Genomic DNA, 70,848 nt, shown 5'->3' on the forward strand with positions numbered 1-70,848 from the left:
TACTGTTGCTGATGCTTATAACGAAAAACAAAGTGCTAATGCTCCCAGAAAGAAAATTGGGCAAGAGTAGCCACAAGACTCAGCAGTGTTGAGTTCCAGTCCATTCATCGCAATCAGAAAACTACAGGGAATCATCTGCAAATTCAGAGAACACTGTTGCCTTTGCAACTGACAATTCAAAAGCTGTACCTGGTTGAAATGATCCAGCTAATCCTAACCAAAACACTGCTGTTTAAAATAATCAATTCCATTTATAAAGCAGCTTCTTCCCTCTGGTCCTGCAGGACAATCTCAAAAGGGGAAAACTGCAATCTAAGAGGCAGCTGTGAGATCCAATGTGTGGCCCCTGATGACACCAGGAGAGGGCAGCAAGCCTCGCACGTGTCAACCTGACCAGTTTTCTCCATCGAAAACATCTCCACTTACCAGGAAAAAGGATGACGATGAAAAAAAGTACTATTCTGCCTTTCTAAACAGTGCCTTTTCATTCACTGGGACAGGATAATCAGACTACCATATCTGAGAACAAAATACCTTTCTTATAATTGTCCCCGGAGAAGAATGAGGGACAGGGATTTTGACAGAGTAACTTGATGCTATAGCACAGGAGGGCAATGTGGAAAACCACAGTATCTGCTGGAGGATCCAATACCAGTAGTGGGCAACTGTGGAGTGTGCAAAGAGGAAAAGGAGGCAAGAGGAACTGCAGTTGTCATTTAAAAAAAAAAAAAGGTTCAAAATAGAAGCTGAAAAAGAATACTGCTCTTCTAAGAGATTATTTGAAAGTAAAGACTATAAGGTTGACACCTTCTAGCAAGGAAGGGAAGGTAGCATTTCTCTCAACTGTCAGTTGACAAGCTAAACTGCATACTATCTGAATCCTTTAAAAATTATATATTGTTGAAATGCCAGAGGAGTTATTTTAAGCTAATCTAACCAGAACTGCTTCCAGTGTGGCTGCTACATTTTCCAGAATGCATTTTTTGAAGATGTTATTTACTTAATGAATAGCTAAGTAGTGAATTAAAATTGTTTACAAGACTGATACTATTTGCATTGTAATTTCCTCTCCCTCCTATGATTTAAGTACAGTCTCAATAGCCAGCTTAGATTCATTTTTTCCTTGCAAAAATGCAGGATGTAATTACTAACAGCTGATGAATTAAGAGAAATACAATTAAATCTGTACAATAGGTCTCCCTCAGGAGGTAATCCCAAGCTATTAATAGATGTAATTTTCCACTCTCGTAACAGAAGATCCATCATTACACGGTAACCATTTTTTGTTGATCCTTAGGGTGGTAACGTAAGCTATATTAAACCATTTATGGACTAAAAACCAGAATCATGCCCAGACTAGAACACTAAATTTTTGACCTGACTTTCTGCATGTATCTACTGCTGCCCTTCTGGCAATGAGGGACATTAATTGTTGGGGTCTGCCAAATGCCCCAGTCCTACTCTTCACATAACATGTCCTGTATTAATATTTTGACAAGAACTGTAACGAGCAGTTGGAAGCAAAGATGCCAATGACATCAGCTAAAAGGTCAAGTAGCAAAGCAAGGACAACTGACCACATGATGCAAAGTTCTTTTTTGCTTTGTTGTTGATTCAAATCCATGCCAGGCAGGAGCAAGCAAAGCACAGAATCTAAGGGATACTTGGATATCTAAGGGACAGATACTAGTATCTATCTATCTATCTACTAGTATCTATACTAGATACTTAGTATCTAAGGGATACTTAGATATTGGGGGTGGGACTAGATGATCTCCAGAGGACCCTTCCAACCCTGACCATTCTGTGATTCTTAGGCACTCGATTTCTGCAGAAGGTAGAGAGAATTAAGATACTTAACATGTTTCATGTTAAGTGTCTTAATATAGCCATGTTTAACATGGCTATAATGGATCAGAGGAGAGATGGCTTCACCTAGAAGCCAAGCAAGAGAAGTGCAGGACCCCTACCTGCATTCTGTGCTCATTTAATGGATCCCACTTTCCAGCGAGTTAGTTATCTGCTGTTTGGTAGTGAAGAAAGCTCACAGATGTCACTCCATCTTTAGCATGGTACAGCTGTCTTGCCAATGAAAGCTTTTGCAGAAATCATCCCTAAGGCATAGCAGAGTCTCCACAAGCAGCCAGGGAGCCTGAACAGAGTGCTTATTTGCATAGGTTTTTCCATGTAAGAAGAGACATTTGTGCCTCCTTAGCAGAGGAGGTGGGGCTGGGTTTCTCATTATCCCTGTCTTCTGCACCATCCTGAAACTTGCCTGACATAGGTGTGTTAAAAACAGGCTGCAGGTTTAGTGGCAGCAGAGCCAGCATTTTGAGAAGGCGTGGGAGCATTGCCAAGAAGTCTAAAACAAGAAAACTTTTCCAGCGAGGACTTGGCATTAGCAATGTCATAGGTACCTAAACCTCCCACGTCTATCCCTGCCTCTTCTCCAGTTCAGCAGCTGAGCCTGTGGGAGAGGAGTCAGGGTGTCTCTTCAGTATCACTAATAAATGAGTCATGTTACCCTGATCCTTCACTGATTACACTGTATACTTTTAAGTCACTAGGACAATGACTTACAGTAAGTGAACGTTACAGTAAATTTCCTGTGTATCATTTATTACTATATGTTAATAAGCATATATACAAGTATATGAGGCTGAGATGAAGGAGTTACTTTTTTTTTTTTCCTGCTAAGCTGATCCAGGACTACTAAAATTGACTTCTTTTAGAGCAGAATCAGAGCACTTCACATCTTAACGTGTTCCCTAAAACACCATTGAGAAGTAAGTTCACTCAACTGAGAAATGCCAGAGAAAGCCTAAAGTTTCTACACCGAAAGCCAAATCTGCATCACTCTACTGCTGATTGACACCTTCCCCTGCTACTCCTTGGGGACTATTTGTGTGGGAAGATGCAATGCAGTGAGATAACAGCTATCAGAAGATAACTATGTCATTGCAGGTAGCTAGCAAAGACCTGTCCTGAGAAATTTGTGTTTCTCATCTTACTGATGTAGTTACCAGCCTGGAGGGAGTTATAGAAACCTCCAGGGCTGAGCACTATAGGATGCGAATTAGCCATGCTGTGGGAAAACAACAAACTCGGTAAAAGACCTAACCTAGTGTTCAGCTTTATTCTCCCAGCCTGTGCAGAATTTGCAAGGGAGGAGGGTTTTAAAAGGGGGAGAAATATTGTTCCTACAAGAATAAACAAAAAGACAGCAATCTTTGCGTTACTGGCTGAAACTAACATAAAAAGTGCATTGCAGAGCCTGAGCAGTGCTCTCTTCCCCCATCACCAGGAAGGAAACACAGATCCTTTCTATCTACCTTGTTTGCTTTAATCCAGCCTTATCCTCCACACGATTCAATCCTCTCTTACCTTTTGTGGCTCACTGTTGTTACACCAGTCCACCAGTATTTTAGATCAGGGCTTGAAGTCATAGCTCTGTCCACCTGTGGGTGGCAAAAGTACACATCAGACAACAGCACAAGGACAGTTTTTTACCATGAAATTAGCTGAACCAACAGCTAATTTCCTTTTTCTTACAGCTGTTCCTACTAGGACAAGCTCCTGAGGTTTGGATAGAGGAGCTGAGACTGCCTTATAATGGATTTTCCTGCCACTCCTCTGAAAGTGGGGTTGGAGTTACCCAAAGCAAATAAAACCTACTTCCTATTTGGCAAATCTTGCCTTTGTTTCTGAGCAAATTCTTAGAGCAAACTTTGTAATCGAGTCCTGCAGCCTGAGAAAGATATTTCCCATACCGTGTTCCAGTGAGGACAGCACAGATTGCCGGAGGACTTGTGCCTGGTGGGTATGGTGTAAGCGCAGTCTCCCACATCTTACAGTCAGATTGCTCCTACTGACAGACCTGCTTATTCACGACTTCTGGAACAGGACCAAAGACCCTGGGCACGGTGAAATTGGGAGGTTCAGGAACCCTGGACTGACAGCAACTAAATCTGCCCTCTAGAGTGTGCCTCTTCCCCTGTGACTGCATTGGATGTCGCCGTTTCCCAGTCTTTGCAGCTGTGAGGAAGGGGCGGGAGGTGGGGGGGGAAGGTATTTCAAACCAGTGCCAACTTACTGGTCTCCTCAGTCTATTCATTCAAAACCCGGGGCTTGGGCAGGACAGATGGAGTCTTCCTCTCACATAACCTGTCCTAGCGCAGTCCCAGGTAAACACCAACTGAAACCAACAGTCTTAGGAGGCTGTCTAGAGTCAATGGGAAAGGAATGAGGAGGGTCTCGGCCAAATACCTACACTACACCCAGACATTCTCTATGATTCTCTATGATGTCTCTCTATGATGTGCAGGGGTTTTGAGATCTGAATTAACTTGGCCTTAGCAATTGTGCTTTTAGATTACAGAAGAGATACTAGTGATGAGAGAGTAAATTTACGATAGAGGACTTTGCCTCTCCAGTCCTACTGGTCTGGCCATTTTCATCACTGATAGATACTGTGAAAATATCTTTCAGATGCCAGATTCCTCCTGGCTGTCGCTTTCTTTCTGTGGGGACAGGAAATTCTCGTACACAGGCTGTTACACAGCTTCGATTTGTTCGGTTGGAGCCTTAAAAACGAAGTGGATGATGCATTTGGAGTAACATCACAAAGGAGTCCATTAATCCTTTTCCTCCTCTTGTATTGGTTCTGTGAACTTTTCTAACCCCAGGGGTCCCCAGCAGGGGCTGCACAGCTGAACGGTCTGTCACCTATGCACCCGAATCCCAACAGATACAGGAAACCTTGCAGGGGACACAGATGGACAATAAGAAATTCATACCCACTCACCCTGACAGGACAATTAGGCAAGCAAATAACAATTACTAAGGCTAAAAATAAGGAGGGGAGGAGAGGAAAAATCATTTTGTGTTAGAGTGCCTCACGATATAGAGCTGTGACTTTTACACACTACAGGAGAGCAGTTTTGAGTAAATGACCTAAGTGCTGCTTGCCCTTGCCGAGACCCAGACAACATATGCAGCTTCAGCATACACAAATCAGAAATGGTGCCTTTTTGCTAATAAAAAAGGAGTTCTGGGACATTTTTCTATTTCTTTATCAGAAGACTCTTGTAAAGACGAGAAACGTATAGGAATATTTAGACACATGCTGCATCCAGATTTCCAGTGGGGTCCCACATCTTCACACTGGCAAGGGCCAAGGAGCAGAAAATCCAACTGGACTCTGTAATTCTAAAGACTGAATATCTGCCACAAGTCAATCTGTGCCCCAGAGTTCCCAGTCTGACACAGACTGCTGCTGGTGGGAGAGCGGCAGTGCTTGGCTCCTCACTCAAGCAGGTGGCATAGGACAAAAATCAGATTATGACCCTCCCCTATTTAGCACTTGGCATGGCAGAATTTAATTGGGTTTCACAATCGGCTCCTGTGTCTGTGCACAGAATTGACCATGGCTGCAGCAAGGCTCCTTGTCTCTCTGTGCACCTACGACTACTACAATAAAGAAGCTGTGCCTTGCAGGTAAGGAAAGCTGATGGATCCTCGAGAAATTGAGGCTATTGCACAAGTGGGATTAAAGCTGCCTTCTCTCTAGGATGAGTCTCTTTGTTGCTTGGGGAAAACAGCAAATACTTTTTGATGCATTTTCACAGCTTAGCATGAAGGGAATAATAACCTCCATTTCTTGAGTTACACACCGCCAAATGGGTTGAAGACAATTCTAAAGCTCTGCCAGATTTATGGTGATTGGCCCTTTCAGTCAGAGGGACATTTAGAGCTGTGAAGAGCTGATCAAAGAGGAAAGCTTGTTTTAAAGGGGCTGATGAAACATGGAGCTCGTGGCTCATGAAAACCACCCTAAAAATCCATGAAATAAGTTTTAGTGATGCCCTGCATAACAGAAGATAAATCAGATGTCTTGCAAAGCAAGTGAGTACGTTTCTCCTACAGAAACTTGCAGTTGCAGCAAGTGGTTTCTGCTCAGGTGGTGATAAAAGAGAGGGACTTACAACACTGTATCCAGCAGCAAAACAGTTGATCTGGGGTAATATCTTCTACAAAAGACCACAGAATGCCAGCCACCTTTCTGGTGCTTTCCCTGAGCTCCGTCTGCGATTCACACTGGCAGTTCCCATGGCGAGCAACATTTGGGAGCAGCAAGCAAGGCAGAAAGGGCGGTTCAGAAAGGGCTGGGCTGAACCACTCCTCTCACCGGCACCCTCCAGAGACCAGAGGCCAGTAACACTACAGGGCCTTTCCCTCTCCAGCTTGTGCTATTACACTTAACCCTCTGCTGAAGTAGTATACTAAATACTCTTAAGCTGTTACCAAACCCACAATACCACTACTTCGCAGTTAGACAAACAAGACAGTGCTTGCATGTAGCATTTAGCAGATGAATCATCTCAACCAGTTTATAGGGAAGGAGGTATAGCTACCCATAATGGACAAAGAAGGCCACGCCCTCCTTTTATGGCACATACTATTGGGATGCAGAAGAACTGGAGTCAGCAGCCGTTGCCCTACTGGTTGCTGCAGGAACACCGCTGCTTGGTGTATCGGGGAAGGGAGCAGAAGTCCCTTTTAACAGCCTTTTACCCACCTTCCCCATGCAGATATGGTGCAAAAGAAGCATGTGTTAGTCACAGGCTAAAGCACAGGGAATAAATAGCCTACGAGTTCACCTCATCCTCCCTGCCAAGAGACACAGCAGTTCAAGGAGGTAAAGAAGCACTACAGAGCAATTAAATCAAATGAACGTTTAGGTTCTTTCTAAACAGAAGTATGCAGTTCAGCTCAATGGGGCACAGACAGCTGAGCATCTAAGCATTTGCTCAGCAAGCCTTCACGTCCAGGAAGTCAGATTCAAGACCCATCCTTGTACACACTATTACAAGCCACCGCCTCTGCTCCCGCACTTGGAACACTCTCCACCTATATTTGGTTCTCTTCACATTATCTTAAAAACACTTCTCCCATCTATGAAGCTACGATAAATTGCATGCTGTCCTCTGTACTGCAAATAACTGCTGTACAAACAACCCCAGCAGAAACACCATATTTGTATACAGTGGTACTGAACTTGCTCTTTTCTCTCCAGGCAGCAAAACAGTGTCTGGCTCTGGGAGCAAGGTCTGCCAGGCATGTTGTAGTAAACACGAGCAGTCTAACCACAGTCCACAGAGTCACTGAAAATGTCAGAGACGAGCTGGGTAAAGTTTTTGTCTTCCAGTCCTCAATAAACAGCCTCTCAAAATTACCATGAAGTAATTGTATAAAATGAAGTATTGAGACTTGTTCAGATCTCCATACTGTCTGTCTTTCCAAGGACCGCTCTCCACAATAAAATAGGGTAAGAGAGGGTGACCTAAAGAGACATGTATGGGTCCCCATTACTATACCAACAGCAAGAACCTTAGCATCCCACCAGTAGGCCCAGCCACGCAGACCCAATGCACAGCAGAGTCTGTGCAGCACTCTCTTCAATAGCTGGTTATTTCAGCTGATGCCAGCAGAGCAGAGTGACTGGCTTTGCAGGATTTCTGCATATCACAGACTTCCTCATGTCTAGCAGGCTTGGCTATTCCCAAACTACAGCTTCGTGGGCTACTGGAGATTTTTGGTGTTGTGCACACAGTGTAAGTAGTGCGGTTCCTCACATCGGGGCACACAGATGGTGTCCAAGGAGCTGCAGGCCAAGAACGCACACCACAGGAGCTGGGCCAGCCAAGGGAGTGGGGAAGGACGTTCAACAGTCTGCAGAGAGGGGAGAGAAGCAGGGAAAAGCAGATCTGCAACAGCCAGCATATGAACCACACAGGATCTATTTACTGCTCCGTAAAGGCCTGGCCCCCAGTGACACCAGACTGCAGGAACAGCCAGTGGTGAATCGGAATAATTGCCTAACTTCTGTGCAGGTCTATATATACCCACTATATGGCTGGGAAACAAAAAAATCAGGCATTCAGCTTGGAGCCAGAGCAGCAAATATCAAATAGGGACCTCAGATCCTCTGCTAATCTAAGGGGGTTTCAATACTGACTTCGACAGCAGTAAGTTCTCACTCTGAAAAGAAAGTCAAAGTAATGTTTTTGATTAAATGGGACAGGTTTACAATACCCTTTGCTGGATGTGTTGTTTTCGTTGTTTTCTGTATCTTGTTTGTGAAACACTCTGGAAGTAGAAGGTGCTTTCAAAATGCTGGATATTAATTACTCAGAAATGTTCCCCCGTCTATTCTAACAGACACTTCTGCTCCAAAAGATGCATATTCTATATGTCTATTATTTTCTGGGGCAGCCAGCCCCAGAGGCAACAGGATAGCCAACGGGCACACGGTGGATTCAAAGCAAAGAGGAAAACTTCGGTAGTGTTGCCCAGGAGACTGGGCACTAGGCTTGGAAGGATGAGACCAGAGTGAATTCTCAGTCCTTTGATCAATCCAGAAGTGACACTGTGACGTTCACAAAGTCACTTTGCCTCTCTGCATCTGTTTTCCATAATGTAATAGACATAATACTGTGGCCCAGGCCTTTTTGTAAGGTACTCTGAGGCCTACTGAGAAAAAGCATGAAAGAGATGGTAGATAAACAGTATCACTATTCTTCCAGAGATCTTTGCTGAATGATCAGGAACAAAACCACTTTAGGAAGGTAAAAAGCAGAGCCAAGCCAGCTGGGGCTTAAAACCACTGTTCCAGATACAGATATCTGCAATTCTGTGTGCAGGTCCCTGTCCTCTCCCTTTCCACTAAGGAAAGATTTACCATATTCTGCATCTTTTCTCTTCTGCATCACTAACTAGAGAGTGGCAGAAAAGAAGAAAAGCTGAGCCTGAGATGAAGAGCAACAGTACAAGCGTCTAGTATTGGTTTCCAGGCCCAAATGGAAACTGAAACACGGTCATTACCATGAGCATAGTTGTTTGCTCTCTGCATGCCTTGTCTCAGCTGGAGTACTTTCTCTTTCATCTCTGCAGTGCCCATATAGTTAGAGTAATTCAGCTCCCCCTGCAGACCCTGAAAAATCTTGGCCTCAACAATAGAGAAAAGGAAGATAAGACGCTGATACTTCACTTCTGCAACATAAGACCACAAAGCCACTATCCCTCCAGCATCTCACATGCCCACTGCAATGGCTGCAGAGTTGTGCAGGACTTCAGAGCTCCCATGCTCGTTGAGCACAGGGATTCCTTGTGTTTCAGGTACTCTGTTTTTGGCCTTGGAACAGAAATACAGACCAACATGGCAGAAGATCTTCACATACTCTTTGTAGTCCTCATAAGCTCGCAGTAAGTCAGTTCAAGAAATCACTGGCCTGCTCTTAGACTCTTCCCACAACGTTCCTCAAAGCCTTGAAGAGCAGCTTTGCAACAGCACAACCCCTTCAACTCCCCCCTGCCGCTGCCATTGCCTAGGGCCTGCCACTGTACGTTGTGTGGGAACATTCCCCACGTATGGGCTGGCTCAGGGGGCTGATTAAATTTACTGTTAGGTCTTTCACACCACCAAAGCAGTATTTAAGTGAGAGGCATGATCAAGGGACCAAACATAAGTGCAGGTTTGTAAAAATCTGTGTGGAGTAAGACCGATATAGAACAAATTGGTGCCTTCATCTATCCATTGAGTTTATCTAGGGAATGCTAGCATGCCCCAAATGCTGGATGCCAGGAGCAGATATACTACTCTCCTCAAATCTAGAGAGTTCCTACTACAGGGAAAATTTACACCAACAGTTTCTGAAATACTTCCAGCTGCACCCCAGCTCTCTTCCCTGCTAGTGATGATACAGCTCAAACCTACAGTGTTTTTTCTAGATAGTGATGGTATTTTACTTTTTCTCTACAGTGGGATTTATCATTTACCACTACAAAGGGATTTCAGTAACGTTTTCATTTACTTAGGACCTTTACTGCTCTACAAACAATAATTTCAGAATCAAAGCTAGTGTGTGAAGACAGGAGACCTCATTTTGCACTTCCAGCCCTAGGAATGATTCATCTTAGCCATATGACGGGTGCACATCCAGCATCCTCAGGATTTCTGCAGAGGACCCCAAGAGCTCAATGTTTCCAGAAAATTCAGGTACACAAACACCCGAGGAAAAATAAGCAACGAACATTGGTACAAAACTACAACTCAATCTGCCTTAAGATGGAGCATTCAGCTGAGAGACACACACACACTCTAATGCACCATCCTATTTCATCATCATCCTAATACCCTCAAAGATCGATCCAGTGACACTCACTAGGAAGGCACTGCAAATACCTTCAAATAAGATATCAAGCCAACTTCTTCCTTCTCCATCTATGTCTGCCTTCTCAGAGCCTTCTCACAGATTCTTGGGTTCTGCTCCATGTTTGAGTACAGTTCCTGCAGGCATTGCTGAGTGTAGGACAAAGACTGCTCCTCAAAGCCCACTTAGGAAATCAGCTTGCAAAATGATATACTGAGGGGGTACTCATTGTCAAACTCATCCAAGATCTCCATTCTGTACCTGATGCAAGAGAGCTATAGCCTGGTGATGAACCAGGGCCTTCCTCCTGCCCTGTCAGCAAACATGAGCAACCCCCCTGCCACAGGACCTCACCAACACCCTCCTGAGAGCCTCTGCCAGTAAAACTGCCTCTGTACTGTGATAGCACCAAGTCTGGGTGGAAGCTTTGGCGCAGGACCTTGTCAGGACAGGAAAACTGGGGCAAATACTGTCCCTCAGAGGGGCTCCCTGCCCTCCCCAACTTCCAGGCCAACATTACCTCTTCCCCTACTGCTCCGGACCAGGAACAGCACTAGGCAGGAGAAGCACATAGGGTAAGCGCATTCGGCGCAGTGAACAGCCAGACAAATGGCTCAAGCCCCTCACGCAGCCGCACCCCAAGGGATACGCACCCACAAGGAGGGGCAGCTACGCCGTCGCCAACGCGTGGGCAGCCCGAGGAGCAATGCCTCCCCTCCAGGCTCACCGGGAGGGCGGCCCTGAGGAGACCCAGGAGGGCGCGCGCGGCCCGCGGCCCACAGCTCCCTCAGGCCGCGGCTCCCTGAGGGGAGAGGGCGGGGTCGCGCCCGCAGGCAGGGAGGAGCGAGACTGCCTCGCGAGGGGCACCTGCCCGCGGCCTCGCGCCCGCGCCGTCCGCGCGGCCCCTGCCGGCCCCGCCCCCGCCGCTGCCCAGGGCCAATCAAAGGACGCGGGGGCGCCGCACGCGCAGCAGTGGACCGTTGGTGGAGGGGGCGGGGCCTCCACTCAGTGCCCGCCCGCCATTTCTCTCAGCGTGGCGTAAGGAGGAGACGGTGGGTTATTGCGAGCCGTTTATTAGTGATGGGCTGCCGCGGGACTGTTGCCGCCGTGAGGGGCAGGAGGAGGAGGAGGAGGATGATTAGTTGCAGTATTTCTTGGTGTCCAGTTTGACGTACTCGGGGTTGTAGGGTGCCTTGGCGAAGCACATGGCAGCAGTGCGGTCGCAGTTGCAGATGAACATCTCGCACTCGTTGTTCTTGCCTGGAGGAGAGAGCAGCAGCGGTCAGAGCCCGCAGCTCCTTCACCCGGCACAGCAGTGACTCAGGCAGGCTTTTCTGCTGCCAGGGCACTGCCGTTTCACTTGGTGCTGTCATTTTGGGGGTGTATGTGCTTCTCCCTACTAACCCTCTGGCCCTAAAGCTGTGTGGTCTGGCCTAGCAATCTCCTTCCTTCCCTGCAGTTCTGTTTGCCAGCCTGTCTGCTATTTATCTCAGTCCGAGAGCCCTATAAAAGCTCCACCATTACATTGGAGTTGCCTGACAGAAGCTGTGCCAACACTTCCCAGTTAGCATGCTGTGCTCTGGGATACTTGCTCTCTGCAATACTGCCATTAAAGGGACTCCCAGAAAAGTACCCCAGGGGTGCAATCCCCTGAAGAGGGGACAGGCTTCCCTACATACTGTGATACCACCTATCTTCCATAAACTTTAAATTGTGTTCTGTGTGGAGAATATTCCCTCCGGTGCCCATGTGAGGTGCCCCATTTCTAACAAGCAGTCCCCCCAGCAGGGACTTGTGCTGCGCCTTCCTGCCACAGCAGCGTCCAGTGTCACACAGCCCCATTCCATCAGGAGAGAGACTGGAGTAATGTTTGAAGCAGAGTGACAGTGGAAGTGGACGTACTGTGACACGTAATCTCCCCATTGGAGCAGCTGAAGCTGTACATCTCAGTGTAGGGGTTGTCCACGAGGAATCTGCATGAATCTAGTTTCTTTGCCTCTGAGTAGCAGTTATCATGTACTTGACAGCACCTGGGAAATGAGGAGGAAAAGGTCAGAAAATACCAGAAATGCAAACTCACACACACACAAAAAGAAAGATATGCACAGTGATAAGAGGGCAGACACAAAGGACTTCAAAGGGATACGGTTCTGCCTGCTAATGGTCCAAGAGGTGTCTGGTGCACAGGTACTTACTGGAGCATCTTCACAGAGTTGTCCATTGGGACAATGGACCAGGGAAAGCAAAAGCCAGCATTTACCCTACTCATCCTGTCAGTGCCCGGTAGCTAACAGCTGACACAATTCACTGCGTTTGTCTATCAGCCTTGTGTTATCTTTAAACCGCCCAAGCCACTTCTTAGCGTTCTGCAGCTCAGCCTTGCACGTGTTGATGGTCGTGCACTGGGCAGTGTGCGCTTGGAGCTGCGTCCAGGCTACTGGCACAGCACTGCTGCAAAAAACCATGCTGGAATGAGTGCAGTCTAGCTGCCACGGAAGAGAAAACAGAGTTGTTGGGATTATAGTTTATCTTAGTAATAAGGCATCAAGGTGTGATACTACACATCCTTTTTTCCTTGAATCAGCTTTGAAAGAAAGCTTCATTCACAGCAGGCAGAGAGTTTTATGAATATTTATAGGCAGAGCCAGCTGAGACATAGCTGGCACGCAGAACTGTGAAAGCACAGGCAAGGAAAGAGGTTTGTGAAAGCAAAGTCATAAACCTGTCAAGCTCATCCACTGGAGTCCCCTTGCCTCCCAAGCCGCAGTAGCAGCCATAGTCCGCAAAGTTCAGCAGAGGATGGCTGCCCGGGATGGTGCATTTGATCATACTGCGAAGCTCCCACACGGCCCGAGGTGAGACAGCAGCGCTGGCTGCGCCCACTGAGAAGAGATGCAAAGGTTAGAGTTAGACATGGTGTTACCAGTCCAGAGGGATGCCGGGGGGGTGCCACCTACGCACCTGACAGCAGGAAAAGCAGAGCCAGGGACTTCATTCTCGGAGGACTTGACAGAGAGACTGGTGCTACAGAAAATGCAGCTCTTTATATGACAAGCTCACCTTGACGTGGGTATGAGATAAACAAGGCAGTATTTATATTACTAAATGCAGACTTCTTCCATTGGAGGCTGTGGGCAGCAGATTGTGACATGACTAGTTGAAGGTCAGTGGATTTAAATCTCTGAAAGCTGGGAAGGCAAATATTTGTTCTCTAGATTTTTGCTATTAAAATCTTTTAATATTAGAAGCCAGCCTGAAAAATCTGGACATTTTTAAGGGCCCTCTACTGAAAAATAGCAGCAGTGTGGTAGTTATGTTAGAAATTAATGGCAATTTTCCAATTGGAAATCCTACTAATACCAGCATCCTCTTTTTATGGTATCCCTCTTATCATTAATCCTGTATCTCTCCACGGATTCTCCTGGCCTAATTCAGAGAATAAGGTACAGGTCACCCACTCTTCCCAAATGGCCATTTGGCATGAGCTGAACTGAAAAAATTCAAGCTGTTTTTCACTTTAAAACCATACAGTAGGAATAGGTACTACTAGGCAAGAAACAGGAGCCAAGCAACCTGGAAAGCCTCTGTATCTGGCTTCAACAAGGAGTAGTGTCTGTTTTCACACTGGAAATGAATTGGGCCTGGAAGTTGCAACATACACAGAAGACTTCAGTAGCTTAGAGACAGCCATTCCTCTTTCTCCAGCACCAACGCAGAACCCAGTTAGGCCCTTTGGTTCTCCATGCTAAGGCATGGGGCGAGTTGGGAACCTTGAAATAAGGTTAAAAAAAAGTGTGAGAAAAAGCTTCCTGGAGTCAGCCAGGGGTAAGTCTGAAGTACTGCACTCACATTCAGACCCCAGAGGCTCTAACACTCTCAGGGCTACAGGTTTGGCATTTTTACACACTCAAGATAGAGATCCTAGACTGCTCACTTGATAGTGAGATCTGCATTTATTTATAAAGCAACAAGCAAGCCTTTTGTTTTGAAGAGCAGGGGAAGATGCAAAGCCCACCTTTCCACAACAGCTGAATATATGAGCGCTTATTCAGGAAGCTTAGGGTTCAGCACCCTTCAGTAGGTTCAAAGGCATTTTTCTATAAGGGACAATGAGGTCATCTTCCCCTCACAGCAGCTGAAACTATACTAGGGTGCCCATAGTATCCATAGGATGTTGACATAGCCATGGGACATCTAGGTAAAGGTAGACATGCTGGTGAATCACCAGAACCATTCTGACTTTTTTTGATCTCTCACAAGCTCTCCGATTCTCTGGGATTCCCTAACTCACAGGTTAGCTAAAGCCAAACAGATGCTGAGTTAGAGTCAAGATTCTCATGTCCTAAGAGTGAGAACATTGAACAAACATTAAAGGCTGATGTAAAGGACAGTCTGTACCAGTTAGTTCAGAAACAAGGATTTCATTTTTTGCCTACAGTTCAATCTGCTGACTTTCCCTTCAATATCCATTTAATTGTTCTCTTTTTCCTTTGCTTCATTTTCCACCTTTACTCTTTTTTTCATTATTTCTCTGTTCTCTTACCTGTGAACCTTAAGATTCTGTGGCTCCTTTTTCCTCACTTCTCAATGTCTGATTTATTATTGACGTTGCCAGGAAAATTTTCAGTAAACTGTCCTTTTTAAACCACAAATAAAAAATACTGTCATATCTTGGATTTCATACATTTTAATTCAACAAGAGCGTCACCAAGTGTGGGAAAGGGAACATGTGAGCATTACAAGAGTGCCTCATGAGAAAAATGCCAGCAGGGTAAAGATTTTTCCACCAATGCTATTTTTGGTTTCCCCCAACCTGTGCTGCATACCAAAGCCACTGGTCCCCAGTAGGCTTGTGAGAACATCCCAACTTGCAACGGGTTCCCAAACTTACAGGCTTGAGCCTTGGATTATTTTTAAGAATTCTCTATAATTAAGACCTGCTGCACAGGGTTCCCTCCTATTTCACACTGTTAGAATTCCCCTTTTGCTTGTAGTGTTGGCTGTTAAGGACTTTTCTTCCCTTCCCATCTCCACATTTTACTTTCTCAGATCTAGCCTCCTTGGTCCACCAGAGTCATTGAATCCAGAGCATCTGAGCCAAACTTCTAAGCACCGCAATATCTCCTCCTTTCTTGGACCTACAAATATCTACACAAAAACTCTAACGTAGAGAAGAGACACGATGTCTATTAAAACCAGACCTGCCTCACATTATAAACTGGGCCACTGCCAAAGTCTGGGAGCAGAACGCAGAGCCCCTGCCTAGGGCTTTTATCCTAATGGCAGGATGCGACTCCTGCCAGGTCCAAGTTCACCTGAAATCTCCATTTGAAAATCTCCCGCCCCCAAATAACGACAGAAAAGGACAGTTTTCAAATAATTTATTAGGAATTTAAAACTGAAATCTGGAAAAAGGGTTACAGGTGTGGAGAGAACAAACATTGGAGTGTAATAACTTACTGGCTTAAAAACACAGCTTTATTTCTTTTAAAAAAAATGCCCACCCTGAAACCGGAGCCCCAGCCTCCAGGCAGCGGCAGCACTGGCCAGAGAGTGAATCACAGCCCAGCAGCAGCACAGCTGGCCTTTGATGTCTGGAGGGGGCACAGAAGCAGTTCAGCGCATATACCAAGAGGGAGGAAAGCGCTGTCTGCAGACCCAAATTTGAAGTATATAGAATAAAAATAAACCCAATAAAATGCAGCTCTTCTTTAATTAGGAAATATTTAAAAAAACAGACATACAGACTCTTGTCTCAGTAACAAAAATTATTGCTTTGTGTTTTCAGTACTAATCTGTTAAGTACCCTCTTTCCTAAACAGAACTCTCCAAACGCATCGCCCAGGTCAGGACAAGCTCCAGCAGACGGGGGAGGGATGGAAGAGAAGAAGGGCCCTGTGGGCACTGCGGCCCTCCCAGTCCTGTTCTAAACGCCCCTCTCCCTTACAGGGGCTCAGTTTGGGGGAAGAGAGGGAATGATTTTTAAAACTTAAGATGAAGCTGTTATTTCCCTGGGAAAAGAGTTTGGCTGCATCTTAATAAAAGGCTTAATCACCCCCCTTAACAAGGTCTTTGGTTCGCTGAAATCCAGACCCAAACCTGCCCCGGGTACTCCTGCTGGAGGCTTCCCCTGGCAGAGAGCTCGTTAGCCGGGGCTGGCACCACGCCAGGGGAAGCACCGGCAGGTTCTGGAGAAGGGACCAGATCACCCCCACACAGGACAACGGACAAATTCCCACAGTCTTCAGAACACAGAGTAAAGCAAATGGGAAGCTGCAATTCCATAATTCATATAATCCCTGAGAAGCCCTTAACCCGCCCCCAAATCACCACCCTAATGCTTTTCTCCCCCATTAATGACTCTCCAACCCAGCACCCCACCCTTCAGAGAACTATCCAAATCTGCCCCTGGCCCTGGCCAACACCCTTTCCGATACCCTTGCCTTCAGAGGAGGATCCCCTTTCCCAGGAAATCTTGACACAAGCGATAGTGTTTGGAGAGTGAATTCCTTTCAAAGTAACCAAGACAAGTGATGGCGGTAAAGCCCTTTACCTAAAGCCAAACCAGAGGCTGGCACTACGGAGCCCAGTGATGGAGTCTGTACATCGAGCGATTGGAAGCAGCTTTAACCCGCTCAGCAAAACAGCCGATGGCCGGTACATTTCACCCCCGCCCCCACCCCCCACCCCCTTTCATCTCATCAGAGGTCTTAAAATCTTACAGTAAAAGGTGTACAAAAAAAGAACGGAGTCCTGTCAGGATTCTGCTGGAGAATATTGCTCACACTGCGGCACCAAGTCCAGGACCTGGAGCTGCTCCTTGGAGCCAGGCTGCAGGCGGCAGCCAGGTTCAGCTCGCGATATTTACATATTATACAGGAGGAAAAAGAAAACCCCACAGAAAACTAAACCTAGGAAAAAAAAAAAATCTTTCAGCTGTAAGGATAGTGTTTTTCACTTAGCAAAATATACATTTGTTTTGTTCCATAGCGATGTCCAACGTTTTCGGATCCTTGGAGTTTCACACTTTTCAAAGCCTCACATTTACAAAACAGAAACAATTAAAAACAGTTTCTTTAAAAAAAATAGAAATACATCAGTTCCTCTCAGCCTTTGCTCTCTCTGTGTCTCTTTCTTCCCTTCAGAACTGCATTCTTGTTACATACCGTGCTTTAAAAACACTGACGACAACAACGAGTTGAAAATATTCAAAACAGTTTCAAAGCCAAATAAAAATACTCCTCAATAAAAACTACCTAACACAATCACAAAGCCAATTCATAAAATATATCTACTAGCTCGGGAAAGAGCAAACAACAAAAAGAAGGGGTAGCCCCCCCAAAAAAGATAAAAAAATAAAATAAAAAAATAAAACTAACAGCTAATAAAATAAATAAAAGAAGAATCGGTGGGCTGGGGGCAGGGAGGGGGGAAGCGTAAACCGTCGGTGGTTAGTAAGAAAGCGAGATGATCTCCTCGGGTTCAGTCCAGTGTGGTCTGGTCAAAGGGAGAGATCAGGGCAGGGCGGCAGGAGCCTGGCAGCCAGCCGGCAGTGTGCAGTTTGATTCAAGAAAAAGGTAACCTTGGCTCATCCCCGGAGGCTCACCAGATCCTCCAGCCGCTGTCCTCGGTTAGGTCACTGGGGAATCTGCAGGACACAGCAGGGGAGGGAAGTGACAGGATCTAGAGCAGCCAGCAGCTTCTCTCTTGGGGTTTTCTTCCAGTGTGATCTGACAGAAATACTTGATACCCAAACTTGCCCCAACACAGACTTGCTCTGCATCTCGCTGGCACAGCGATGGGGCACGGCAGAGATGCTTCCATCGTTAATGGCAACGCACAGGCCTGGGAAACAAGGCCCCACACGCCGTGCAGCCTGCCTGCCCGGACCTGTGGCACTCCTGCCCCCAGGAGGCCTGTGATGTAGCGGGGTCCAGCCATTTCTCCAGCACTCAGCTCAGTGCAGCCCTGCCAGGCTGCCATGGGCTCCTGTCTGGACACTGTTCCCTGCAAGTTATTGCCCTCGTTTTTGAAAAGTTGTGGTTTGTTTTTTAAACTTTATGCCAGCTAACTTCAGCCACATTGGCAAAGCAAACACAGACCATCCAGCAGTTCCCCCTCAGGCCCATCCAAGGACCAGAAACAGAACTGATCAGACACAGATTTTCCTTCTGCCCTTTTCCCAAGCAGGAGAAGAATAACCTCACTCCCCAGAGACAGTGGTCTCAGTAGCAGGGAGAACAACCAGCTGCATGGAGGAGGCTTCCCCAGCCATGCAGGTAAGCCAAGCTTGTCTCTCAGGATCACCACTGGATCATGATTCTGGCCAACCATGCAGTCCCTTCCTCTGTCAGTGCTCCCATTTCCTTCCCCTTTTCACCCAGACACTAAGCAATCTCTCCACAGCACTCCCAGCCTGGGGAGCACAAGGTAAGAACCCAATCTGCCAAGCCTCTGGTGCAGAAGGGAGCCCCAGGCTGGCTGCAGGACTCCTCCCGCAGGCTGGGTCAAGCCCAGCAAGCCTCACAGCAGCATCCACAGCTCCTGCCAAGAGCCCAAGCACAGGGGCCAGCTCAGAACCTCCCGCTTCTCATTACCCGTTCCTGTTCAAAGCTCTCTTACCTCCTGCCTCCTTGGTCCCCAGCTTCAGTGATACCCATTGGTAAAAGCTGTTGCAATCAAGGGACCCTGTGAAGAACGAGTCAAAACATCACTCTTAAGCAACCAAAAGAAAAGTGAAGGAGAATTACTACTACCACAACAAATTCAGTCACGCCCCAGATGCTGAGAAAGCTGGTTTCAGTTGGAGGTGCCAGGTCTAAAAAGCACATCACCCTGCAGGACACTGTGTCAGGGCCAAGAAGGGCTCTTGGAAAGTCTGTGCCAGATCAGGGAAAGGTCTGGAGATCAGGACCTTGCGTGGTGGCCACAGAGAGCTAGCGGAACCCAGGGATGTGGGCTCCAAGAGAACTGCTGCATCCTGCACCGACCGTCTGCAGTCTGGGGCTCAGTGGTGGCATGGCAGATGCTGCCGTGGGTGGTATTTCTTAAGCAGAAAGCAGGCTGTGGGCTGAGAAGGGGCCACCCACCGCTGCCCACCTCCATCGCCACGTGGAAATGCAGCCCCTTCCCCTGCATCTCCACTTCCTCCTCCTTGCCACTCTCCATCTTCCTCCCCCTGTGCAGAGCCTGACAGGGAACACTCACCCCTAGGCTGTGGCCGAAGCCAGTGCTCGGGGCTGGACTGGCAGCACTGATGTAACTGCTGACCCCTGAGTCCTGGTTGGCGGCTCCATAAAGCTCTGCCATCGGCCCAGGGCTGGTGGTGCCCAGAAATCCACCGGTGCGACTGGGGGTGGAACCTACGGGAGGCAGCAAAACTACAGAGTGAAGATCCCAAAAATGCAACCCCGTCCCACCCCCCTCCCACAGCCCATTGCAAACCTCCGTGACAGACACCACGCTGGGGAGGAAAGTGGCAGTTACCTGTCCCTCGCACCACGGCTGCCGCAGCCGCTGCTGCCGCCATTGGTCCATACGCAGTAAGGGGGATTGCTGGAAAAAGAAGGAACAGGCATCTCAGGGGCACTGTGGCTACATGGGAAACTCCTCAACAGGAGCCTTCATTCCCCGCTGCAAAATACCAGACCCACACAGATGTATCAGCTTTGTGCATCACAGAGGACATCCAAGGATGACAACAGAGGAGTGCACAGCCCCGCACTTATTGGTATCCTTTTGCACAGCGAATGTCCAGGGGAACTCACTAGCCATGCTCTGCTAAGCCCACCCCCTGCAGCAGCTGAGGGCACAACGTGGAAGAGCTGAACCAGAATTGGGCAGTATCAGATGCATCTTGTCGCTACTTAGCTTGCAAGATGCAGTTAATCTGAAACTACAGATGCTGATTTTGGCCATAAATGTGGAGAAACGCAGCAGCTCAGGGACAGCAGCTGGCAGCTCAGTGTCCTGAGGCTCAGCCCGTCTTCTCTGTCCTTTAATACTATTCTTGAATAACAGTTTAATAGCTTCTTTCTCCCCATTTCTCTACTTTTCTCAAGACGCACCCACCATCCTCCCCACTCTGAGTTTTGCTCCTGAACTGCTCAACCCCTTGCTGTTCATTGTAGAAGAGCAGGAAACATACCTAGGGAGCAGGAACTACAAATGGCTTAATTAAACCAGTAAGTCTTAATTTATATGTTGCAGTTCTAATTCCCAACTCTACTGCCACAGGCATCCAGCCCTCAGGGCAGGAGGCATCTAGCCAGTATGCTTCTCTTTGCCCTTAAAATGACTGGGTCAGCATTTCATGCTTGAATGTGAAATTCACTGTGATTCTGTTTAGAGCACCATAAAAAGAGGTCAGAACAAATCAATCGCGTTAAGGCTGAAACCCAGACTAGCTTATAAGGGAATATTCAGTAGCAGGCACCAGCCTGTTTCAAGCAAACGTCATATGAGGCTTATATCTGGGTTAGCCGTTCATTATGGGCCCTGGGCCAACATGAGCACGTTGCTGCTTTGCGTCACCCCCAAAGATGCTGTTCTGTGGAGGAAAAGCTGTGGCAGCCACCCTCCTGCCCCATCATTGCTTCAAGTCCCTAACACGCAGCTGAATGAATGCCGTTTTACCGAGAAAGGAGGCCAGGTCTTCTCAAAAAATCTCCAGTTCTTTTTCTAGGAAAAACCCTTCTTGCCTTTGCAGTCTGTCTACTGAGACACCAGGTTTGTGTTGTGATGACAAAGCACCTGCATGTTAGCTCCCTGTGTGCTGGAGCAATCAGCCCTGCTTTGTGCCATCCCCTCATCTCAGTCCCACTTGCCAAGCCCATAAAGCACAGCCCATTTACGCGCACACATCCACTTGAAGGCACAAGGGCCCTCGAGCACTGCACAGCTCGCTGGGCCTTTGTAGGAACGAAGGGGGCCCTGCCCTTCACGGGACCAACTCCAGCCTATACATGGGAATCGCAGCTCTTGGCCTAGCCAAGATGCTGCACAGTGACTGTTTAACAGTAGGTAAGCGTAACGGGAAGGGAAGAATGCCATGATCCCCAGCTGGTACTTCAGCGAGACACTCAGGACTGTAAGCTAATGTGGCACCCAGCCAGGACAGCAGCATTAATAACTTCTTGTTGTACAGAGCCCTGGTGCACCCCAGCCGCTGGTGACAGCCAGGCCCTGGGCGATTCACCTCCGCTAGGAAAAGGCACAGTGCAGCCAGGGGAAGCACTTTTGCCAAGTCACCAACATTGCTCTACATATTTTATGGGTTTTGCTGAAAAACACACATGTAAATAAACAACTGGACCCACAGCTCCTTTGCTTGGCAACCAAAAGGCTCAGAGGTGGGGGTCAGGTGCTTACGCAGTTGCACACATGGTGTCAAGGAAGGGTTTTATTAAGAGGGAGCCTGGATTTGGTCTCCCCCTGCCTTCCTCAAGGCAATTTGTTCAGTGGTGGCTGCCAACCTCAGCATCCTCAGGATGGAGACTCCCCGAGGATCGACACAGTTCTGTACAACAGAAACACCCTTTCAAGCCTGTTCATACTGATAATTCCAGGAGAGCTTCTCAGGAAGCTTTTCCACACCCCCATTGCAGAGAGGTTCAAACCCTGAAACAGGTCGGGGCAAGGAAGTGCTGGAGAGGAGGAACACCACGGAAATGGGATGGCACACGAGGAGCAGGACGCTACACAAAGCTGCTTTTCTACGACAAAAATCACGGACAGGACAGAGCTGGGGAAAACATGGCCATGGAAGGGAAAGTAGACAGAAGGAGCATCACCTAGAGAGAAAACACTGCACACAATCCAAGGGCTGAGGATCCAGAGGGTATTTGCACTGTGAGGACACTGAGCCAGGACTAGTCCCTGAAGAATGGTCCTCTGCCCCCATTTCATTCCACAGTTCCCTACAAGCACTGCAGGACTTAGTAGAGTCCCACCATGCTCACTTCTACCTGGGAAGCCTGTGTGGGAGTAGCTGGGGAGCTGCGCCACCCAGAGCAGGGAGAGCATTCCCTGCTGCCCCTCCTGCAAAGGGAAATGGGATTAGGGTAACCAGGAGTGCCCCCACACCCTCTCCCTCCTCCCAGCACTCCAAATCTCATCCTTGCAGCAGCTCAGGTTAAGGTCATTTGTAGACCTTTAAGAAGTCACCCTGCTTGTTGGAGTTTTCCGTATCTGGTTTACACCCAGCCTAGGGTGAGGAGCTAAAATCAAGGCAAGCAGCAGGAAACGCCATCTAAGGATTACATGCCTTCATTTAGTTTGACCTGCATTGCCCTTCTCAGAGGCAATACACATGGCTCTGATTGCCTCTTCATCTTTCCAGCCCCAGGTTTGGATGGAGCTCGTGCAGATGGAAGAGGAAATAAGGAATGTTTCCAGTCTAACTGCGCCAGGCTGTGGAGCAGCAACACCACTGGAACAGCCCAAAGCCCCCTTCTCCCCTTCCAGCTTGTGAGTTTAGGAAATGAGCGGGACTGACCTGTGAGCTCAGGGAGGACGGGGGCACTCGGGAGAGGGGTCCGCTCTACACGGAACTCTAAAAACGAAATGCAAGACAGCTTAGGAACTCATCAAACGCCCCGAGGGAGACCCCGCAGGGAGACGGCAGCGGGGTCTGCTGGGGGAGCAGCCAGCAGCCAGACTGCGACCAGGCCAGTGCCTTCTTTAAACTAATTTACAACTGGTGCTGAAAGGTGCTGGACTCCTGCCCTGGAGACTGAAAGGATCCATTTACCTTTAGAATAAATCTGGCCACGGCAGGGCAAGTGCAAGCTTCACTGTGCAGCCTGAGGTCTGCCCTGGAGCACCGCTCTGCAACCCATCCAATCTGACCTCTGGGCTTCAATGCCAGCGAGTGCTCAATACATGCTACCCTCATCTGGGCACAGGTTTACAATGAGGCCCTTGAAGTCACTATGACCGAGACCCATAAACTGGATTCATGGAGAGCTTCCAGACAGCTAGGAGGCAACAGCAACTTTCAGCCACAGTCAGCCTGGGCTCGCCTCAGGCAAAGAGGAAATTTCCCATTCCCAGCCCCTAACATCAAGACTTCATATATAAACCATCATCACACTGAGGGACGGAGTAAGGAAGGGATGTTCAGAGTTGCCACTTCTCTAGAAAATAGCAAGACAGTCTTTTCCCGAAGTGTGCTCTGCCTTGTTCCCTTGCCTCGCAGGGAACAGGAGGAAGAAGAGGCCCCAGAAAGCTCTGAGCAGCTGTGGCACAGCAGGTTCCAGTCATTGATCGCAGAGTCCATGTTCTGAGCACATGGCGGGGTTGGGAATTTGAAACCACCCAGTTTGAGGGGGATATGCAGCCCACCACCCCAGCAGATGTTTTCTGGAGGCTGTGAGTGGTCGAGGCGCTGTTCAGAACACAACTACAGTGTTGCAGGCGCCTGCGTTTCGGGTGCTTAGGAGGTCCCTGGCCCATGGAAAGCCACATTTTAAAATCCTGTGCTACTTTCAGGGCGGTGGCAACTCTTGTAAAGAGAGACAGACACACACAAAGGCAGCGAGACAGGCAGAGCTGCAGGGGCCCTTCTGTGTCACAGCAGCAGCCCTATGGAGGAGGCTAACATAAAGGGCGTCAGAGCAGCCTTGGGCTTTTCCTGCCACTGGACTGTAAGGATAATCCTAATGAAGGACAGACTGTTCCCACCTATTCCAGGGCTTCTCCCCTCCCCCTTCCACATCCGTCTCCAATTTAAAGAAAGACCAAACAGGGGAAAGGGTGAAAGGGGCAGAGCCTGGGTCACAGATCATGCCAGGGACTCCCATCACCGGAAGGCAGACCAAAAAACCCAGCAGGGAGCACCACTCACCAGGGAACTGGTAAGTGTAGCCAGGTGCAATGCCAGTGTAACTTCGACTCGCGTAGGTGGCAGCTTGGAATCCTGGATAACCTGGGGGAAGAGAAAAGGGCTTTGTTACTGCAAGCTTGCAGGGTCCATGTCCTTAGTGCCTGCCTGCTCACGAGCAGCATGACCATCAGTGCTAGAAAGGACAAACAGGGCTAACAGCAGAAACCCCAGGAAATTGCTGGCCAAGTCGGCACACATGCAAGTCTTCTGCAGAAGAGTTTTAGCAGGCCCATTTAATTCGTTCCTTGCCCCAAACATGTAAGGGCATGGAGGTTTCCTTCTCAGAAACTCATGGCTCTGCAGACTAAGGCTTTCTGATGCCTCAGCTGGATTTGCAAACAGGAGGAGATCAGGGAGGTGGAGGCATTTGAATGGCTGAATGGCTCTGAGTCACTTGTGCACTAGAAGCGCTGGCAAATGCAGGCAGAGCGCTTCTTCCTGGTACCGGGCGGGAAGACCATTCCTGCCGTTCCCCGGGAAGCTGACCACCTGTACAGAACAAGCCTGTGAGAATGCAGGGCATTGACTCAGAGATGAATATTTCATTTGCGATCTCCCAAGACTTGAGTACCTGGATTTCCCAATGACTCAGCTTGAGCCTTGCCACTATAAAATTCAGATGGCTTACAAAAGGCAAAATAAAACCACAGGCTGGAGATTTATTTTCCTTCAATAAGTCAAGTGCAAACATTGGGGAAAAAATGCCCTTTTTGGGGTTCTGTTCAGTGACTAACTGCTACTCAGCAGGCTTAGTAAAGAGAGCCAGGCTGAGTACACCCTGCCCAGTAACACCAGCGATGATCCTGTGCAAACAGCGTGCTCTTGGTTTGGCTCAAGCCTAGCTAGAACAAATACAGGGAGGGAGAGAAACCAGGAAAAGCACCCGTGCTGGAAGGATCATGCCTGACTCTCAGATCCAAGCACGAGGGTTTGTAGACCTGGAAGCAGAGGCTACAGAGGACTTTTTCCTTCTTTTAATTTTGTATCTGAACACGTATGCCTCAGAATCATGGACAGACATGAGACCCAGGCTGCTTGTCACTGATTTCTCCTTACAAGACAGTCCCATGATAAGTGTACAGTTTTCCTTGCAATACCAGATACTTGCTGTTGCTGGGGGTGGGGGGAGGGAACAAAGTGAGACAAAGCTTAACTAGAACCTTAAGGGCATTTTATGGTCTTTAAATGGCACTGAGGACATGGATGAGGCATGAGGCAATGGCATGAGGATACGGATCACTGTTTCAATCAGAAGCTTGGGGGTTCTTTAATCAACTAATTCATCAGAAAGCCTGTAGAAGCGTGGGAGGAAGATGCCTGGGCAGAGATTACTCCACACTCGGTTCAGCTATGTAGTTACATCCTATTCCATGAGAGTGATTAAAGAATTACAGTCTATATGCTATGGCACTGCAGGACCGTTAAAGGAGTTGCAGAAGGCCAGAGCTGCCCAGCACATGGCTGCGCATGGCCAGCTCCGGCTGTCACAGGGCAGCAGTGACAAGTTTGCAGTTTTTCCACGTGCCACCAGAGGGCAAGTTGTGATCGCAAACAGGTCCCGGCGCCCCTCCAGCGTCCCCGGCCTTGCACCAGGGACAGCTGCCCTTGGCCGCCCTGCCTGCTCCTGGAATAAAACCTCTAAGCTGCTGCCTGGCACGACCGAGCACTGAGGAGGAGATCTGTCCTTGGACTTACCCAGCATGCCGATCCCGAGCATGAAGGCATCCATCCCATAAGGCATGACTCGGGACCGCCCTCGTGCCGAGCCTGTTGGGGACATCACCTCCTTCGGCTGGGCTTTTTTACACTCCACCTGCCACAAGAAAGTAAGGATCAGGCTCAGTTGCCACCAGCACAGAGCGGTGCCACAGAGCACAGGGCTGCGCGCTGTGACAGCACGCCCAGCCCCAGCCTGCAGCCCATCCTGCTGTCCTTCCCTAGCATCACTGCCTCTGGCCTGCATGCTGCCAGCCTTCCCTCTCCCTCTGCCCCCACCACAGGCAATGGGGAACTCAAACACTGCTTTTCTCCTCCTGCAGCTGCCCTCGATGCTCTGCCTGGCCCTGCACCAGAGCCTCAAGCCTAATTTTCTTCTTTTCTGGTAAAACCTGCCCCCTTCACAGGCCACCAAGAGGTTTCAAGTAACTTTAAAACCTCCACATACTGCATAATTCCTCATTACAGTTAGCTCTTCTCCTTGAAAGCTCGGTATTGTGCTGGTTCACCTCCACACTGCGAGTTTCTTTCCCAGACAAGGTGCTGTGATTTTGGGGAAAACACTCAATCCAATTCCCCACTGCAGAGGAAAGTGTGTTGGGACCCTACCCCTATGCCACTGCCCCACTCTATCCCATACTTCTGCCCCTTCTCCCCCACATCCTGCCCCAGACACTCACCATTTTGTTGTTGATCTCATGGAAGTGGATTTCACAGACTTTTTCCACAATGTCTTCGCTTTCAAATGTGACAAACCCAAACCCTGAAGAAAAGGCAAAACTCCTCAATCAGGTCAGAGCTCTGTGCATTTTGCACCTGCTACCCACATCCTTTTATTGGCAGAAGGAGCCACAGGCTTCTAGGATGGTACAATTGGCCCTTTCTAAAATGGCTGTCACTCATCTTCCCTCTCCAGCAAATCCTGCTTTTATGCACAAGAAGAACAGGACCATCCCCTTACAGATTCCCCTTTCCTCCTCTCTCTGTGCTTCCTACCCTCTCTGAACCCAACTACTCTCAAAACCAAGTAGTTTTTTCTTAACCTTTGCTAATTGCAAGGCAAACCACATGGTTGATACTGCTGAGGAGGATCCCAGCAGACGCTCACACAAAGAGGGTCGGTAGAGAAACAAACAGCTGTTTGCCAGGACATCACCACCCTCACTAAACGCACCCCACCAGCAGTAACACCCTGTGCGTTTCCTGTCCAGTCACTGGTCATAAAGCCTTGTACAAGCAGGCAAATATCAGCAATGCAGTTGTACAGAGCAAGACAGATATATGCAAGCAAAGCAATTTGCAAAGTTTCACCAAAGGTTAGTATCTGGAGTAGGACAGGACAGGGTGTTCCTGGCCCCTGGCCCACGCTCACACCTCCTTTCTCTCACCAGCCCCTTTGCTAACAGTTTTGGCAAAGACCAGCTCTGGTGGGCAGGCTAAACTCTCAGCTGACTGCAGCCACTTCTGGAAAACTGAGGCAGGTGGGAGGATGCCTTTAAGCTTGCCTTACAAGCAAGCTGGGATTAAGCAGAGCTTTCCGCTTTCCAGAACTGGCCAATTCCACAGTGCTTTAAAATAACTTTTAAAAACAGACAGGGATCTGCTGCTCAGAGCCCCACTTTTTCTCCAACCTGCCAGAAAAGTTTCTCCATAAACTCCTCTGTCTGTACCCAGCCAGTTTCACACCATTCACCTCAACACCCACAAGCAGAGGGGCTTGGGAGTTCAAGAGCAAAACCCTGATGCTGAAACCAGTCCTGAGCCCCCTGAGGCCCCCCACCAGGCCTGCTGCGCCCTGGGCAGAGCCCCACGCTGGCAACACAGCGGCTAGCAGCTCTTCCTGCTCCTTCTGAAACGCCCGATAACTCTTCTATTGATTAGTGGCAGGGAGGCATCATTCGAAGAACAGGACTTAACACTTCTTCCCTTTCAAGATGAAGCCAGAACAACATCCTAGGCCAGGCAACCAGTGTACATCTAATGGCTTTAGAAACAAGTAAAAACCTGAAGGCCACACAGTGTATAGAGAGCAGAAGGGAGCGTTCCCTCACTCATCTAGGAGCAGAGATGCTTGGAAGTGCTTCAAACAACACACAGACACGAGAGTGGACCAGCATGGGGCTGTTACTGGCCCTGATTTGGAAGACGCTAAAGCTAAGTTTGCAGGTTAAGTTGATGCCAGTAAATCTCCGAGCTGGTGCAATGCTTGCTGGTGTCAAGCCCTGCCACACCACTGGGTAGTCAGTCTGAAGACTCACTGCAAAAGTGGGAGGCAAGGATGCCCATGGGTGGGCTGGGTCCGGACAGTACAAGTATTACAGTCTTGTTCCCATCCTGTAACCAGACTCCACCAACAAGACGGGTAAGAAAAGGTGACCTGGGAGCACAAGCAGGCTCCGGGCCGAGGAAGGGGCGAGAGGCAGGTACTCTTCAGGCTCTCGTGTCAGCTTTCCCGGAGCTCAGATTACTTGGGACAAGGTAAGACACACACTGCGGGCTGGAGCCACGGAGGTAAGCGGGCAGGGGAGGGGGCCGTCTCCTCTCACATATCTGCAACTCGGCGAGTTTACAGCACCGGAAACGCACTGGACAAAAGCCCTCTGTGCTGCAAGGGACGCTGGTAAAGGATGCAGATGCAAAAGGATGGGGCAACTAGAGGCAAGATAAAGAGCAGCTGCGACCCGCATGCCCTGCTGCTGGGATACTAACCCCTCCCTACACAAGACAGGAGGCAAACCCTCCACAGTTCCCTCTACTATGGCCAGAAGATAGCTCTCACCTCGGTGTCGGTTGGTTGTCTTGTCGAACATCAGCATCGCATCGTCCACCTGCAAAGAGAAGGGCTCAGATCAGATTATTGCTGTCACCACGAGCATCCTTCAACAAATTTGCACAGAGCTGCCCCTCCCCAAACCAGAGGGGAACAAGACAAGACCTCCCATCGCTGAGAAGGAAACGGGGTGTGCACATACATACACATCAGCTTCCAGACCAGGCATACCCCCTTGCCACAACCAGCATGGTCCCCTACCAGCCCGGGGCAGGTGTTGCAGAGCTGAGCCCCCTCGGCCCGGCCCCTGGCAGCAAGCAGCCCCGATTGTTTGCCTGCGGCTCCAGCCAGGGGGCAAGGAGCAGGGAAAGCATTGTTCCCAAATCCCGGCCTCAAAGGAGAGGAGAATTAAAGGGGGGGAGAGAAGCAAAGCTGGAGAGGGGAGAGGAATAAGGGGCCTCCCAGTGACAGGGGAAGCGGAGGCCTCAGACAACAGAGCCTGCCTGGGAAAGCTGGGAAGCGCCCCCGCCCCCACCCCAGAGGAGCCTTTCCTCTAAGTGAGGTTTCCCACTGCTGGAGGCTGTAATTAGAGCAAATTTACTGCAAGGCCTGAGCAGGGCTGCCTTCCCGGGGGGAGGGGCGGCTAGATCCCATCCCCCAGCCGGCCTGGGGCTGCTCTCCTCCCCCGGCGAGCACATCACCGAGCACATCACCGCCTGGTGCCACTTTTCCCCCCATCTTCCCGCTAGGTGTTGCCTTGCAGAGGCACATCTGCAGCACTCCGCAGGTCAGGCCGAGCGGGGTTAAAAAATACACTTCAATCCCCTCCGTGTAAGCCCCAGTGTAAACCTGTCCCACTGACCCATCCCTCCTCTCTAATACCACTGCCTTAATCCGATTATGAAACTGGACGTGCAAGTGCTCAGGGGAGGCAGTGGCAGTCTCCGGCCAGCAGCTGCCCTCGCCCTCCTCCTCCTCCTCCATGTGAGACAGCCGTTCCCCGAGCAGCAAGCCCCATGTGCCCCCAACGCCATAGAAGGATTACTCCCTTGCCTCATCCCTGGGAAGCATCTGTATTGCTGCCTTCTCTTGAACAGCCCACTGGTGAGGGCAGAGCACTGCCCATATCCCAGCGCTGGCAGCCACAGGCTTTGCTCATGGAGAGCCTGCAGCCCTGGTCAGGGAAAGGAGAGGGCTGCTAGCCTCAACTGCCCAGGACAACACAGGACAGCCAGCTCCTCCTCCATGCCATGAGGATGGAAGGAGGCCTCGCTAAAGTTTCCAGTGCCGTCATGAGCAGAGATCATCTTTGATGCCCTTGGGCTTGTCCAGCACATCCACCCCACAAGAGTGAGATGTGACAGCAGGCAACCTGGCTCCCACTGCTGCTGCGCTCTTCCCGTCCTAGCTCAGCCTTCCTTGGCCAAGTCAATAAAAAACTGAGAAACATGCCAGGCATCCAGTCGGAGCCACAGGGGATGTCAGACTTCACACAGACCTGAAGCAATTCCTCAGCAGCTTCCCCAGACACAGCCAAGGAGCTGGGGGCTGGAGGCAGCTCACCACGCTACCATATCCCATCACTGCTCCCTCTTGCCCCTGCACCATTTGCCCTCATGGTGCCAGCACAACTGTGACATGCTGGGACTTAAAAACATTTCAAGAAGTTTTACTGTCTGGTTTTGTTAATTTTTTAAGCTACATTTATTTCCCTATCCAGTTCACAGAAAGGCTGGGCATGTAGCTGTCCTCCTCCCCAGTAAACACTTGGAGAAGGCTGTGTCAATGGCACTCTGCGGCGGTGCCACTCCCTAAGACTTCAACTCAGGTAGCCGGACCCCACAAACCCATCATGATGACAGATAGGCATGAGAAAGAAAAACCCAGTGGGGACAAGCACAGCCCAGCTGCTGACTTTGTCCAATCAGCCCCAGCAACAACCTCTTCTTTGCAGAGCCTGGAAAGCGAGAGTAGCTGCAAGTGGCAGAGCCCAGCACACATCCACACACAAAACCACCCACCAACAACGTCCTGGGCAATGGCCATGGCACTCCCGTGATGCTCAAGCACTTGGAGCTGGGAGAAGTGCAACCGCTTCATCCCAAACCGCACTCCCTGCACTGAGGAGAGCTGCAGCCTTCCTCCGTCTGAGGTTTTTCGTAAGTTTCTGCTGGTGCTTTGAGAGCAGGTGTTTATCCAGCACCCCAAAACATCTTGTGAAAACATATTCAAAAGCTGTTTCCTGCCATGAGCTACATCTAAGATAGACAGGTATGTGTATAGACACATAATATGTGAAATAGTCTCACCCCACTCAACTCTAGGGCCCAAACTCTGTGTATAGCTACAACTAGTGGTTTTGATTGCTAACAAACCCCATGCATGAGTATTTACTCATCTCCTTCCAAAGCAACAGGTGAGATGAGTTGGGTGGTCTCAGACAGCACACATCAGATAAAGCAGGTCCCTGCAACCCAGGGGGGGATGTGGAAGCAGTGCTGGAGCCCAGAAAGGCCAGCAGGATGGGCTGCAGACTAAACTGTGCTGCGGAACTGGGAGAAGGGCCTCACCTGTGTCCACAGGGAGCAGCCATTTCCACCACCCTGCCCAGGCCATGCGGCCTCACCGCAGATCCCTCCTACCCCTCCCCACCACCTTCCCCTGGTGTAGAACTAGCGCAGGGGACGGTGACTGGGCCGCCTGAGCTCTCCCTGAGGCCCAGCACGCCCCAAACACCTGGGCAAACCCTTCACACTGAGGTACCATGGCCGGCTCCCACCAACCCCGACCCCGCAACCGCAACCAGCCATGACTGACAACCCCCGGCGGGCAGCTATTGTGGCGGGGAACCGACAAACACACACACACATCCTCCCTCCCTCCCTCCCTCCGCTCCGCCGCCGCGCCGGGCCCTTCCCGGCTGGGCCGCGCCGGGCCCCAACAAAGGCGGCCGCCGCCGGGGCCGTCGTCACGGCAACGCGGCCGCCAATAGCAGCTGCCGCCCGGATTAGCGCCGCTCACAAAGCCGCCCCGCTGCGCCCGCCCCGCCAGCGGCGGCGCCCTCACACGTACCGCGGCCTGTGATGGCCGGCGGGAGGGCACCCGTCAGGGGCCTGAGGTCCCCCGTCGGGTGCCCTCCCGCCGGCCATCACAGGCAAACCACCGTCGCACACAAGGGGATCGCCCCACAAGGAGTAAGGTCTCGCAGTGACACCCCTCCTGCACCCACTTTGTCCCCCTCCCGGCCTTGCTTGTGGTGGGGATGAGGCGCCATCTTGCCTCCCCTGCCCGCCCTGCTCTGAGGCAGGTTGTGAGGGAGCTGTAAGGGGCTGAGAGGAGGTAAGGGTAGCGAAGGATTTGGACAGTGGGAGGAAAAAAACAGGGATGGTTTGGGGGTCTGGGCCCTCCAGCGGGACAGGAGCGGAGGTGGCATCTCCAGCCACGCTGGTTGGCAGAGACAAAACGGGTCAACTGCCCAAGAAATGGATGTGGGAGAAGCCTGTGGAAAATAGCCTTTACGAGTTTCAGAAACACCCCTAAGTTCATTTTTAATAGGGTGTGGAAATAATCTATGATCATAACTGTACTTTAACAAAGGCTTTTTTGCTGGGTGAATTGTCTTTCTCCCCATTCTCTTCCCCCCCCCCCCCCCCCTTAAATAAATATTTGTTTCAATTCTTTAAACATAGTCAAAGAAGCAGATCACTTTACTAGAAAACTGTTTAGCTTAGTGGCCAAGACTCCCTCCCAGGGAACGATTTAACTTGCTGGTCCAGGCTTCAGTTATCCAACATTTGAGGTTAGAAGTTCAAGGTCTGTTCATTTTGAGGGATGATGTCTCTCCCTGCGTTTAGCCATGAGGGTCAAAAACATCCAGGAAAAAAGCAAAGGTCCCAAGAGCAGTGACTCTTGCTCTCTAGACACATCCTTCCTGAGGGACCCCACCACAGGAGACAACTTCTTTGGCAGCTACTTGGCAGCCCAGGGGTAGGTACCACTACCCTGAGCCTTAAACCCAAGCTGTCCAGCATCACCTCTCAATTCTGTCTCCTGTGGCTCTCTCGAGCTTTGGAAAACCAAATGGGAGTGGAAGAAAGATAAAGGCTTTGGCTCAGTGGAGGTAACACAATTCAGAAAGTGAAAAAAGGTTTGTCCCTGGGGAGGAAAATCGTGTAATCCTCCAATGGATTTGCCACCACTGAGACCTCCTGCAGCAGGGCAGCAAGCAGCACCTTCCCAAAATGGGGAGACAGCTCCTTCTCAAACCAGCACCTGGTTTTGATAAGAGCAGCATGGTGGTGACAGGAAGGGAAAGTGACAGTCACAGGTTTCAGAGACTCTCCACCAAAGCAACCCTCAGCCTAGCCAAAACATTCAAGTTTACAGATATAATATATATACACATTTCATATGAAAACAGAACAGAACGTAGTATAATCCACCTGGCCTTGGCCAAAAGGCCTGATTTTTTTTTCAATGGCTTAGTCCCACTCTAACATCTTTCAGTCTTCCTGGGACAGTCATCAGTGTCTGCAAAGGAAGAAGCCAATGACAGCCTCATGCAGATTAAAAAAATAGTAATAAAATTTCCAACACAAGTTTGATGAGAAATGTTGCATGCACTTCCACATGGGAAGATCTTGAAGAAAGTTGTAAATATTCAGGCAAAGGCTTTGCAGGCATAGGCATCTTCCATCTGAAGTGCAACTAAAGATGGCTCAGCTGGTCCTAGAGGGAACCATGGCAACACAATTGTAGAAAAATCAGGTAAAAGAGTAATAGCTGCTGAGTTGGCTTCAACACGGGGAATGTAAATCAAAACCATCCAGAAACAACTTGGCCATGCTGTCAAGAGAGGGCATCAGCAATCCTGCAAGGTTCTCCCGGCTCCTCAAACAGGACAGACCGTTTCTGGGGAGGAGGATGCACAGACCCAGAGCCCAGCTCCAGGGAGCAGGGGTGCTGCGCCTGCACAGCGCTAGGAGGACCATTCTTACCGCACTCTGCAGAGCCCTTCTCAAAACTCTGAGAACGGGACTCGGCCAAGGGACAAAGCCCGCTCCGTGCTACAGGTGAGCGAGACAACCTGTCCAGGTGTTCCTGCCCACTCTCGCACCGCACCACAGGCACCTGGCAAATATCAAATGAACCACGGAAGACCAGAATGACCATTACTGCTACAGCATTTTTGGCTATCTGCCTACCAGATGCGGAGCACAGAGAACCCTTTGTTCCAGTGGCATTGTTACCACAAGCCAAACTGCCTACTGCCACAAGAGAGGTGATCAGATTCCCCTTCTCCTCCCCTCCCCTCCCCATCTGTTCATTGCAACCATGTTACGTGTGAGAATTTGCATAAATTGCCCTCTGATCTGTGGAAGAAAATCCAAAATCCAGTTTGGAAATCCACAGCAGGTTGACAAGTAGCTTTGATCCCTGAAATTTCCAGAGAGCAGCAGATTAAGGATTAATTAATTAACATTCCCCCGATCCAAAGTGAAGGCAATCATGCCCACCGTAAGCACAGGAACAAGTCTTCCTTTAAAGAAATTCACTATCAGTATCTAAAGATTCTCCAATTAGTCAGCAGGGAAAACTCATTTCATATACTCAAGTCAACCACACCATTTTTCTGGCAGGTGTACATGAATATGCATTTGTGACAGACACGCAAACCCTCATCAAATCCAGCGTCTCAGATATGGGGGTTTTCTCTTGGTCGGGACAGCACTAGAGTCTTTGCCCGAGGGAAGATCTCAGACCCCGTCTCAGGCAAACAGTCCAGAATTTGGACTGAGTATTAGATGGCAGCCTAAAGGTCAGAATCGTCCTCAGAACTCAGCAGATCTTTTTTCTTGTTTGCTTCCAGGATATTTTTAGAGAGCAGATCTCTCTCTCTCGGCACAATCTGCCTCACAGAGTGGCTGAGTTTTTATGACCGACTCATCCACATACGCAGATCACCTGGAGGCCCAGGGAGAGATGCAGACTGTTTTTAAGCACTTTTCAAGCACCTTTGGAGCCACAGCTGATTAGTGAGTCATACAAAGACGTCATTGTGAATATTCTTGCACTTCTGCTTCACAAAACGCAAAAGCACACAAGAAAACCATGACTTCAAACACCTGAATTGGGTCCAGGCCCCCATTTCTTCCAGTACCTCTGTATTTCTAGTTTCTGAAAGGATCAACTTCTCCCCTAATGACAAACAAAAGACTGGCTGCACCAAGTTAGGGCAGAGGTCCACCTTGACAACATCCCCCCCAAGATACCAACCAACAACAAACACCTTTGAAAAAACACAAAGACAAGGCAAGGATATTACTGTAGACCCCAGAGTACTCCATCATCTTCCAGCCATTTGTGAGTCAGGGATTTCCTGAACTCAAAGGGGTGGCTGTGTATTTAAAAGACCTTCCATGAATTTGTCCCATCATTTTGGAGCCTATGCAAATTTTAGCAACAACACCCTGGAGCAAAGATTTCACAGCTTAGATAAGCTCCATGACAAAAAGACCTTATTTGTTCTGAGCTTCCTATCTTGCAATTTGACTTTTTCTACCACAAAACCTTGAAAAAAAAAAAAAGATGATCTGAGTTTTTTCAGTTACGATTTGAAACAAATAACCTTGCTTACAAGATCAGAGACCCAATGGTCCAAAGAAGTTACTCTGATGGACAACCCCTTTTCCCACCCCAAAATAATACAGAACAACGTGTTCCCACAGACTGAAGTAGAAAAGGAAGAAGCTGGGACTTGAGCTCCTCTGAGGCATCCCCATACATGTTGAACTAGACAGAGGACTAGCTACGCCTGAGGTGGTAGGTGCAAGATATCTTCCCCTCTCTTTCTGTTTCAGGTTTCAATGAGGGTGGTAGCCTGAATCTAGAGAGGCTGTTGAAATACTTCCTTGTGCAGTCTAAAGATCTCCAACACCATCCAGCTTAAGCCAAGACACTTGGCTTCAGATACTGTGAATGCAATTATTTCCAGGACTTCTGTCCTACAGTTGAAAAAATACTCTCCTTTAGAAAGCATGTCCATGGCCTTAGCTTGCATCTCAAAGAGATTTGAGTTTTGGAGCCAGAAGTGTTTCCTAGAGATCCCGCTATGTTCAAAGCCCTAGCAGCTGCACCTGACAAACTGTAGCCAGCTTGAGAGCACTTCTCAGTCTCCCTCTCTGTACTAAAAAAACCCTTTGTATTTTCTTCCTCAGGAAAACAGCAGCCCATATTTTTCATTCACAGTTTTGGAAGAAAAAAAAAAAAAAAAAGAAGTGATCCTTCTTTGAAGCAAACACACTGTATTTGGGATCCTCTTTGAAGCTTCACCTTTTGTGCCTGTTAAAACCAAGTATTTTGATGTGAAGAACTGGGGTGCCAGCCTCTCCCTTTCTTCCTTTATCCCTAAGTAATACTCGTGGATTTCCTCCTCACACATTTTCATTTTTCTTTTGCCACTTCCATTTTACAAAGCAGAGAGGTTTTGGGCACAGAAAGGAAAGAAAACAAAATAAAAATAGCGCAAGTGGAAATACCAAAATGGAAAAATCAGACTTGGGAATTTTATTTTATGAAATGGGAAACCTTTGCATCTCCAGCCCAACCAAACTTCATTTTTGTCCTGCTAATGGACACAAGAGGTGTGTTGTTTCTGACCCGAGATGCACCAATGCCAGCTACCTTGGTAGGCTTGCAAACTGCAATTCACGGATTTAGACCAGAGAGAACATTATGATAATGTAATTTGACCTCGTCTGTACTGCAGGCCATAGCACTTCCTCTCATCATTCCTACAGCACGTGCATGCTTTCTTTCTGGACTAAAATGTATTTTTCAAAAAGCATCTATCATAATTTAAAGGCTTGAAGTGGTGGCAAATCTAACACACACTTAGGCTTGCGGCCTGAGGGTTACCTAGAAGATAACCTTCACATAAAAGCACTCAGGAGCCTGTACTCCCTTGTCCTCAGAAGCAGAGGATGATCTCTGCCTGAAGCTGAGATCCAAACTGAGCTTGCCACTGGATTCTCAAAGATTGACTAAAGCTCACCCCCAGGAACCTGGTACCTTGGTCTTGAGGAATCAAGGCAGGATGAATTGTGTTCCCCTCTCTCTCCTCTCTAGATGCTAAGCGTTCTCATGCCTTCCTGGAAAGGAAGGAGGGAAAAGCAGCGATTTTTTTTCCCCACCAGATCCCAGAAAACTGTGGGGCTGCTCGGAAGAAGAGGGAACATAGACAAAGCCATTTCCTCATAGGGTAAGTCCTCCAAGGAAATGCTTTAAAAGGGCATCCTGAACAATTCCTTTTCAGACATTCCCAATCCAATTTCATAAGAAGTACTGGCCCAAATGGCTTAGAAAATATCTTTTTCAGAGAGGCTTTCTAAGATGAGAATAACACAACTGAAGCTTCACCACCTCTCACTTAAAGATGCCATAAATTGAGGAGATGGAAGACCACAGAGTCAGGTGCCATGAGTACCTCTGAAGAAGGGTTCCTAGGAGACCTCTGAAAGCTAGGAGGCCCCAGAGTATCATAAACACCAAAAGAGCCTGTGTACCAAAATCATGTTCTCCATAAGTCATATCTGAAATCGAAGGCAACAGGCTTTTCTTAGCCCTAGAAACCACAGAGCAGCACATTCAGAGCTCAGAACCCCAGAGATGGTGGACATGGAGGCTTTCCTCCAAAACACACTTTCCCACTGATCCTGAGCATCAGCCACACAGAGCTACTTACTGGAGAGAATTTCTCAGGCAACAGTTCTCCTGGCCTTCAATGAATTATTTGAGGCTTAGCCTGGAGCATGGTTACAGGCCAGGAGAGTTGCTTTATACAAAAGCTCTAAAGAGTCTCTCCTCAGCTGAAATGGCCAGATGAGTCAAAAAACTGCCCCAAAAATGGAGAGTCAATCTGACCAGCCCTGACCTCTCCCCACAGAAACTCCCCAGAGCCAAGAGGCCAGCTGCATCAGCCTCATGCAGCATTGGAGTGCCGGATGTTGCCCGGGATGCTGGTTCTTCAGAAATGAATCGCACTAAGCTATGCAGAACTCTTCCTTCTGCCCAGTCGCAAGAAAACAATCTGACACAACCAGTTCTTGCCAGTCTCCTGACGTCAGGACACCTTTCAGCACATGACCATTAAACAAGAGGAACACAACAGCACAACATCCCAAAAGAACTAGAAAGTACTTCTCAAACTAGAGAAACTATAGCTGCTTGTAAACAGAGTGCTACACGACATGCTTCTGCTTCAAATTAACAGCAGTACAGTTAGGGGATTACGCCCAAGACATTTTATTTTCCTATTGAACACATCCATCAGCAGTGCAGAAGCACACGCAATTCACCTTCAGTGACACCATGTAAAAGCTCTTGGGGACACAATAGAGTTTGCTTATTTCTAATAGAAAATAAAACCACACAGAGCTAACAACTACAAACACAGGGATTATCTGACCACTTTTGCTGTTGCCACTTTCCCTTAGGACTGAACAGAAATACAAGAGTGCTGCTTTGCAGTCACAACAGCATCCCAGGACATGCAGATTTGACTTCAGAAGCTGAACAAAGGTACTGAGCAAACACTTGTTCCAAACTTTCTGCCCCAAAGTTCCAATGATATGGCAAAACTGGTAACAAAACTCCCCTTCTTTCCACTAATTAATGTGCCTTAACATCACCCTTTTGCAGGATCTTTCAGAAGAAAATTTAATAACAAAGCCTTCATCCCTCACACTCTACAGTTCATGTGGTACTTTTTTCCACATCCATGATGCTACCAGCAACATCCTGGCTGGATTACTGCCCAGCAAACTGTGTTCTGTCCCTGCAGCCAGGCAAGAAGGTCCCAACAGCTACAGAATCCAATACTTCCTGCCCCAAACAGCAAACCCAAGCACGACACCACTAAACAACAGTGAAAGAGTCACAGTGACCTGCCCCAGAGGTGACCGTGTTCAGCATTTGGGTACGATGATCCCCTTCAGTTCTTAATCTCATTAAAAATCTTGGGATCTTCAGCCTAATGCTACTGAGATTTCTCCTGGGGATACTCACAGCCTCCTGACAGGGAACTGGAGGGCCAAGAATGAGCCCCCTTCTATCCTCCGATTCAGTCCTGACTCTCAATTTGCACTTCTGGCTGTCAGGGACCATAGCACAAGTGACTTCCATCCACAGAAGCCCACCCTTCCCCAAGCCACCAGCTGGCACAGAAGAGTCAGACCACCACAAGAGACAGTCATAGTGCCAAATTTTTCTTTAAACATCCAAAACTAACATCAACATTTGCCCAAGACTCAGCAGAAGAAGTTTCAGGACCAAAGGGCTTATTTTTAATAAAGGATTACCAAAATTTCAATCATGAGGCTTCGAGTTAGGAAGAGGCCAAAATCACAGGTTTGATGTTGCATCTGCTCTGTTAGGAGCGTCTACAAATCTTCCTCCAGCGTCTGAACAAACTGTGAATCTGCAGGCCACAAGAGGCCTCCAGAGAAGGAAAAACTGGAAAACCATTTCCCTTAGCCCATGTTCCACCAACTCCATGAAAAAGCACAAACACTTGTTTCAAATCATCACAGGGCAGGAGTCATTGGCTGTAGCCCCTACAAAGACATTACAGCCACCCAGCGGCTGTAACTGACCTTCAATCTACTTAAACCCATGCAAAAGACTCACAAGCTCCTACTCCGGCCTCCACAGAAGTTCAGAAATCTCCTTTTTGCCCCAGAAGCAACAGCTTTGATCCAACACCACTCAAGAGACTTACCTTCCCGAACTGCTCGAAATATTGTTTCACATCCTCCACAGTAGTGTTCACAGACAGACCACCCACAAATATCTTCTTCGTTCGGGTCACCATCTGGAAAAGAGAAGGACAGGAATTCACCAAATCAACCCAGAGGGAGCAGAGAACGAGACTCAAAAGGCCACTAACTGCCCTCCACTGCTGGGAAGCGCCTGCCCCTTTGCTGCAGCTGAGCTTCCACCCCTGGCCAAAAGAGGCCAGCAGGTCTGTCCCACGTTGGACCCCAAGGCTAATTATTGCACCACCCCATTGTGCTTCTCAGCACCCAGCCACCACCTCCTCGTCAGACGGTCCATTACCAGCCTCTCCCCTTGCTAACCTGCTGCTGCTCTCTTGGCACCTTCACAGTGCCTCGCAGACGCGGGGCACAACTGTCCACTCCCCAGCCCTGCAGCTTTTCCTGCAGCCCTGCCACTTTGCACAGCCAGCCTCCCCCAGAGATGCCACTCTGCTTCCCAGAGTGGAAAGACGGGCAGGAGGCCTGCCAGCGCAGGTAGGTTCCCCAGGCTTCACCCTCCCAGCTTACAAATCAGGCAGCATCCAGTCGTGCATGGAATAAGCCTCACTGCAGACCCATTCCCCAGCCACTTAAATGGAGCCCACTCAACTCCCAGTTAAATCTGTTTTGCCTTTGCAAGAAGGCAAAGAGAAGATCCCTCTGCCACTTGTCACTCACGCAGTTGGGACAAGGAAGAAAACTAACTACCCTGAGAGGGGCCATTGCTGCCAGGCTGAGGCACACCGACATCCTTTGAACCAGCTCTCCAGCTGCATCCTCCCCTTAGCTGCTTGGCTACACCCCTGCTCTCAGAGGGACACATGGTCCTAATTACCCCAAGGAGCATAGGGCTAATCCGCAGCAATTCCCTGGCTTGGAGAGCAGCCCGTTCTAACACTAAAGCACCTTCTGTCACCAAACTGCTTAATGGAATTAACCCAATTCCTACCATGTGCTTCCTGGCTCCAGTTACTCGGGATACCTGCTCACCAATTGTTCTCAGTGCCTGATCCCCCTTACTTCCCTCCCGGCACCAGTCTCCTCTTCCCTCTCTGCTTCTTGACACTGCTTCTCCCCAGCTCTTTCTCCTGTCACAGCACTTGGAATACAGACTCTAAACTTTAAAATTCCTGTCCAAGAGCAAAGTTAAAGGGAGACCCAAAGTCTAAAGGCAGTCTTCAGCCTGCTGCTGGCTTCTCAGTTAAAAGTTTCTAGCTGCACACCTGGAAAAAGTTCCTGCAACTGTGCATTTCGATGCCAGAGCCTCTTGTAGATAAGGTCCAACACCAAACTCCTGCCTTTTCCAGTGGTGAAGCACACAAAATTAAATCCTTCTCCCCCTCTCTGACATACACCTATCCATACACACGACCCTCTTTCCACCCAAATCACGATGCAGCATGGAGCTGTTCTGTACCTCCTAAGGGCTGAAACTTCCAGACACCGGCTGCAACCTAAAAAGGACAGCCCTGGGCAGCATTTGTTTCACCAGCAATAACCAGTGCATCCTAAAGTACAACGGAGGGGCCTCCTGGTTCCTCCAGTGCCACACGCACCCCCAGTGCTGAGCTGCGAACCTGACAGGAGCGCACCACAGCGCAGCACGTCACACTGGCCATGCAGCACTGCAGCTCCTGCTCCAGGTAAGTCCTGAGCAAACCCCAAGGAGCAACTCCGCTGCATGCACTGGCAACCTTGCACAGAGGGACAAGATTCACCACCACGAACTTCACCCTTTGGAGTGGCAAAGGCTGCCTGCAGTACTCACCTTGGGCTGTGCTCGGCGAGGGAATGCTACCTTCGGGTCAATCTGAAAGAGATGTGGGGAAGAACAGGTGAACACACTTTTGCTGCCTATTCACAGACGCAGGGTTTCCTCCATGCTCATGGCTGTCCCTGCCTGCATGGCACCTTGCTAAAACCCCAAAGAATCTACCTGAGGTACATAAAAAGAAGCTGGCTGCAGACATCTTTCCCTCTTGGTAAGGTGTAATCCAGGGAGACTACAAGTCCCAGCATGCAGTGGTCCATCACTGGCTGAGTGCTGGCCAGACACACCCGAGAGCCCATCACATGCTGGGATTAACAGGCTGAGCTGCACCCTCCCACTCGGCCTGCCCCTAGGTGCCCTGCATCACCAGCCTCACATTAAAAGTGCTTTCTTTTGCCTTTTTACTCTCCCCCTCCACTCTGCCTACAAGCACAGAGCTCACCTGGGTAGTAAAACAGGACAGAAAATAGACAGCACACAAAAAGCCAAATATTTCATCCCACAAAGCACAGGGTAAAGAAATAAAAGAGCAGACAGGACAGCACAAATTAAAGCAAGGAGTCCAAAGCCCCACAGGCTGCAGAGGCTGTGGCCGCAGGGCAGCGTGCTGCCCCTCTCCCCAGGCTGCACCGCACACAATGACGCTATGCCTCCCCTCTGCAGGCTGAGCCCTCCATTGTGCCTGTTCAGCTTCTCTATAAACCTGCCACCGGCCATAGCTGCGGTCCCCGTGCCGCCATCCAGGTGCCGCGCGTTCTGCTGGGCTCAGCACGGAGGAGCGCGTGCCTGCATTGGCCTCACACCACCACAAAAGCCGGGACAACCCTAACGCAGCTGCAAGCCAAACACCCACGAAGCCTCCACTCCTCCTCAGCCACCACCTCTTTCTTTAGAGCCTATTTTTACAGCAACTCCTGTAAAGTTACATCACACCGGGGATGATCCAGACCTACAAATCAGCTTACAAAGACTGGTGATAAAGGCAGGTTTGGCTCATCCCCACACTTGGACAGGCTGCAGCTGGGAGGGCAGCCCAGAGCGTCGTCCCATCGGCCCAGCAGCTCAAACAGCCCCAAAGGAAGCTGTGTTTCTCCAGCCCCTCTCGCTGCTTTGTTCAGCTTTCCAGCCTGGCCACCCTCCCGCCCCACATCCTTTCACTTGTCACACAGCCCCGGAGTTCGGCCTCCCTGTGCCCTTCCACCAGCTTCTCTCCCTGCCTTCCCCACCTCCATTCTGACTCACAGCCTACAACATAAATAAACTCAGCACGTAAGTAAACAGAGGCAAAACTGAAGAGCACAAATAAACTCAAAAATAAACCTCCCTCCCCAAGCTCCAAGCACCGGCAGATTAGCATACCCTCCGGTGCGTCCCTGGGGCATCCGAACCCTCCCTCCCCACACACACCCCCCCACACACACACAGCTTCCTGGCCAGCACAGACACCCACAGCAAACTCTGAGGACAGGGGACGGCAAGAGACCAGGAGGTTGATGGCAGATAATAAGCAAAAACAATAATCTACTGTCTTTTACTTCTCAGCCAGTGTCATTCAGCTCCTGCCAAGAAGATGCTTTCAAACTCAGCAATGCTAAGCTCGGCCTCATTTTCTCATTACCCTGAGTGTGATCAACTGGGCAGAGATAACGCGTTCTCCTGGCTGCAGGGAGCAGGCAGTCATTTCACAAATTCTTCTGCACAACCAGCTATTGTTGCAGGTAGAGGGAGGCCGGGGAGACCGACTGCAGGGGCAGCCCTGGGAACACGCGGAGGGGAGTGAGTTCAGTGCCGGACTCAAGTTACTCGAACTGGACTGCTCCTCAGTGGCTGGAGTCTTTCTAATTAAAGCAAAAGCACTGGTACCATATTCCCTCATTTCTGGTGTTAAAACAAATAGCTCTGTGGAGGAGTTGTGTTTCAGTGTCACCCACTGACGTAATGGATCCTTTTTACAAACCTAGATAGAAATCTGCTAAGAGTAAGAGCATTCAGAACTGCTCAGATTGTATCCGAAAAACAAAACCCCAGATCAGGCTGTGGTGAGTGGAAGTCACTCGAGCACAAACTGCTTCCACTTCACCCTGCAATGCTTTGGGGACAAGGAATCCCACTGACGTCGCAGGTGTACCAAGCGGACTGGCCAGGCTCCTCAGTAACGCTCTTCAGGCCACCGACGGCACCATTTAATGGCTCAGGTCATATAACTCCTGCATTAACCCAGCTGGTATCAGTGCCCCAAAGCAGGCGGAGGACAGGGAAGGACCCGTGAGACCTCAGGACTGGGTTTGTTCATTCATCACACCTCCGCAGCTACTTTCGCTCCATTGCTCTGCGCTTCCTGAGAGCCACAGATCGCTCCCTCCGCCACAAAAGACAAACCCAGCAAAAAACTCGGTAACGGCAACAAAGAAACAACAGGACGACCCAGCACCACCAAGCCCGCTCTTCAAGGCACCAGCCAGCTGCAGCTTTACAAAGTCACGCAAATCTTTTACCTTGAGACTGCAAAGCCAATTCTCAAATCGAGCATTTCCATAAATAACCCCGTAGGCTGCTGCTATCTAGCTTACAAACAAAGAGGGGTCTGAAAAGCACAAGGTTTCCCCGGAGAATGGGGCCAACAGCACTCGTTAGGGTAGGAAGAATTGGAAAACAACGAAGCAACAAGTTGGGCAGACACTGTCTATCAAGTACAGCTTGGCAAGAAGACACCAAGCCTTGAGAGAAGGCTGTCCTTCCAGGACACCGGGCCTTTTCCTGCAAAGTTTCATAAAACCCTAAATTAGGATTCAGATGAGTTTGTGTCATTTAACCCATGACTCACAGCAGAGCCGTTCAGCTCAGCAGGGAAAAGCCATACGGAGGCTCCATGAGGTACCACAAGACCGACCTCTCACCAGGCAAAACACACCAGAACATCTGACCCAGCTGAAAACCAAGCTAAATAAAAAATAAGAAGGAAGGGGGGAGAGAATCAAACTTCCTAACAAAGGAAGGGCCCTGGCAAAACTGCCCCCATCCTCTCTGCCGCGCCGGCAGGGCAAGCGGAGCAGATGCAGCTGGGAATTTCAATGGCTGGCCGGTCCCCATGCGCCCTGCGCCATGAGGCCCTTCTGTTCTTCTGCAGCGCCCACCCGTCCACCCCTGCCCTGCCCGTCCCTCCCACCCTCATGGGCTGCACGATGAGCCGTGGAGCGGCTTCGCACAGGCAGCAGCAGTGGTTCGGGAAGAAGAATGGAGACAGTGGGTTTCGGCTCACTCCTAGCCCCCAAAACATTTTCGGGATTAGCACTACAACAGACATCCATCACTTGCCTTTCCAAGAGGGGTCTATGCCAGCCCGCAGACTCATGACGGGACTAGCTGAGCAGACACCATGTTTACACAGGCTAGTAAAAAAAGAAAGAGAAAAAAAAAAAAAAAAAAAAAAAAGAAAGCCCTGGGCCCTCCTCAAAAGACTTTACCGTAACCCTCCCCCAGAGCAAAACTCACTTTACATCACTCCCGAAAGGAGGAGGGCTGGGAGTCCTGGGGACCCAGCCTCGGCCAGGAAGGCTGGGGTAGGTTTAACCGGGAGCTCCCGTGGGGAGGAAGGACCTGTGCACATCAAAGGGAGCGATCCAGGCAGTTAAACAGGAACAGACATAAATCTCGCTGCAACTCACGCCGTAAACCCTAAGAAAGGGGGTCTCGCTCTCCCGCCCTCTCCCTTCTGCCAAGATAAAGGCTAGGACGCCAGAGCCACGCGCTGGAAGAAATAAAGTTGCGCATTTGGACTCCTCAGCAGCTCGTGCTCGGAACCAGAACGTCTCGCTTCACCGTGCCACCCCCTCGCAGCCCCCTCTGCTCCCCCATCCCTAGCCTCACCTTCACCCCGGGGCAGCAATAAGGAAAAGAAATTCAGGAGAAGGCAAGTCACTAAAACTAAAGAGAAGGGACCTCCCACTCAGACACCTCACCCCCACCCCCCAAAACCGCCTGCACATCTCCCAAGAGCCGCAGATTTACAAAGCAGGACCGGGCACGATACACCACCGACCCAGGGAGCCACCAAAATCTTTCTGCTGGCCCAGCTGGGGCTCATAATCAGCCTCCGCTTGCAGAGCAAGGGCCAGAGCCACGGCTGCTCTGAGAGGCCGGTGGTAGCCCACATGGGCGGGCGCTGGCCATGCTTGGGAGACAATAAAGTCTTGAACCTCCATGACCGTTACAAAAACTTCGCCTGGGGAAAACCACAGGAGAGTCTCTGGGGTGCGCAGCATGAAGGCTCTCTGCCGAGGGGAGGGCATGGACCACCACAGCTGGGGGAAGTGGGGCCTGGGCAGTGGGGGACGGCACCCCTGGGGAGAGAGCGATGCTTGGTGGCACACAGGGGGCAGGGGCGGCTCCCCTCTCCCCAAACGCATCTGTTTCCTGGTGCGAATCCTCACCCCAAAGGTGCTCTGGTGTCCCAGCTCTGAGGGGGCCACGGTCACTCCTCAGGGGAGCCTTACAACCGATGGGTGGGATGGGAACTGTCACCGGGAGCTGCAGACCCACGCCAGGACATCGGCCCCAGGTCGACAGCGAGCCCAGTGCTCGGGTGGCAGCTGGGCTACCCGCCGGTGAGTGGGACACAGAAGGGGCCAATTGGTCTGCATCAGGAATCGATAGCTTACAACCTCTAACTGGAAATCAAACACCGCAATCGACAGCTGCTCCGAGCACAGCCACTCCACCGGCAAATGCACCCCTGAGATGAGAGAAGTCATCTCACCGTCTTGGAGTCCAGTTCATGTCTGGATTGGGCCAGGACCTTGTCGACGCCAGCCTGGTCCATGAACGTGACGAACCCGAAGCCCCTGAGCCCCGCAGCCCGGGCAGGAGAGGGGATGCGGAGAGAAGAGAGAAAGTTGGTTAAAGTGGCGGCCGGGCCGCGGCAGGGGCGAAGGGAGGCGCGGGCCCGGGCTCTCACCTGGATCTCTTTGTCAGCGGGTCCCGCATCACCAGGCACTCCTTCACCTCGCCGAACTGGCTGAAGTACTCCCGCAAGCCCTCTGCAAGCACAGCGCCCACCGTTGGGTGTCCCGGCCCGGCCCGGCCCCGCCGCCCCCGCCGGGCCCAGCCCCGGCCCCGGCCCCGCCACCCCCGGCCCCGGCGGCAGGTGCGGGTCCGCCGCGGCGCTCACCTTGCGTGGTCTGCCAGCTCAGTCCCCCGATGAACATTTTGCTGCGGGAAGGAGAAGAGAACCGTGAGCGGGGCCGCGCCAGGGGGCCGCGGCGCCCCGCGGGGGTGGCGGCGGCGGCGGCGGGGCCGGGCGGGGAGGGGAGGGCGCGGATCGGCCATGTTGGCAGCGGCACCGCCGCCGCCGCCGCGCCTGCCCGGGCCGGGCGGCCGGGGCCGTGGGGAGGGGGCGGCCGGGGTCGGGGGGAAGGATGGGAGGGGGGGTTGCGGCGGGGGCGTCCGGTGGGGGCCGCCGCGGCGGTACCAGGGGTCGTGCGGGGAGTCCGGGGAGGCGAGGCCGGGCTGGCTGCCGTCTGTCTCCATTCGGACCTCTTCTCCCTGCGAGGAGCGGCGCCGCACTCCCGGGGCAGATGAGCGCTGGAAAAGGGGCCGGACGGACAGGCCATGCTGCCCCCTCCCCCGACCCCTCTCCGCCGGGCGGGGAGGGAGCGAGGGAGGAGGGCCCGGCGGGCACAACCTGCCCGGCTCCTCCCACCCCCGCCGGCCCGCCGGCCGCCCTGCGCATAAAACCCGCCGGCGGCGCCGGGGCCGAGCACCGGGAGCCGCGCCCGCACCGCGCCGGGGGAGCGCGCCTGGCCCCAACCGCGGCGGCGGCGGCGGGAGCAGCCCGGGAGCTCGGCGGCCGCTTTGTCCCCGGCCGCACCACCCGCACCTGCCCCGGGGCGGCGGACAAAGGACGGCGGGCTCAGTCCCGCCGCGACGGAGCCGGGCCTGACCCGCTGCGCTCGGGCTCGCCGCGGCGGGCCCCGGAGACCCCCGGCCCGCCCCCCGGTGTCTCACCGCCGCCGAGCGGGCGCCGGCACCAGGCGGGTTAAAGCCGGAGCGGCGGAGGGGGACCGGGACCGGCACCCGCCGCGGTCGCTTCTGTGGCGGGACCGGGGCTGCTCTCCTCGCCCCGGTACACCCCCGGGCAGTGGGGAGCCCCGGCGCCTGCACCCGAGGCTCCTTCCCGGAGCCTCGGCACCTCCGAGTCCCCCTCGCAACCCGGGGGGGATAGAGGCTGCCCGTCCTCGGCGCTGCCCGCCCCGCACGGCAGTGCCCGCACCGCACCGGCCGGCGGGCCCCGAGCAGAGCTGTGGCCGAGCCCCGGGTACGCACCGCCCAACCGGCTCCGCACCCGCGAGCGGCCGGGGAGGGCGGCCAGGCTGGTCCCCAAGTCACCGCGCTGTTTCTCTCCCTCATTCAGACTGACAGAGAGAGCGAGTGGTGCCAAGCTCCAGCCTCCTGCCACTGCCACGCAAGTTCACCCACATACTGATGGCTCCTGGAGCAGGTCTGTGCACTCTCTGCCTCTGCTCTTGGGCAACCCGGCCCAGGTGGCTGCCAGAGCTCAGACAGGAGCAAATGAAATGCGGGGTGTCACCTGTAAAACTAGAGTCAGGGTTGTAGACTGTCTCCTGACTGTGCCATACATCGCTCTGAGAAAGGGCACTTGTTTGCACCTGTGGCATATCAGAACAGAGCAGTGCACAAAACCTCTGGTACCAGCTGCTGCAAGCCCCTCTCGTTGCAAGGGGGTGTCACAGGGTCCCAGGCATGTGCCACTGTGCTGCCAAATATTCTCCACGTGCACCTCTGGCTCCAGTCCTTCCAGCACAAGTCTCCCCCATACTCTCACTGCCTAGAGCGGGGTATTGACAGCTCTCAGGTCTGTGCCATCCTCATTTGACCTCTGTTCCCCTTCTCTTGTAACTGCTTTTCCAGGTGCCAATACACCTCATCTCCCTCCTGGAGAGAAATCAGGACACCTTTGTTTTAACAACACTTTGCAATAGTATCTTTCATTACATGGACTCATCCTGAGCCCCTTGGCTGCAACTCTGAGTTAAATTCATCCTCTGCCCATTAGCTCTGCCAAACCACCATCCACCTACTCCATTTCCTGAGCTGGGTCAGTGACACTATCCTATCTCCTGGCCTGTACCTGGGGCCAGGCAACACACTCAACACCAGAGACTTGGTAGCCACCCCTGAGAACTGAGCTACACAGCATCCCAGCTGTGGCTGTGGAACAGCCCCAGCTCCCACTGCCACCAGTCCAGGCTGAGCTGCTTCTCCAGAATAACCCACGCATCATTCCACAGGGCTGAAGCCACCACTTTGGGTAAAGGTACCCTGAGAGTAGCTGGGCTGGTACAGAAAGGAAATAGAAATAATGATGCACAGAGGTGGTACCGCAGGCAGCAGTGACAGGGTGGGAGCAGCGGCGCTGAGGCAGCATCTCAGCCATCTCCCCTTGTATGTCCTGAGAAACCCGGACAGCAGCTGGGCTGTCAGAAAGCCACCACTGCCGCCTGCCATGCTGCCCAAACTCACTGCTGCTGTGCTGCCTCCTGGCACCTGCTCTCCGATTTGGATGGCAAATACTCCAAAGGGGACACTAACATTTTCAAGTCACCTGGCACAGCTCTTCGTGCTCCATAATCACCCAACCCAGCCACAGTACTAATGCTAATTAAACAAAAGAAAGAAGAAACAAGAGCTCAGTGTCAGACACACCAAAGGACAACATCTCTTGGTTTACTACCAGTGCATTGCTATAATTTTAAATGTGTGTTATTTATGAGACAGATGAAGTAGAGCATTCTGAGGGGCACTACTAAAATGCCTCATTATATCTTTTTTGCATTATGCTCATTGTTTTGTTCTCTGTTTCTCCATCACAATAATATTGGAGAAGGGAGAATAGGATCAATGTGAGTTAACATCTGTGAACATCAGAGGGAAAAAAAGTGAACCTTCAGGAGGATTTGGATGAAGGATGTGGTTGGACTTGCATCACTGGGAACGACACCATACCACGTAACTTATTCCAAGGCCCTTTCCAAAACATACACGCAATATTTTGTATTTCCACCTTAGGACCCCAAAGTGCCTTGTAAATATCAATTCATTTATCTCTGTTACACACCAGACAGCGGGTCTTGGAAAATCTGTTGATTAGTGACAGTAGGAAGCTTTCCTCATGGAGAAGTAAATATATAAAACATTCCAGAACTTATGATTGGAAAGATGATCTGACGAATATAAAATAATGCAGCATTGTATTCCTGGGGCTGCAGACAGACAGCTGTAGTGCCTCTGTGGCTGCTGCTGAGAGGTTGCCAAACACCAGCGAGATTAACAAAACTGCTCAGTTTTCTTGCTGCTATTCAGCGTCTCGTGTATGGTAGAGTGACACTATCAAAATCATGTCCACTTCCTGCTGAGGAGGATGATTGGCAAAGCTCTGCCCAGCACCAGTGGCAGACACTGGAGTTATTCATGGTGAGAGGGAGGTTCCAAGAAGTGGATGTTAGGGGAGGGGCAAGGCAGCAGCCACCTCTTTTCCTCCCTCATCATACCAGGCTTAAGGATAGATTCTCTCTTGGAGACCTGTCTGTAGCCAGGAGGTTTTGGCAGTCGGGTACTACGAGAAGTTTCGCTTTTCATTTAGTTTGGACAGTTGATAAACAAACTTGAACTGGAATTCAAATCATTTTTGTAATATTTGCGTTATGATGCTGAACATGCAAACCTGGAAGGTATTAAATGCAGCTCCATAGGCAGCCCAGGGGCAATGCCAGTCTCTGGCAGTGGCTGCCGGCACTGCTCGTGCCTGCTTTGGAAGGGATGCTGACCCTCTGGAAAAGCTGATGGCAAAACCTCCCTCCTAGCCCATGCAGGAGGCAGCCAGGGGTGTCTGCCTCAAAGGGATCCCACTGCTTAGCCACCTCCTGCCTGGCAGCGACTGCTTTGGGGCAAGAGGCAGGCACACACGGGGAGAAGAGCTCTTTAGAGAAACTGAATTATTTAGACTCCAGTTGGGTGAGCAGGAGGGACACAGAGTCAGCAACAGGAAGAGAGGAATGGCTGCAAAGGCACCAAGGGTTTCTTTGCTTCACATAAGAAACCTCACGGAGCAAGATTCGCAATGGAAAAACAGCCTACATGGTGCAGAGCATTGAAGAACAGGGTGGGAAAATATAGAGGAGTGGAACAGGGCTGCATGCAAGACAGGAAAAGAAAAGAGAAACAGAGGTGTGGGTGAATAAAGAGCAGGAAAAAGGGGAGTATGCAGAGTGAATAGAGACAACTGGGACAACTAGAAGAAAAGAGTGAGGGAGGAGAGAGGAGGAGACCACCCCAATTACCAAAAAACAGCAAGAGGGATTGAAGCCTTGGAAAAAAAAAAAAAAAAGGGGACAGAGGTCTGCACAAGACAGAAAACAAAAGTAAAACATCAAGAGAACTTGTAGCGTAGTGAATAGGGATTCAGCATAAAACAGCAAAAAATGAGAGGTCTCTGAAGGGCAGTAGGAGACTGCCGGCTTCCACTCGCTGCCCTGGAAATGATGGCTAAGGGAAAAATCAGAGAGCCCTTCCTGCTATTCTCCCTCTCTACAAGCTCTAAAAACTACTACGTGGTGTCTAGTCTCCATGATCCTATCTAAAGCGGTCCAGCAAACGCAGGAGGAAACACTGACTGCTCAGCTCTAACACCGGAGCTGGTCCACACACCCAGAGCGCCCAGCACCACACCAGCCTGGCCCCCGTGCAGGTGCCACCTCTCTGCAGCAGCCTGCAAAGAGTCCTGCTCTCCAAAAAAGAGCTGAAAACATTTTCACATATCTTTTTTTTTTCTTAACACAATACTGCACAGATAGCATATAAAGTGACAGAAAGCACAAACAGTTTTGAAAAATGAGACCTCTCTCCTCAAACGTGCCCTGAGCTCCACCTTCCCTCTAACAACTTAGTTACCATTTGTCACAGACTTTCATCAGTCACTGCTTTCTGCTCCATCCTTGCTCCTACCTAACCTCTCCCCAGTCCTCACTCCAGCAACTCGTGTAAAGGAGACCTCTCCCAGAGCATCCGCTGTTAAGAGGCTCTTCCCTGGCCTGGAAGTGGAACATTACCTCCTCTTCTTCCCCTCCTTGCCTGGAAACTCAGAGCTTCCCATGGGCTGATGATACACGTTAAAGGAGAAGCTGCTGCCCGAGCATTCACACACCGTTCGTGGTGTCGCACACACACTTACTCTCGAGAGCGCTTCCTCCTTCTTCAGGCTCAACCCTAGGTTTCCCACAGCAGAATCTCAGGTGTCGGATTCTGTAAAATAGTTAATTTAATTGGAAGGTACAGCAGCAAGGACAGCCCAGGCTGAGTGCCTCCAAAGAGAGGGATGCCGAACAAAAGAATCCCTGAGCAATTATACCCTGGTGATCGATACACCCGCCCCTCAGGTGCCCTTCACGTGCTGGCCACACATCTTTTAGTCCAATGGTGATTTTTGGTCTGGGGTCTTCTAACATCTAATTGGATTCTTTTTCTGTGTCCAGGCAGGCAGGCTCTTATCTTGTTGATTTGCAGTTTCAGTCGAGGGTTGGAGCCTCCATATCTTCTGGTTTACATTCCTTGTGCACCTGCACTCACTAGCAGAACACGGAGAACTGAAGAGTCCCAGGCTTGGGAGAAACACTACCAAAACATCAGTGTGATATCAACACACTTTCCCATACTAAAAGACTAAACACAGCACTGTACCAGTTACACCAACTCTCTCACAGCCTAAAGGCTTCAGCAAATTTAGTTACTCATGCTAATAAAGCTAGGCAAAGAGCACAAATCACACCATATTATAATCCTAAGTGATTTATTCTAATTAAAACTTATGTATTTATGCTAAACAATTAATATCCTTCAACAATACAGAGGGACCCATTTCCCCACCATCAGAGAAGAGAGATGAGGATAGATGCAAGAGAAATCCACCAGATGTGCTAGGCTGTTTTAAAGAAGACATTGATCAAACTGTTCCTCATGCTCATTGGGGATAAGACAATTGGCTCAGTTGGCACAGGAGATAAAGGTTAGATATTAGGAGAAACTTAGCAACTATGAGGATGGCTGAAGATGGGAGGGGTCAGCCAGGAAGGCCAAGGAATCCTCATCCATGGAGAAGATTTTTAAGAACAAATTAAGCAAACATTGGTTTGTTGATCAGGTTCCATTTAGTTCTTGCCTGTTGCAGGGGTGACCTCTTGACACCACTTTCAATCCTCAGTTTCTACAGTTTCTTCATCACACGAGGCAAATGGACAGAAAGAGTTTGGAGTAAAGGAGGCAAAAGTGAGGGCTTCTCTAATAGAATGGGGAATTCCAAGTGCGTTCCAACAAATAGGTGGAGGCCAGACAAGAGAGGAATAACACAGAGAAATTTAAAGGCTGCGGTCCATGGGCACGTGTCAGGGCAAGGAACAGCGCAGCACAGGGCTGGGCTGCACCAAACGCCACCAGAACTGGAGAAAAGGTCTGGGACTGAGTCAGGTCAATAGGGGTAACAGAAAAAGGTCTGGGTCAGATTTGAGAGCATTAGCCAGTGCAGTGGCTGCAAGACATCTTAGACAAAAGTGGTTTCTATATTAACATTTTTTAAAAGTATTAAAGTTCTGTATTAAAAATAAAATTCTGTGTCCCAGTGGGAAACAAACAAACAAAAAAAAAAGAAAAAAAACAAACACAACACCACACCGGACACAGCTTTTCAAGCGCCTCCCTGCAGCGACAGTGCTGGGTGCCTTGCAGCCCAGTCTGCTGGGCCTCCAGTAACCAGCTCCTCAGGCAGGGACCAGTGATGCTGCACTATCAGTTGCTCTGCACATCCTCTGCAGGTCTGACGCGTGTGTGAATTATTCATCCAGGGCTGAAGTCAGCACCATGTCAAGGACCTCTAAAATCCACCTTAAAGATAGCCGAGTCCAAGGGAACAGAGGAGCAAGGGGAGAACAGGGCTCAGGGGAAGGAGGACTGGATCCTCCGCTGAGATGCTCGCAGGAGGCAGAAAATCTGGGTACTGGCATTGTCCCAGAGCAGCACCAGAAGGAAGAGGCACTTACAGGAGCAAACAGAGAACTTTAGGCTCAACACATGAACAGGAGCTGAGCAAGCAGTTGTTTCTTCATCCCCTCTCTTTCAGGACATAATCGATTTCCTACCTCTGCTATAACACTCACAGTGGCTTTTAACTCTCCCATTTCTTCAAGACTTATTTTCTAATCTAAGCTGATGAGACCTTTGCTCCACAAATCCCAACAGCACTTCTCAGAAGACAACTTTATAGCATTCTGGTACTACAGTGGTATAAAGTAACTGGGACTACACTGTTAAACTTAACAGCACAAACTTGACAAGGTTTACAGATTATTTGGAGGAATAAACAGAAAAGAGCATCTTTAAAATCCAGGGTGCGTGCTGGAGCTCCTGAGACAGGAAAGGTTCAGACCAAGGCGAGTGTACAGGACAGAAATACACTCTGTAAATCTCCTTAAGCAGCTCAGCCTGTCCTGGTTCCTCAAGGTTTTGCCAAGGTATTTTGTTTGTACTTGTCACATGACTTACATCAGGCATCACATCCTAATCAAGAGAGACACTGGTGTCTTCCCAGGCAAAGCTCCCATGCTCAGATGGCAGGAGCAGCTTAGCTGCTTCATACACGTAATTCCTGCCTGAGCCTCCTCCCTGCTGAACGGGGAAGGGAGGCACAAGAGGCTGCGAGGGTCCAGGTGCACGCCTAGTCATCTCCGGTTGTTCTTCTGTTTGCCGTAAAAGAAAGCAAGGCACAAACTCGCCCAGTGGGTGTTGTACTTAGAAGAACTCCTGGTTTTCTACAGCAGTGCACCCAGAACAGACGCTCTGGGGCCAGGAGTGGTATCCTCCAGAGAGGGAGGGTTTCCACCCCTCCAGGGCACAGCGTCTTCGCTCAAGCTTACAGGCTCCTGATCCTTTCAGGTTAGGGAATGTGCAATGAAATGGCTCTTACTAAATACTCCAGTTGCAGCAACCTACACCAGCTTTTAAATATGTTGAGTTCTGAATTGGAAAAGGCTCAAAATCTGTTCTTTGGTCACAAGACACTGCAATTCCCCCTGTCCACAGACCCAGTGAGATGACCTCTAACCAAAGACAAGCTCCGATTCTGCACTGCTCATAGTCTAGTGGGAAATACTTTGCTCTTGCTTCTACTTGTCCGTTCTTGCCCTTGTATCTTTTCCTCACTTTTCACAGCCTTTAAGCATTTATCTTTTCACGCCTTTGCCTGCTCTGGATTTCCCTCAAGGCTGATTTTGCTATATGCCATTTTCTTTTCTTTCTTTCTTTTTTTTTTTTTTTTTGGTCCCAGACAGAACTTTCTCGCCTACCTCATGCCCATGTGGTTCCACGAGCTGAAGTAAACTGAGTCACTGACCCTTTTCCCACCAGGAGCAAGAAGTGATTCACAAACTATATTCTTCAGAGCTCTCATCTGGCTGGCAGCCAAGCCTCTGCAACAGCTAAGGACCAGCTCCCGCCAAAGTAGCTGTCCAAGACATTCTTCAGCACAAAGCTGGGACACAAGCAACATGGAGATATTCTGTCAAAAGTGGGGGGATGCAGAGGAGCAGCAGGAAACCTCTCTCACAGTGGAGGTCCACAGTATATATTGGGACCATCCCTTTACTAAGAGTAGGAATGAAACAGTAACATCTACAATTCAAAGTTTCTGCTGGATACATGTATCAAAGTGGGGAGTATTAACATTAAAAAACCCCTTAAGGCTCCTACAAAAATTTAATCTAATTAGATGTTTTTAAGATTTTTAGTTCCATCTACCTGCCACATTCCTGATCAATCAATAAGCAGATTCTGCTTTCCTGTTTGCAGCACTGGAGACATCAGAAGAGGGGACTCGCATGAGTTACACTGGAAATAGTAGGATCGTACTCAGGCTTGCGACATCCTGACTCACTGGACTTGTAATCTGATTATACGGGTGTTTTTGGAAGCCCTGTTTAGTATGTCCTGCCCTGCTCCAGCACTTCCCCTCTGGGGATCACCAAGTTTGCTGCTTCACAGACACCCCTGGGGTTTGGAAACTGCCCACTTGTGACGGATGGAAACAGTGAGGCATCTTCCAAAACTTTCCATCGATTTTGAGCATTTGAGTCAAAAAGCTGGAGATGCAGAAAGCGTTCCTCTTTCCAAATAAGGCCTGGGGAAGCTCTGGGCACACAGCATTTTCTGCAAAACAAGCATGTGGTGTCTCAAGGTGTGCATCCAAGATCTGCATTTGTTTATACGTAGTGACACAGGTGACCAGGTTGAAAGCATAACACTCAGATAATCTATACCTTCTCTACATTTTTAGCCACAATAGCACCCTGTCCTCTGTTTACTGGCACTCTGCTAGACACCAAGAAAGCTTGTACAAGCGTGTTCCTGTCTCAAAAATTAACGTGTTCCCGTGACATAACGTGTATTTAAAACAAATCACATTTTGGATGGTGAATCTAAAAAAGCCTCTCTGGTGTTTGAAGAAACCTGGGGATAGAAGAGACATTTGCTGGGAGAGCAGCTCTGGAGCCAAGCAAGTTTTTGAATTAGGAAAGCTCCTCTTACACACTCCTGCTAGTCAGACAAAATGTGCTCAAGTTCGTTGGTCATTCTGGAGCCTTGAAAGCAATGCAGTGTCTGGTAAATTCATTCCCAGATGCTGGGAGAACAAGGGATTGTGGGAGCAGTGTAAGATGGGGAGGGATTTACTGCAGAACAGACAAAAAAACAAATCAATGAAAGTTTGTTCAGCCTTACTTCCCTTTTGTTTTTTTTGTTGTTGTTGTTGTTGTTGTTGTTTTGTTTTGTTTTAGTAGGGCTGCAGTACGAGAAATTTTGGGATTTTATGCTTGTGTTGCTTTAAGGACAGGAATGCTGGAAAAGGAGGTATTTGATACCTTTGCTGCTAATTACAGTGCAAGCTCCCAGTGTCCTGACAATGCCCTTGTCCCTGACCTAGAGGGGCCTCACTGTCTCAGGGTCAGCTGTAATTTAGTTTTAGGTCAGACCTGGGACTCTCCTGCCAAACTAACTGCACTTTGTTTTGAAGTAGAAACCATTTACTAGCAAGTCTGAGACCATCAAACTCATTTCACTAACAAGAAACAGGGACGAAGTGCAGAGCCCCAGAGACGAAGGTCAGTGTTCGACACAAGGAGACCTCAGCTGCGGCACGAAGGAAGGGGTTGTTCTGCCCACTGAGCCACATAACCACATGAGTTCAGATCTTCTGCTCCCTTCAATTACGCATGTTTATTACAAAAACACCTAGGGACCAACTAAGCCGTGCCAGTCCCTGAGCAGGCACGACAGCACTGTCAGCCCCCCCACCTTAGAGAGTTTACAACACAGTTGCTGCATTTCCCAGGAGGCTCAAGAAAGAGGACTGAGCTCTTGAGTAAAGCTCATCAGTTGCTGGTGCTGCTCCTACCTCTTCTCACATATTGGCTGGGTGATTTGGGCCAAGAAAACTCTGATTTTCTACTTGAAAACTGAGGTTTTTCTTCCCTACCTCAAAAAAAAATGCTTTGAGACCTTCAGAGAGAACATGCTGCAGAAAATAACCCAAAAGCTGGAAAGGGAAATACTTTTTAACTTCCTCCAAATAATCAGCACCAACTCACAGGGAATGAAGTATTTTTTCAAACTAACAGATTTTGATCCGATCTTCTTCCCCCTCACCATATTCCTGGACAGAGATTATACTGTCATGATACCGCACAGCATTACCTGAAATTAACTTGTCACTTAAAGAACTGTCCTTTACAAACTGTGGGTTAGTCTGAGACCCCAGTGCATTTTGCATATTTTCAGAGTCCTTGCTCTTTTGCATTTACGTAGACATAGGACTGGGTTTGCTAAGGAAAACCTATCCAGAGCACAATTTTTTTTCAACTCTGCACATCATTGCAACAAGAGGCCAACTTGCACTTCCGGGAAAAAAGCTGGATGAAAAATTTGTGCCACTTTAGCAAACAGTAAAAGTCTTTTGACAGCAAAGGACGGTTCTGTGTCCAATCTCTGAACATATGAATGAGACAGACAAGTATAGACCCAAACACGGTCTTTAGGAACACTAAAACATCCTCAGCTCTAGATGGTGGCCACAGTTGGGATTTGTGATCAGATGCGAGAGACCACAGCCATAGTGAGAAACAGGACCGCTAAGGGATGTTCAAATCTTCTCTTCATAAAAGTTGACTACAAGGCTGCAGCACACCCTGATGTGCGTTAACACTTATTCGCTGCCATGCTTGACAGCTGCAAGGCAGTGTGGTAGAAAGAATTACCAGCCCTACAGATTTTCAGATGAGTTCAAAATGCAATACCCCCGTTGTCTGGCACCACAGGTCCCTAACTACACATAAACCCAAATCGCTCCTATCACTGACGGTGCCTCCACAAGTATCAAACCAGCTTCCATGAGCTCATGTTAATTGCAGAGCTCTTTGTGGGACAGGTCCCAGCTACCCAAGAGCTGGGTACATCCTTCATGACTCCCTGAGAAAGCCACGTGTTTCAGGAGCGATGCAACTGCCATGTACCAGAACAAGGCTCTGGAGCAGAGCAGATAGCTTCCTTGGCAGCCAGCCCGCAGTGCTGGAGCTTGCTCCCAGGAGAGATTAGGGAGAGTAAAAACCTCATTGCCATCAGAGCAGAGCACTCAACCTGCTTCTATCAGAGATTTCTCACAAGAGCAAAAAAATCCAAAAGCGTCTCTACAAATAAGAGTCTGCGGGAACAGAGAAAAAGATAACCCAGTTAATGTCATGCATACAGCTTTGCTAACAGCTTGGGTAACACTGATCAGTAAAGGACAGGCAGAAGCTCTCAACAGAGCCTGTTTTACACTGGGAAGATTACCTGACTAACATCTGGACAGAGAATTGCCTCCCTACATAAAGTCACCCAAAACCCAGATCTGCAGCTGCAAAGCTTTCAAGTGAGGTTTTTAAATTTGGAAGTTGAATAGCATGAAATATATTCTATTTCCCACATGACCTTATTCAAGCTGTTTTGGTGTTGGGTTTTGGTGGTTTTGGTTTTTTGGTTTTTTGTTTTTTTTTTCAAGGCACGGCAGAGGACAGAAGCTACCCTCAGGTTCCCAGGTAGCACAATTTACACCCTGAGGCAGATAAAAGTACAAACTACTCAGACTCACTTAGACTTTGTGTGCTTTTGGACTCCCCTGCTACTTCAGATGTCATGACATCTGTGTAACCCCTACAGCAAAGAGAAAAGGAAAGGATTTTCACCAGTTTCAAGGAAGGCTGGGCTCTGTCCTTAGACAAGGTAATTTTCCGTCTACACACAGAGGACTCCACACAGACGAGCTGTTTCCAAGGGCACAGCAGAGCCCCTTCGGAGACAGCTCCCAAAGCTGGAGCTCCTGTTCAGCAGGACATGATGCGGGCTCACCCCTCAGCCCAGCAGGCTCCTGGGGACAGGGCCATAGTGACCATGGACTGCCCAATTAACCGTAGAGGTCACCTCCTGTCCTCTGCTCCATCACCACCGAGGTAGAGCTCTGCAAGGTGGAGCATGGAGCTCTGGGCAGGGCTGCGCAGGCAGCAGACCAGCCTGGGAACACAGGAGCAGCAAGGAAGGAGAGGATGCTGGAGTGGAAGTGATTTGAATTAGAACAAACTGGCTGCTGAATAGAAGCTTTTATTCCAGCATGGAGAAGGCTTTGTTAGTCAAGCACATGTGATGCACAAAAGCCTCCACTTGAATTCATTGAGTTTTAATTGGTTCTCAGGTGGGGGAGGAGATGGGTGTTAGGAATTAGGGATTCCTTAAAGAGGCAATATCATTAAATCTTAACGCCTCTTCCCTCTCACCCCCAGCTTCAGCTTAGGAGTCTGGCCTCATTCAATTGTCTTATGTTAGAGAATCAGAAAAACTGAGGGAAGAGAAAGGGTGGGAGGGAGAGTCACTAATAAAGCCTAAAGGGAGATCAATGAACAAGAAGGGTGAGGGGCAGGAGGAAGACTGAAAAAAAAAAAAAGAGGCTGGTTGGGAGATGAGGGAGGTCACACACAGGCAGGGAAGGCAGGAGAACCTCAAAGGGATGAGGGAAAGAGAATGATGCCATTCGAGTCGAGGCTTTCTTTTCTCCCTGCATTCCTTCTTTTATTGAACACTTAAAACTTCCCCTGGAGATCCTCTAGCTTGCCTCTGTGTGCCTGTGCTCCAAAATAACAGAGTCAATCCCCACAAGGAAGGAAGCAAATCCTGGGATGGGCATGGGGTGTGTCGGCACGGGGAACAGCAGCAGTGAGAGAAACCTGCCTGGAAGGCCCTCACAAGAGCTGCTGCTTGTTTCGCCAGACACAGCACATTTCAGACAGAAGTTTTGTTACCAAGAGCCTGCTGCAGACGTAGCTGAATCGAGGTCCTTGTGAGTGAAAGAGAAAGGGAGTAATCGGGAGCTAAGGAGATTTCACAGTCAGCGTTGTAGGCATTACAGGACGCTGCCCAGCTTACAAAAAGGACCCTGGGTACCTGCAAGCCAGACCCTGACAGACCACTGCTACACTGTGATGGGGACACACATCTCACAAATGTGTAATGATTTCCATCAGTCCAATACATCATAGGAGAAAGAATTATTGTTGTTTTACCTACTACATTTTGAATTTAGATAGGTAAGTGGATGGCATACCAAACATGCTGCCAGCAAACACCAACTCAAATGCATTTTCTTTTAGAGCTCCTGACAGAAGGAAGCTGCTTCTATATTTAAGCCAGACAGTTTATCCTTTATAAAGCCATACATAGCAGATATTCTTTGCAGGAAGCACTGCCTACTGTTTTACTATAATTCTTCATTACAAAATTAGACTGCAGAATCTCCATGTGTGGACACCATGGCACTAATCTCGCCCAAAACAGGGGCACTGCAACCAATTACTATACGGACTCAAATGGGAGGTCTCCGACTTCTGTTTGAGGACAGTGCAGGATGCTGAAAACAGCATTCCAATGGTGGATCGGACAGCCTCTTAGAGAGAAGCAGAGTCCCTTACTGTGGTGTGAAATCTGAAGGAAACACATGATCCTCCGCTGACACAGCTGTGGTATAGGGTAGCTCTCACATAGACGTGGGTTATTCAAGTTTTTCAGGGCACAGAAAAAAAAAGAGATCAGTGAATTCACCCATTGAAAGCGTCATAGGATCCAGTTTTCCAACCCCCCTCCCTGAAATACGAGCCTAAGTATCATTTAGAAGTGACACAGAGACTGAAGTCTCATTTGGTCCTTAACTCCAACTAAAAGCAGACGTGGTCTCCACCTGGCAAAGGCATTCGTGAGCAGTGAGCCGCGACACTGCCTGGCACCGGCTACACAGAAAGCATTTAACCACACATGGAGAAGAGCTAACACTACTTGCCTTGATTTTTAATACTGCAAAGTCTACACTGTGACTCTGCCAAGATGCCTATTGTCACCACTTGACCAGTGACAACTCATGAGAGCCCTGCCCTAGAGGAGCAGCAGGGCTTTCCTCCAACAAGGCAGTCTCTTCTGGAAGGCTCATGTAGGAAAACACAAAAAGCCCCGCAAATCATATTAGAGATACGTGTTTCTCCCCTCTAAGCAATGTTTCTTGTGTGCTTCAGTTTGCCTTTTCTCATAGTGCACCTGCATTACAGGTAGCATACATGTTACCGACCGATTTAATTTTATATTTTACGAGGTTTAATTAATCCACAGGCATAATTTCAAATGATATCTGACTCACTTGAAGCAACCAGCTGCTCTTCATCATCAATGGTAACACTTGAGAGTCCATCTTATTACGCATAGTTCTGAACATGATCCCTGCCTCGTCAGAAAGCCACATTGCTCCGCAGAGGACTAAGCAATTGTACTGCTTCCTACAACCCCTCATGCAACGTTAGGAACAGAGCAACTCCTGTGACTATCCTCCCAGTAACAAAATGTAGGAAAAGGCTGTTGTGGTAAGGATGGGCAAGGTCATGCCTCCAAGATTGTTCCCTATATTTAACCTAGGCTTGTTGCCCTGGATGCGTTTGCCCTCCTCCCAGCAGTTTTCTAGTAACAGCCTTTCCTGTAATTGTTTCCTTCTCTTTCAGATACGTTCAGTTTATCTTTAGACTTCAGTGCAGGAGTATTGGCTTTCCTGATACCACCTTGTTTCTCAACAGTTCCCTATTTTGTAGCTTCCAATAGGATGAGACCAAATGCTATTTGTGCCTTTGGAAAGAAAAATAATTAAGACTCCCTTCCATTATGCTCAAAAATCTTGCTGCTCTCCTATGCCTTTCTGTAGGTGCCTTTGGTAGTTGGGATCGTCTTGCAACATTTTTCCTAGCAAGTACCATTTCCACAGCCTTTTGGTATGCGACAGCAGGCTCTTCTGAACTGCTTCACTACACAAGCCACAGATTTGTCTGTCACAAACAGTGTCAGTTATCACAGCATCAAATTTGCTGTGTGCAGCAGGTCTCTTTAAGACTGCCATGAATTGAAAATTGTTTTCCTACCTCTTCTCAATGCCTGATGGAGCAGGTATCTCAGCAATCAGCAGTGGCTTTGGGGCAAAGTGTGACTGACACATCTGTATCAGTTATCCAGTTAATTTTATTCCAAGCCTGTTTCGTTACACTAAACCTCCAGATGCTCACCATATTTCCTCCTTTCCAAGCAGAATCATCGAATGGCTTAGGTTGGAAAGGACCTTAAAGATCATCTAGTTCCAACTCGCCTGTCATGGGCAGGGACACCTCCCACTAGACCAGGTTTCTCCAAGTCCCGTCCAACCTGGCCTTGAACACCTCCAGGGATGGGGCAGACACAGCTTCTCTGGGCAACCCAGGCTAGTGTCTCACCACCCTCAGAGTAAAGAATTTCTTCCTAATGTCTAATCTAAATCTCCCCTCTTCCAGTTTAAAACCATTACTCCTTGTCCTATCAGTCCACTCCCTGATAAAGAGTCCTTCCCATTCTTTCCTGTAGCCCCTTTAGATACTGAAAGGCCACTATAGGCTCTCCCCAGAGCCTTCTCTTCTCCAGGCTGAAGAAACAGCAAAACCATCCTTTTGGCTCCAGAAGAAGTTTAGCTACAACTGCTCCACCAATTAAACTGGCTTCACCTCACAGGTCCTTCTATAACCAGGAGATTGCCTCTTTGCGAGTATTAACATCACACAAAGTGAAGACAATCCTAAGCAAAACTTAGCCTAAACAAGGTATCACTGCCAATTTCAACAGGACCAAAACGGATACGCCCTGTGCCAAGCTACTGGTCACGCACAAGCTTTTACTTTCTGTTATCGTCTGTGAAGGGGCAGATTTATGTGGCTGCTGACGCGGTTTCAAGAAACCACATGAAGACCACCTACAGCACAGGTATTTACAAAGCTGGCTTAGAAACATGCTCTACCCTCCTTGGAAATCACCTATTTCTGCTGCAGTGGACAAGCCCTTTCAAGGACTTTGGGAGCACCCATCCTTTGCTCTGTTGATGGCCGCATCAGCATCCTGTTCGTAGCCCAAGGGTTTCCTGTGGCTTGCCTGGCAGCTACCTGACAGACTGCAGCTTCCCATGCTTCCTCATCTGAAGCTGCAGCCCCCTAGCAGGCTCCACGTGCACACTCTTGCCCCAGCTCAAACCAGAGCTGTAGTTGCCGCAGGACCAGACATCAGAGGATTCACAGCTTCTCTGGGCCCAAAGGCCACGTCCAGGTTGGTGCAGGGGGAGGACAGAGCTGCACTAGTGCTGGGCACAGAGACAGAATGAGGCTAGGATGACTAATGAGAGAAGCCAGCGCTGCAGAAGCTTTCCAGCCCAGTGCCCTCACAGGTTTCTGTGAGATGGTAATACTTTGCACATTTATCAGTGTAATATTGCACACTTATTGTTCCTTATATTCACACAAACCCACACCTCCATGGCCCCGTTGGCCAGTGGGCCTTGCTTGGAAAGATCTTTACAAATGCACATCCCTACTGATAAACAACGCAAGTTATCACTGTGAACTTCAGGGGAGCGCTCTGCTACTTCAGTACGTTGCCTGTTGTACCTACACATGTTATTTGCCTGAATGATATCAGTGCTCTGTCTCCCGTGTTTTGACAGGTAGGTAGACGAGGGGCACTGTGGCTTTAAGAAGGTCATTTCCACTGTCCTGCCGGTGTAATTAGCCTGCTAAAGAAAGGGCAGAGGCTGGAAATTGGATTGAGCAAACCAGGCTTTAGCCGCAGGATGAAGGCAGAGCCCCAGGATTGTTATGTTAATCACCTGAGCTCAGCAGTCCCTGCCCTTCAAACCAGTACAAGCCCAGTACAAACCCAGGACCCCTCTGCCAAGCAAACCCAGCCTTGCTCAGGCTCCAGCTGCCTTAGGACATCTCTCTCCACCTCCCGGGATGCAGGACAGACCTGGGGCCACCCAGCACTGGGAGAGGATCTTCTGCCCAGCCACAGCCCATGGTCATATGGCTCCTCTGATCCAGAGTGCCGGGCCACAGCTGCCAGCAGGTTGAAGACTAAATGGGGGTCACGGGTGAGAGCTGATGGGCCAGGGCTGCTTTACACCAGCTGAGGATCCAGCCCCGGCTGTGCTGAGTCAATAAGCACGTCTGAAAGCACAGATTGCTTACTGCTCTTTCACCGATGAAAAATAGCATTAAGAACAATAGGCCAGATTCGTATCCGGCATAATAACGGCTGTAGGCAGTGGAGCTGCAAGCGGGTTCGGTTGGGAGCCAGCCCCTCTGCAGCGACAGCACGAGCCCCCCAGGTCCCCGGGCAGCCAGCTTGTGCTCATGTCCAGTGTCTTCAGCACCAGAGTGATCCCTCGTTAATCCCAGGGGCAAGTCCTGAGGGTACAAGCCCCCAGCCTGCCCCATGCTCTGCACCAGAGCTGTCACCTGCACCAGCATCACCTCCAGCACCAGCTGGTGCAATGCCACCGAAACAAGAGGTGTTGCACAAGCCAGTGGCACTGGCGAGCATGGCCCAAGGTGCCCTGTTTGCTGAAGGGACGCGTTTGTGGCGCAGCCAGCAAGAGCTGGCCACGAATTGCTCCCAGTCACAGCCGGCTGCCTGCTGCCTCCTGTTTTGTCCTCTCCGCCTCGCCCCTCCAGGGAAAACAAGGCTGGGGTTTACCTCACTGCGCTTTACTAGCTTGTGTCCCCTGGAAACATGCCTTTTTGTCCCCTCTCTGCTCAGAAACTTTGGGCTAGCAGCCCTCACCACCATCACCCACCTTCTTTTTAAGGCAGCGACCCAGGCTGGTCATTGTCCCCTCCTTGCTGCCCCTATTTTTTTTAGGATGAGCTCACGCCTCTCCCCCGCGTCAGGCCAGCTGGGGCTCCGCATTACCTCCCTTGTTCTTTGGTGCATTTTTTCACTGCACCCCTGCGCTGCTGGGGAGGGGGAGGGAGAGGAGGAGGATGGGAGGCCAGTGTCTGGCCCCGCATCCAGCCCGCCGGATGGCATGGTTTTGGAGAGGCCTGGCTTAGTGAAGTTATTCAAGCCAACGGCAGCCTGGCAACCGGGCGGCCACAATGGGAGCGCAGGAGGAGGAATGTTTCCACATGCCTGATCAATGGGAGCAAGGGAGACAGCAAAGCAAACAGAAGCTGGGAAAGAGACACAAAGAGAAAGCAGCCTTTTCTCTGCTCAGTTCCTTTCATTTGTCACAGCTCTTTGTGCAGCTGATGACAACGGAGGCCCTTCGGAGGCTAGTTTTAGGGAGTTTGGTTTTTCTAATTAAATAAAATGCCGTGTCCTTTTTCTTCACTTGTCACCCTCCCGCTCGCCAAAAAAAACTAAGAGCAGCCCCATCTGCACTCGAGCCTCCCGTTCCAAACACCTCCCAGCAGCCCCAAGCACCTCTTTCTCCCTGGGAAGGTAGAAAGCCACAACCACCCCCTCACTTGCTCAAAAGCAGCTCCTGGGCTGGACGCAGTGCCCTGCCCGGGGGGCCAGCAGTGCCGAGCAGCACATGCCACCCGCGCCCCCCCAGCTGCTCATTACGGGAATAAAGAGCCCAGCGAAGGACAACTTCGCTGGAGGTGGCGTGCTCCCCGCAGCAGCTGCTGACGAGACTAACGGGCAACTTTCTATGGGAATGAGGCAGCATTCAAAATAGGGTTAGAGGAGAGTTGCCTTGGAAACTTGGACTGTTTCTGCTGAGGGGCTACGATTTCCCTCAATAAGTCCCAGACAGGATTTACCTGGGAGCCAACTGTGGGACAGAAGCAGCTCCCCAGAGGGGGGATGGAGGTGAAGGAGGGGTTTCTGGAGAGAGGCACCAGCTTGCTAGTGCTGGGCTACATGGTGACAAACAGCAGCTGAATCCAGCCCTGTTGCATAACCAGTGGTGGAAGCCCAAAAGTTGTTTTCTTAATTACTATGCAAGAGTTCCCAGTAACAGGCCTCCTCTGTGCAGGAGTTTATAGGAAAGGTCCTTCCCAGCTCTAAGGCAACACCAAGCAAATCAACAGGAGAGAAAGTTTGGGGGTTAGCTTTCCCGCATGGAGGCCAGAGCAGACATTATTCTGTCTCTTAAAAAAAAAAAGTCTACCTGGATGTACATAGCTGTGAAGAACAGAAAAACGTGGCTGCTGAGGAAGAGGAGACAGGACACCTGCTTCCTCCACACCTCCACCAAAATGCAGGCTTCCCCTCCTGCGACCAACTCCATCGCCAAGTGGCTGAGGCATACGTTCCTGCAGGAAGAGAATTAGTAATTTAACCTGTCCCTTACGAGGAGGGAACTTTAGCTATGAAGATGGCAACATTTAGGATCTCGCCAGCCTTTTTCTCACAGTTAGATTCAGGATGTGACCAAACCATGCTAGGGAACTCCAGCAACATGCATCCAGTGAATGGCAGCATGAGCTCAAGGAAACAGAATGGAACTTGGTCCTAATCACAGATGCAGCACTGGCTCAACAGCACAGGAAAATTCCTGCCCACTTCTAAGACAGACACAAATGGGTAAATACAGGCTTCTCAGCCCACATGGTCAGACGTTCAGAGGTGAAGGTTTACTCAGTGTCAGGCTCTCCAGGCAGACAGCAAGTTCTTCTGCCAATACCTGTTTCTATTCCCAGGATCGTGGCTGAACCCTGGGATAAACCTCTTGGCTCCTTAGTAGTCCTGCTTCTGAGTCAATCAGTGGAGCTAATATTGGACCAGACAATTTGGCAGTCAGGCTCCGAAGTGATAAGGACATGTAGTCCTACCAGCTCTGATGTCACCCCATCTGACTAGCACTTCCCACCCTGCATCTCCACCCAGCCCTCTCTGAGTGTTCAGGCACACCCCTGTTGCTTGGTCAGGTTAAAAAGGATCCCAAGAGCCATTTTGCATGAAAACTGAATTCCAGCACCATGGGGGTTCCTCTGCTTCACTCTGGAGGCATCAAGGGGGTGATATGCTGCCTCAGTTTCACTGTTTTCCCCACCTGCCAACAGCATCACGTGTGACCTTTTGCTGGGTAATGATGTTTGTGAAGTGTTAATTTAACAATGTAAGTGCCTCTAAATAATAATTAATAATAATAAATTACTAAAGAGTAGGATTCTACCCTGCCCCAAGTCTTCTTAACACCAAGTTGTTTGCTACCATATAATCAGCACACTTGCTTTTGGGAAGCGTCTCTATTTCCATATTGAGTATATCACTGCCATCCCACAGTCCTACCTGGCTCTTCCACTGCCCCCAGACATGTGCTAAGTGCCAGCCTGCAGCTGAATGAACATCAGGAACCTCCCCTCTCTGACTTCAGAGTGAAAACTCACTCCACAGGCATTACCTACTGTTTCAGAATTATTCCAGCACTCCTTGAGCCTTCTTGTAAGGAAGGAGAAATCCACCTTCACTCCCGCTCAAAGGATTGCTTTCATTAGGGCCTCTATAGATTTGCGATGGCAAGTATTTGACCTGCTTCAAAAATATTCATGAGACTCTCACATGCATTCAGTAAGGGCAGACAAGCAAAATCCTCAGCTCATGTTCTCCTGGGGTCTCAGGGCGCTGATGGCAATATACATCCTAATTACAATATATACCATATTGAGAATGAGACCTTGTCAGCTCTGGCAACACTTTGAGTCAAAGAAACAATCTGGAAGCGATTGTGATTATTTCTTAGTAGATCAGAAAAAAGTCTAACCACATGTGAGTATTTTTAAGTAACTGCCCTTTTACCTGGCTTCAGCGAGAAGCTTCCAAGACAGGCCACAGGGAACACTTGAACTTTACAAGAATATTTAGACACCCCCAGAGCTCAGGTTGCGTAGAACAGCAATGCGTGCTGCTCCAATATGGGGGGGGGGGGGTGGGGGGGGAGGAAAGTCTCAGGTACAAAAACTGCCAAGATAGTTCATTACGGTATTCACTAAGCTCTGAAACAAAAAGATTGCTCTTCTTTACAAACAGCGCATTTGAAGTGTCACAGCATAACATGCATGGGACAAAACAAGCAGGAAAAGCAGCATTCACTCACCACAAACAAGCACCACACAATGCCAACTAGTTACTGCAGACTTCCAGAAATGTTGCAGAGCAGCGCAAAATGCAACCCAAGTGGTCCTTTATGAAAGGGAAAAAGCAAAGCATACTCCCTTTTAACACGATCACTGCAAGGCAAAGCAGTTCTCACATAACTAGTGCTTTTCTTTCACTCTTGCACCTGCTGTGAAGACACTGTCCTGATAAGTAGCAGCACTCTCTAGCTCCCCGGTCTGCCTCTCTCAACAAGACCTTTCTGTGCTGCCTATGGATTCATCTCAAGATAACATTCTTCGGTAGAAGGACAACCTGCTGATGGACACACACAATTAGTAGCCTGCTGACAGGCACCCTTTCAGCCTCTCTGTGGCCCCTTTTACTCAGGTAAAGCTGGCACAGTGATCCAGCCACCCATCCTTTGTTACAGCTCTATAAAGTGGAGGAAATAATTCAAAAAGTCTTAAAGGGATCTCAGGGTGGGAAGAGAAAACATGATAGGTATTTCATAACTGAAGGAGAAGCAGAGTTTTATCACTGTTGAAATGGCTCCTGAATCAATGAGTGCTTGAGCTTTTTATGATTCTCCTTAGCACAGGTAATACCACAACAAGGCAAAGAGCTACTACCTGCAAATATATAAACAAGTAAATCTCAGAGGGAAGAAGGGGCGGGGTGGAAAGAGAACACTTCTTTCAGGAACTACTGCATTAATACCAACTGAAAGGGGAATACTTCCTCGAATATCCTTCCTTTCAGTCTTCTGACAATGCAACCCTGATGTAGACAGTGCACAGATGATGCTTACAGCGCATCCAAGGCAACTGGGATGGTGGTACTGCCCCCCCCGACCTGCTCGTGTCCTGCAAGGTATAGAGCACACACCGTAACCAGTGACCAGATCTCCAAGCAGCCTAATGACACCACCTTGCCACAAGGGTCAACCCCCAGGGTGGGAGGAAAGGAAATCCTTTCAGGCATATCACGTCAGAGCTTCTTGAGATCCTTCCCACTTACTCATGTCCCAGTCCCACTGGCACACGTGGGCCACAACCTTGCATATTTTTTTTCTGAACAAAACTAGAAGCAAAGTGATCCCAGCTCATTTTGGTACAGATCAAGCGAAACAACTTCACGTGGTTATAGGACAGACTGTAAATACTTCTTACAATAGCCTCTTCCACCCACAGCCATGGATCTCTAGTGAAAATCAGAGAAACCCATCTGTTCATGGCCACAGCACAAGTGGGTACCAAAGACAAAGCACAGGGCAGATCCAACCCCATTTCCTTCGCCACTTGAGACCCTGACCTTGACCATCCACTTGGCAGAGGATGTATGCTGTGTTCAGAGACTGCTCCCCCCAGTGTTCAGGCTTTTCCCTTTGCTCACAGATAGGTCACATAAAACACAGCCCAAATTTACCACAGGTAGTACATAATTGTGAAAAACAGCCATCCTTTCTATAAAAATCCACCAGTCTCCCCTTAGCCTGCCACAGCTCACTCAGACACTCCTACAAAATCAGGGAAAGTTGCTTTCAACCTTTTCTTATTTGCAGACTCTTACAGGTTTCTCACTAGAAATACAGACCTACACACAGCGAACTTCAGCCTACTGAAAATACACCACATTTCTCTTGTCAGAGCACATGATAAGAATCCTTACAAGCTCATGAAGCAGAAGTTAAGCTGGGTCAATCAGGATAACGAAAAAATTACAATTCATTGTCTTTACCTAGGGAAGAAGTGTTCCTTTGCTCCAGTGAAAAAGTTGTGACTTCCAGAGATCTCAGGCACACTGCAGCGCATCCCTTATTTTGCAGTGATCAGCCAGGCTGTGCAGTACAAGGGAGGAATCTCTTCTGGCGTGCTATCTGACCTAGTGTGGGAGACCAAAGAGCAGACATGGGATTGCTACCCATAACCTCCACTGGAATTAAAAAGCCACTCATACAAAGCCATCAGTGACCTCCCATACCCTGCCAAGGTCTACTACCAGGCACAGAAGTGCCCTCCTGATAGCTCTGCAAATTCCCTCTTAGAAATGCTGTGACAGCTGATCTCTGTTACACTACTTAACACCTGATGAGTAGCAACTGGGAAGGGGATGCTTACAGGTGGCCACTGCAATGCGCTTCCCAGTACTGGGGGCCTGTCAGTGGCAAAGTCCTGCACAGATCTGGGGGACAGTGGATTTCATCATCCTGAAACTCTGCCAGTACAGCAGGTCAGCCCTCTTCTGCACCATGACTCGGTCCTGCTGGTTACAGACAGTTGGCTCTAACTCGAGAAGCAGCAAAAGCTACTGTCTCGTTTCCTCTGTCATCTGTACTGTCTCAGCACTAAAAGCCATATGAATCCACAGAGTTAAATCCACCCACTGCTGCAGTTCCAGAAGCATATGCATCCTTCCATCATATGAAAACTGCCACGCTAATGGTGCCCAGCAGCAAGTCCTCCATCCTGCCTGTTGGCCATTATAGCTCTGTCATGCTAGAAGAGTTTGTCAGCTTGTCTCACACCCAGTTCTGGGGATACCAGAGTATACAAAAGGCATCTCACAACACCCATCACAGAAACAACCACAGGGCTGAGCACCGAAACTGGCCACGGATGTCTGCCCAGAGCTCTGAGAAGCTAATTTGAACCAGGCCAAGCTGTATGGACTCAATAATTAGCAAAGAATGTACCCGAAGCCAGTATATTAAGGGGTGAGAATGCATTTCAGGTCTAGAGAATTAAACCATTGTAATCAGAGAAGAAAAAAAAAATCTGAAGTAAAATCCTTGCATAGACCTTGACTATTCCCTTAGCAGGACAAACCTGATGACTAGTTGTTGTTTACAACGATAAGGTCAGAGGAAAGGCCATTTCCTCTCAACAATTGTCAGAAGGGATTAAAACCTGCATTCAGGCTCGCTTTGAACTAGCAGGTACTCCATTCCCCGATGGTATCAGGATCCATTCAGCGAGGTCTCAAGCAGCCTCCAGGGCATGTCTCCATAATGCCCCTATTGTGGAAATATGCAGGACTGCTTCCTGCATTCACTCTATCTTTATGAAGCTTCACCCTTGTGGTCTGATACCCAGGTCAGGAAGCAATCCTGCAAT

The 70,848-nt window shown here is 49.6% G+C and overlaps 3 protein-coding genes across 3 annotated transcripts in view; 1 reads left to right on the top strand and 2 right to left on the bottom strand.

The window, feature by feature from the left end:
- Positions 1-1,013, top strand: part of SIRT4 (sirtuin 4) — a 4,179-nt gene extending 3,166 nt beyond the window's left edge. Inside the window, exon 4 of the mRNA XM_082491851.1 lies at positions 285-1,013. The gene's annotated coding sequence lies outside the window, so the exon portion shown is untranslated. The remainder of the gene's footprint in view (positions 1-284) is intronic.
- A 10,336-nt stretch (positions 1,014-11,349) lies between these two features.
- On the bottom strand, positions 11,350-13,206 carry PLA2G1B (phospholipase A2 group IB; the record flags this gene model as incomplete). Its single annotated transcript, XM_082491912.1, has 4 exons — positions 11,350-11,471; positions 12,114-12,241; positions 12,934-13,093; positions 13,173-13,206. 4 exons carry the CDS (start codon positions 13,204-13,206, stop codon positions 11,350-11,352), a joined length of 444 nt encoding a protein of 147 aa, XP_082348038.1.
- Positions 13,207-16,927: 3,721 nt separating this feature from the next.
- Positions 16,928-46,719, bottom strand: MSI1 (musashi RNA binding protein 1). The gene is made up of 15 exons (XM_082491456.1): positions 46,635-46,719; positions 46,335-46,375; positions 46,122-46,203; positions 45,924-46,008; positions 41,165-41,206; positions 39,360-39,452; positions 28,592-28,640; positions 26,493-26,575; positions 25,792-25,909; positions 24,058-24,138; positions 22,708-22,764; positions 19,698-19,766; positions 19,419-19,573; positions 18,834-18,899; positions 16,928-17,859 (listed from the first exon to the last, which is right to left on the bottom strand). Exons 1-14 carry the CDS (start codon positions 46,691-46,693, stop codon positions 18,858-18,860), a joined length of 1,056 nt encoding a protein of 351 aa, XP_082347582.1. The 5' UTR covers positions 46,694-46,719; the 3' UTR covers positions 16,928-17,859; positions 18,834-18,857.
- Between the last annotated feature and the right edge of the window lie 24,129 nt (positions 46,720-70,848).

Source organism: Vanellus vanellus (assembly GCF_965231255.1).
Source record: "Vanellus vanellus genome assembly, chromosome: 16".
Taxonomy (NCBI): domain Eukaryota; kingdom Metazoa; phylum Chordata; class Aves; order Charadriiformes; family Charadriidae; genus Vanellus; species Vanellus vanellus.

What these genes read in the sequence shown, in the direction of transcription:
- MSI1 (XM_082491456.1), bottom strand. Translation starts at nt 46,693, where the DNA reads ATGGAGACAGACGGCAGCCAGCCCGGCCTCGCCTCCCCGGACTCCCCG. An exon ending in GAGCTGGCAGACCACGCAAG is followed by an intron (nt 46,204 to 46,334) that starts GTGAGCGCCGCG and finishes CTGTGCTTGCAG; the next exon opens with AGGGCTTGCGGGAGTACTTC. An exon ending in AGCCGTGGTGCGAGGGACAG is followed by an intron (nt 19,574 to 19,697) that starts GTAACTGCCACT and finishes TGCCTCCCGTAG; the next exon opens with GTTCCACCCCCAGTCGCACC.